The sequence below is a fragment of the Tamandua tetradactyla genome, chromosome 5, assembly GCF_023851605.1.
Source record: "Tamandua tetradactyla isolate mTamTet1 chromosome 5, mTamTet1.pri, whole genome shotgun sequence".
NCBI lineage: Eukaryota > Metazoa > Chordata > Mammalia > Pilosa > Myrmecophagidae > Tamandua > Tamandua tetradactyla.
This window is the reverse complement of record NC_135331.1, coordinates 626,080-698,168: the sequence shown is the minus strand read 5'-3', so window position 1 is coordinate 698,168 and position 72,089 is coordinate 626,080. Positions and strand designations below refer to the sequence as shown.

At 37.9% G+C, this 72,089-nt stretch overlaps 1 protein-coding gene and 1 pseudogene across 5 annotated transcripts; one reads left to right on the top strand and one right to left on the bottom strand.

Annotated features, from left to right (window-relative positions):
* The first annotated feature begins 26,526 nt into the window (after positions 1 to 26,526).
* Positions 26,527 to 69,400, top strand: ZNF84 (zinc finger protein 84). Of its 5 annotated transcripts, XM_077159470.1 has the most exons (7): positions 28,680 to 28,792; positions 32,283 to 32,395; positions 39,080 to 39,272; positions 60,680 to 60,789; positions 62,542 to 62,668; positions 63,411 to 63,506; positions 66,685 to 69,400. In XM_077159470.1, exons 5-7 carry the CDS (start codon positions 62,635 to 62,637, stop codon positions 68,667 to 68,669), a joined length of 2,115 nt encoding a protein of 704 aa, XP_077015585.1. In that variant the 5' UTR covers positions 28,680 to 28,792; positions 32,283 to 32,395; positions 39,080 to 39,272; positions 60,680 to 60,789; positions 62,542 to 62,634; the 3' UTR covers positions 68,670 to 69,400. The 5 variants fall into 5 exon arrangements, with proteins under 5 accessions (XP_077015582.1, XP_077015585.1, XP_077015581.1 ...); XM_077159467.1 differs by lacking the exons at positions 28,680 to 28,792; positions 60,680 to 60,789 and adding an exon at positions 26,527 to 26,640; XM_077159466.1 differs by lacking the exon at positions 60,680 to 60,789.
* On the bottom strand, positions 44,213 to 53,891 carry LOC143685223 (uncharacterized; annotated as a pseudogene).
* Positions 69,401 to 72,089: the final 2,689 nt, after the last annotated feature.

The following is a 72,089-nucleotide window of genomic DNA, read 5'->3' as shown; positions in this document are numbered from 1 at the left end:
GATTTTAAAAAATTTCTTCAGGGTCTGTGGTGACCCTGAATGACCCCCCCCCATTTCTAATTTTGTTTGTTTGCACCCTGTCTCTTTTTTTCTTTGTCAGCTTTTCTAGTGGTCCATCAATTTTACTGATTTTTTTTTCGAAGAATCAACTTTTGGATTTATTGATTATTTCTATTGTTCTCCCATTCATTTAACTATGCTTTAGTCTTTTTAATTTTTCTTCTTCTATTTGCTTTGTTTCTCAAGTTCCTGGAGGTGAGCATTAAGTCCTCAATTTTTGCTTTCTCCTTTTTTTTTTTTTGTATGCTGTATGGCGGGGTCAGATTTCATTCTTTTTCCATGTGAGTATCTTGTTGTTGCCACACCATTTGCTGAATTTTTTTTGTTGTTGTTGTTTTTATTGATCCTCTGTCTAGATGTTCTGTCCATTGATGACAGTGGGGAATTGAAGTCTCCAACTATTATGGTAGATGTGTCTATTTCCCTTTTCAGTGTTTTGCAGTATTTGCCTCATGTATTTTGGGGCATTCTGGTTCGGTGCATGAATATTTATGATTGTTACGTCTTCATGTTGAATTGTTCCTTTTATTAGTATATAGTATCCTTCTTTGTCTCTTTTAACTGTTTTACATTTGAAGTCTAATTTGTTGGATATTAGTATAGCTACTCCTGCTCTTTTCTGGTTGTTATTTGCATGGAATATCTTTTCCCAACCTTTCACTTTCAACCTATGTTTATCTTTCGGTCTAAGATGTGTTTGCTGTAGACAGCATATAGAAGGATCCTGTTTTTTAATCCATTCTGCCAGTTTATGTCTTTTGATTGGGGAGTTCAATCCATTAACATTTAGTGTTATTACTGTATGGGTAATACTTTCTTCTACCATTTTGCCTTTTGTATATTACATGTTATATCTAATTTTCCTTCTTTCTACACTATCTACACACCTCTGTCTTCTGTCATTTCGTATCTGTCTCTAGTGCTCCCTTTAGTATTTCTTGCAGAGCTGGTCTCTTGGTCACAAATTCTCTCAGTGACTTTTTGTCTGAAAATGTTTTAATTTCTCCCTCATTTTTGAAGGACAATTTTGCTGTGTATAGAATTCTTGGCTGGCAGTATTTCTCTTTTAGTAATTTAAATATATCATCCCACTGTCTTCTCACCTCCATGGTTTCTGCTGAGAAGTCTTATTGGGTTTCCCTTGTATGTGATGGATTGCTTTTCTCTTGCTGCTTTCAAGAGCCTCTCTTTCTCTTTGACCTCTGACATTCTGACTAGTAAGTGTCTTGGAGCATGTCTGTTTGGATCTATTCTCTTTGGGGTACACTGCATTTCTTGGATCTGTAATTTTAGGTCTTTCATAAGAGTTGGGAAATTTTCAGTGATAATTTCTTCCATTAGTTTTTCTCCTCCTTTTCCCTTCTCTTCTCCTTCCGCAACACCCACAACACGTATATTTGTGTACTTAATATTATCATTCAATTCCCTGAGTCCCTGCTCATATTTTTGCATTCTTTTTCCTATAGTTTCTGTTTCTTTTTGGATTTCAGATGTTCCATCCTCCAGTTCACTAATCCTAACCTCTGTCTCTTGAAATCTACCATTGTAGGGTTCCATTGCTTTTCTCATCTCCTCTACTGTAACTTTCATTCCCATAAGTTCTGTGATTTGTTTTTTCAGACTTTCCATTTCTTCTTTTTGTTCATTCCTTGCCTTCTTCATATCCTCCCTCAATTAATGGATTCGGTTTTTGATGAGGTTTTCCATATCTGTTCGTATATGCTGAATTAATTGTTTCAGCTCCTGTATGTCATTTGAACTGTTGGTTTGTTCCTTTGACTGGGCCATATTGTCAATTTTCCTGGTGTGATTTGTTATTTTTTGCTGGCGTCTAGACATTTAATTACCTTAATTAGTTTATTTTGGTGATTGTTTTCACTTATCTTACCTAGGGTTTTCTTGCTAGATGAGTTTGTTGTCTATCTGTTCTTTGACCTTCAGTTCAGCTTTTTCTGGACCTCTAGCTTAGGTTTTGTTTAACAGAGGCTAATTTTTCAGTTCTTTTTTTCTTATTTCTTGCCCTGCTCGTAGGTGCCTTTTCCCTCCCCACCCTTAGGAGGGTCTACATAGGTAATATATACTCCAGCCAGGTTTTCCCGGACTAAACTGGACTCCTATCCGTGGGAAGGAGTCACCTGCATCAGTTTTCCCTGAGGGTGAGACCCAGCAGGTTAAAAGACTTTCCTGTGAAGTCTCTGGGCTCTGTTTTTCTTATCCTGTCCAGTATGTGGCGCTGTTTGCCTGCGGGTCCTACCAGCAAAAGATGTGGCACCTTTAAGTTTTGAAGGCTTTCCCTGCTGGGGGCGTGGTGGAGACAGAGGAGAAGTTGTAGGCTGGTTTTAATGGTTTCAAATTGCCGAGCCCTGGGGTCTGAATTCCTTGAGAGAGGGATTCCATCTCAGTTGGGCTTCACCGCTCCCGTAGGGAAGGCACAGGCGGGAGACAGCTCTGAAAGCAGTCCGTTTCTGCCTATGCCTGGAGCAGTTGCAGCCTGATTAGTCCCGCCGCTGTATCCAGAGGCAGCCAAGCCTCTGTAGAGACCGCCACAAAAACCTCCGTTTCCTCCCCTTTCCTCCTTTTCGGTTAGCCCAATAAGTGCCCTCCGCCTTGACCAGGTTTGCCTGATTGGGAGCCTATTTTTAGTAGTCAGAATTTGTTAATTAATGCCACACTTGGTGTTTGGTTGGAGTCAGTCCCTGCTACTGTTAGAGTGTCTTTCCTTTCCCTCTGAGAAGCCGCCTGTTGGGGAGGGGTGCTGGGTGCTGGCTGCCGCAGCTTGGGGAACTCACGGTTCTGGGGAGGCTCGCAGCCAGTCCAGCTGGTCCAGACTGGGGTACGCTGTGTGTCCGGTCTCTTGTGGCTCTGGGAGCTGTTCTGTACTGTTTCTGGTTATTTAGTAGTTCTGGAGGACGAACTAAAATGCGCACCTTGCTAAGCCGCCATCTTGGCCCCTCCCCCTGTTGTTTGTTTTTGTTGGTTTCTTTTTGTTTTTTGGAAGTGTATGGGCTGGGATTTCTTTCTTCTTTTTTAATACAGGCATTTAGGGTAATAAGTTTCCCTCTCAGCACAGCCTTTGCCACATCCCATAAGTTCTGCTATGTTGTGTTCCTATTTGTCTTCGTCTCCAGATAGCTACTGATTTTTCTATCAATTTCTTCTTTGACACACCAGGTGTTTAAGAATGTGTTATTTAATCTCCATATATTTGTGAAAGTTTACATTCTTTGGAGATTATTGATATACAGCTTTATTTCATTGTGATCAGATAAAGTGTATTGAATAATTTCAATGTTTTTAAATTTAAAAGAGCTGTTTTGTGCCCCAGCATGTGATCTATCCTGGAGAATGTTCCATGAGCCCTAGAGAAGAATGTATGTCCTGCTGTTTGGGGGTGTAATGACTTATATGTGTCTGTTAGGTCTAATTCATTTATCAAGTTATTTAACTTCTCTATTTCCTTGTTGTTCTTCTGTCTAGTTGTTCTATGTATAGAGGAGCACAAATTGAAGTCTCCTACTATTGTTGTTAAAATGTCTATCACTCCGTTTAGTTTTGCCAGTGTTTGTCTCGTGTGCTTTGAAGACCTCCTTGATTGGAACCATAGACATTTATGATTCTTATTACTTCTTGGTGACTTGTCCCTTTTATTAATATATAGTATCCTTCTTTGTCTCTTATGATATCTTTACATTTAAAATCTATTTTGTATGATATTAATATAGCTAATTCTGCTTTCTTTTGGCTACAGCTTGCATGGAACATCTTTTTCCATCTTTTCACTTTCAGTCTATCTGTATCCTTGTATCTAAGATGAGCTTCTTGTAAGTAGCATATAGGTGGATTATATTTCTTAATCTATTATGCAATCTGTATCATTTAATTGGTAAGTTTAGGCCATTAACATTCAAATTTATTACTGTAAATGTGTTTCTTGAATCCACCACCTTATCCTTTGGATTTTGTCAGCTCTAGATATTCTTTTCCCTCTTTCTCTTTTTACCCTATAAATTACCCTTACTGGTACTCTTCAATTATGTGAACATGCAGACCTCCCTCTCCTGTCTTTTTTTTTTTTTTTTCCCAGGCAACAGGATTCCCTTTAGTATTTGTTCTAGGGTCAGGCTCTTGTTGACAGACTCTCAGCATTTTGTCTATGAAAATTTTAGTCTCTTCCTTAGTTTTAAAGGACAGTTTGGCTGGGTATAGAATCCTAAGAAAGAAATCTTTCTCTTTCAGGATCTTAAATCTATCATACCACTGCCTTCTCAGCTGCATACTGCCAATTGAGTAGTACAAAATCAGTCTTATGTTGTTTCCCTTGTATGTGGTAGATTGTGTTTGTCTTGCCACTTTCAGGATTTTTTTTTGCTTCACTTCAGCATTTGACAGACTGATCAGTATGTCTCCTGGGGAAGGCCTATTTCAATTTATTCTCTTTGTAGTTCTTTGGGCTTCTTTGACTTGCATACTTATGTCCTTTATAAGGATTGAGAAGTTTTCCCCCATTATATCCTCAACTAACCTTCCTAGCCCTTTACTCTTCTCTTCTCCTTCTGGGACACTGATGATTCTTATATTTGTCCACTTTGTTTTTTCCTTCATTTCCCTGAGATCCAGTTCAAATTTGTCCCATCTTTTTTGCCATTTACTCTTTTGTGCATTTGTAATCAGTTGTCTTTTCCCCTAGTTTGTGTTTCTTTTCTCTCATCAAATCTGCTGTTGTGTGTCTCTAGTATATTTTTGATTTGGTCTATGGCATCTTTCATCTCTGTGATACCTGCTGTTTTTCTATTTAGTGTTTTAAGTTCCTCTTTATGCTCTGCTAGGGTCTTCTTGCTCTCCTTTATGTCATTAGCTATCACATTGATTTTATTTAGTAAAGTTATATGAACATCTTTGATTAGTTGTTCCAAAGTATATATCTACTCCAGTGTTTTGATTTGGTCATTAGCCTGGGTTATATCTGTCTGCATCTTCATATGCTTAGTGATCTGTGGCTTTCAAGGCATGTAAATATTTTTTTCTTTTTTTTATTAATTAAAAAAATTAACAACAAACAAAACATTAAGATATCATTCCATTCTTCATATACAATCAGTAATTCTTAATATCATCACATAGTTGCATATTCATCATTTCTTAGAACATTTGCATTGATTTAGACAAAGAAATAAAAAGACAGCAGAAAAAGAAATAAAGCAATAACAGAGAAAAAAAAGATTATACTACCATACTCCTTACCCCTCGCTTTCATTTACCACTAGCATTTCAAACTAAATTTATTTTAACATTTGTTCCCCCTATTATTTATTTTTATTCCATATGTTCTACTCTTCTGTTGATGTAGTAGATAAAAGGAGCATCAGACGCAAGGTTTTCACATTCACAGAGTCTCATTGTGAAAGCTATACCATTGTTCAATCGTCATCAAGAAACATGGCTACTGGAACACAGCTCTACATTTTCAGGCTGTTCCCTCCAGCCTCGCCACTACATCTTGAACAACAAGGTGATATCTACTTAATGCATAAGAATAACCTCCAGGATAACCTCTCAACTCTGTTTGGAATCTCTCAGCCAATAACAATTAGTCTCATTTCACTCTTCCCCCTTTGGTCGAGACGGTTCTCTCAATCCCTTGATGTTAATTCTCATCTCATTCTAGGGTTTTTCTCAGTCCCTTGATGCTGAGTCTCAGCTCATTCCAGGATCTCTGTCCCACATTGCCAGGAAGGTCCACACCCCTGGGAGTCATGACCCACGCAGAGACGGGGAGGGTGGTGAGATCAAGCATGTAAATATTTTGATAGGATACTTTGGAAGTTGATTTCCTTCAGTAATCTAAAACTTTGTATTTGTGACTGCTTTTGGAGCAGGATGCAGGACATGGGGTGGGGCACAACAATGTGGTGATGTATTGCAGTGCAGGAATAGGCCTGGGATGGGGTCACTACACTGTTGCCTGTGAGTGTTGGGTGCAGGGTGTGGGGTTGTGGAGGTACAGTCCAGGGGCTTTGGGCATGGGGTGCAACTCAGGCAGCCATTGGAGCACAGGAGCAGGTTGTGGCATGGGGGACACAGAGGTAGGACATGGGGGGAAGTAGATGGGGTACTGTGTGGATTCAAGGGAGCGGTTGCTCAGGGAGGATGTGGGTGGGTGTACGGAGCATGGGGGCCCTACGTTTCCAGGTGTGAGGTATAGGGCATAGAGGTTGGAGTACAGGGAGGGCAGAGTTTGGGTGTGTCCTTGTACAGGGGGAGGGGTCCAGGGGGGCTGCGATGCGGATGCCTGAGTGTGTAGGTGCATTGTACAAGGCATAGGGGTTGTGAGACATTGGTCATGGGTGGGTAATGTCGGGTGGGCGAAGCCTTGGTGCTGGTGCGAAAGTGCCTGGGGTTGGGGCAGGGGTGCACACATTTACAGAATGGGGGCTATGTAGTACAGATGAGCATGTGAGCCCTTGACAGGTGTGGAAGCAGTGTGCTTGTGCTGGGGGGTGGGGCAAGGGCATGGGGCTGGGGTGCAGGGATCAAGAGTTTGCTGCACAGATGTATGGATGCCTCCTGGGAAAGATGTAGCTGTACATATGTGCGGGTCTGGGAGGGCAGGGTCCTCATGCGCATATGTTACGGGCTGCAGGGTGAGATTCTGCCTATGTGGGATGGGGGGTGGGGGTGGCCTGGATGTTCAGGTCAGTGTTTGCCTTCAGCTATCAGCCGTGCGCAGTGTTCCTAGAGGTTGGGGTGGGCAGGGGTGTGGTGCAACTGAATGGGCTGGCTGTGGGTGTGGCCCGGGCATGAAGGTGAGTGACCGCAGCCTGGGGTTGCACAGGAAACTGCCTACAGGTGCAGGGAGAGGGAGGTGACAGTCTAGGAGCTGGGTGTGTGTGCATGGGTCTTGGGAGGGCCAGAGCAAGAGTGCAATTCAGCGGAAGAGGTGGGTCGGGCTGGAGCAAGTGTGTGTGTGGTGGGGATGTGTGGGCTGGGGGTTTGGGGGTGTGGGTGTTTGGAGCACAGTGTATGGGCTACCCACAGGATTCAGGTACGTGGGATGTTGGAGGAACTGCAGGTCACTGGGTGGGCGTGGTGCGCGTAAGTGTAGCCTGTTCAGGGAAAGTGGCTTGGCTTACTTCTTGTCCCCATCTTCCTGTCCATGCACTCCTGTGGGCTCTGTGCTTTTGTTTGAAAGGGGCGCATTAGGCTGTTGGCACTAACTGTACGGTCTCTGGTTCTCTGTATCTCAATTCTTCAGTTTTTGTAACCAAGGCCTCCCTATGTGGTGTAGAGAACCCTCCCAGGTCACTTACACTCTGGAACCATATTTCAATGACCTTCCCAACAGTTCTCTTGCTGTTCCTTGGAGAAGGGGTGTAGTTGACCTATCGCATTCTGCCATCTTCCCGGAACTCTCTCTTGTTAGCACTTTTAACCTGATTTGCTTTGCTGGCTCAGCTGTGTATTTGAAATACTGAGGTTGGTATTGGAACCCAGAAATTCCTTGTTCTGTGGAATTGGTGACTATTGTAAAATGCTATCCTTTTCTCCTGGGCACATTAACATTAGGTCTGTTAGATCATCTCAGTGGTATTCATGAAAACCACAAGTTGCACATACTGTCTGTGTGGCATAATCAAACTGTGGCAGGTATCTGTATCTTCATTAGCATGGGCACCAACTATCAGCTTGTGACAAAAGAACAGAAACAGAATTAGAAAAAGGAAGATAAAGAGAAGAAAGCCAATGTCATTATCGCTTTGAAGGCAAAAGACATCAGGAGCACATCTTCTGAATAGAAGTATGGACTGTTCATATGTTAAGAATGTTTGTGTCTCTATGTTGTTTTGTAAAAAAAAAATTTTTTTAAAAAAGAATAAATAATGTTAACAAGGAAAAAAAAGATATATTTGCCAAAATTTGAAGCAGCTGAATTCATATAGATAACATACAAACTCACACAAATACTCTCCTTTCATTGGGTTTTAGAAATTTATTTTCATTTCTTCAGGAAAAAAGTAAAAACAAATTATTTTTGTTATCTTAATTGTAGTTGTTTCATAGGTGTATATATGTCAAAATTTATCAAGTTGTACACTTGGAATATGTATAGTTTAGTGTATATTAATTATGCCTTAATAAAATTGTAATAATATATACCAATACTTAAAGGTCATTAAAAAAAAGAATGAAGCCTACTGGAACACATTCAATGGTTTCAGATGCTTCCCACTAGTCACTTCAATACACCATAAATTAAAAAAGGTTATCTATATAATGCATAAGAATAACCTCCAGGACTTCTGTGAAGACGGCTGAATAGAGTAACTTGAGATTAGCTTTGGATATAATGGGGAAAACTTCCCAACCCTCATAAAGGACATAAATATGCAAGTCAAAGAAGCCTAAAGAACTCCAAACAGAATAAATCCATATAGGACTTCCTTAAGGCACATACTACTCAGTGTGTCAAAGGTTGTAGAGAAGGAGAAAATCCTGAAACAGCAAGAGAAAAACAATCTACTACATACAAGGGAAATCAAATAAGACTGAGTTTAGACTACTCAACTAGCACCCTGGAGGTAAGAAGGCAGTGGTATGATACATTCAAGATCCTGAAAGACGATCTTGCTGCTTACAAGAGACTCATCTTAAACACAAGGGTACAAATAGATTGAAAGTGAAAGGATAGAAAAAGATTTTCCATGCAAGTTGTAACCAAAAGAAAGCAGCAGTAGCTACACTATTATCAGAAAAGTAGACTTTAAATGTAAAGACATCATAAGAGACAAAGACGGACACTATATACTAATTAAAGTGTCAATTTACCAGGAATATATAACAATCAAAAATGTTTATGCTCCCAATCAAGGAGCCCCAAAGTACGTGAGACAGACATTGGCAAAACTGAAGGGAGCAATAGATGTTTCAACAATAGTAGTAGGAGACTTCAATACACCACTCTCCTGTATAGATAGAACAACCAGACAGAAGATCAACAAGGAAACAGAGAAGTTAAATAACTTGATAAATGAATTAGACCTAGCAGACATATATAGGTCACTGCACCCCAAAGCACAAGGTTGCACATTCTTCTCTAGTGCTCATGGAACATTCTCCAGGATAGGTCATATGCTGGTGCACAAAATATGTCTTTATAAATTTAAAAATATTGAAATTATTCATAGCACTTTCTCTGATCACAATGAAATGAAGCTGTGATCTCAATAGCCACCAACGAACAAGAACATTCACAAATATATGGAACTTAAATAACATACTCTTAAACAACCAGTGGGTCAAAGAAGAAATTGCTAGAGAAATCAGTAGCTATCTGGAGATGATTGAAAATGAGAATACAACTTATCAGAAATTATGGAATGCAGCAAAGGCTGTACTAAGAGTGAAATTTATTGCCTTAAATGCCTATATTATAAAACAAGAGGAAAAATTGAGGACTTAACAGCAAACCTGGAGGAACAGCAAACTAACCCCAAAGCAAAAAGGAGAAGAGAAATAACAAAGTTTAAAGCAAATATAAATGAATGGGAGAACAAAGCAATAGAAAGAATCAATAAGACCAAAAGTTGGTTCTTTGAGAGAATCAATAAAATTGATGGGCCACTTGACAAAAAAAAAAAAAAAAAAAAGAGAGGATGCAAATAAACAAAGAAATGAGAAGGGGTGTATTACCACAGACCCTGAAGAAATAAAAGAACTCATAAGAGGATACTATGAACAACTAAACACCAACAAACTAGACAACTTAGATGAAATGGACAATCTCCCTAAATGAACATAGATGCAAAAATTCTCAATAAAATATTAGCAAATCGAATCCAACAACACATTAAAAGAACTATACACCATGACCAAGTGGGGTTTATACCAGGAACGCAATGGTTCAACACAAGAAAATCAATTAATGTACAGCACATTTACAAATCTAAAGGGAAAAGTCACAAGATCGATGCTGAAAAAGCATCCGACAAAATTTAGCATTGTTTTCTGATAAAAACACTCCAAAAGATAGGAATCAAAGGTAACTACCTCAATATGACAAAGGGAATATATGAAAAACCGATAGCCAGCATTGTACTCAATGCATAGAGACTGAAAGCTTTCCCCCTAAAATCAGCTACAAGGCAAGGATGCCCACGGTCCCCAATGTTATTTAACATTGTGCTAGAAGTTCTAGCTAGAGCAGTCAGGTAGGACAGAGAAATAAAAGGCATCCAAATTGGAAAGGATGAAGTAAAGCTTTCATTATTTGCAAATGATATGATAATATACTTGGAAGATCCTGAGAAATCTATAGCAAAGCTACTTAAGTTAATAAACAAATTCAGCATGGTGGTGGGATATAAAATTAATGTACAAAAATCAGTAATATTTCTATACACAAGCAATGACCTAGCTGAGGAGTCAGTTAAGGAAAAAATCCCATTCAAAATATCAACTAAAAGAATCAAATACTTAAGAATGAAATTAACTAGGGAACATAAAGAACTTGTACATAGAAAACTATATAACATTGCTAAAAGAAATCAAAGGAGATCTGAACAGGTGGAAAGACATTCCCTGCTCATGGATAGCAAAGCTAAATATAGTTAAGATGTCAATTCTCCCTAAACTGACCTACAGATTCAACACAGTACCAATTAAAATTCCAACAATCTACTTTGAAGATTTGGAAAAGTTAACTACCAAATTCATCTGGAAGGGAAAGAGACCCTGAATAGCTAAAAGCATCCTAAAAAAGAAGAAAGATGTGGGAGAATTAACATTCCCTGACTTTAAAACCCGTTATAAAGCCACAGTGGTCAAAACATCATGGTACTGGCATAAAGTCAGAAGCATTGACCAATGGAATCGAATCAAGCATGCAGAAATTGACCACCAAATCCGTGGTCAAATGATTTTTGACAAGGCCCCCAAATCCTCTGAACTGGGACAAAATATTCTTTTCAATAATTGGGCATGGAAGAACTGGATGTCAGTAACCAAAAGAGTGAAAGAGGACCCCTGTCTTACACCCTACATAAAAATTAACTCAAAGTGGATCAAATATCTAAATACAAGAACTGGCACCATAAAGCTTCCAGAAGAAAATGTAGGTAGACATCTTTAAGACCTAGTAATAGGAGGTAGTTTCCTAAACTTTCCAACCAAAGCCCAAGCAACTCAACGGGAGAAAATATTTGGAAATCACACATCAAGCAACAAAAGAAAAATTACATAAATGGGAACTCTTCAAAATAAAATGTTTCTGCACCTCAAGAGACTTTGTCAAAAAGATGAAGAGGCAGCCTACTCAATGGGAAAGAATATTTGGAAATCACATATCGGACAAAGGTTTGATTTCCTGTATATGCAAAGAAATCATACAAGTCAACAACATAAGAACAAACAATCCAATTATAAAATGGGATAAAGATATGAATAGGCATTTTTCTGAAGAGCAAATACAGATGACTCCAAAGCACATGAAGAGATGCTCATTTTCAGTGGCTATAAGGGAAATGCAGATCAAGACTACAATGATATACCACCTCACACCTATAAGAATGGCTGCTATTAAACAGGAAACTATAAATGTTGGAGAGGATGTGGAGAAACTGGGACACATGCACTGCTGGTAGGAATGTATAATGGTGCAGCCACCATGAAAGACTATTTGGCAGTTCCTTAGGAAAGTAAATATCGAGTTGCCCTATGACCCAGCAATAGTACTACTTGGTATATACCCAGAAGAGCTGAAAGCAACATCACAAACAGACATTTGCACACTGATGTTCATAGGAGCATTATTCAGAATCGCCAAGAGATGGAAACAAACCAAATGCCCATCAACAGATGAGTCGGTCAACAAAATGTGGTATATACATACGATGGAATATTATGCAGCAGTAAGACAAACTGACTTCCTGAAGCACATGACAAGATGGATGAGCCTTGAGGACATAATGCTGAGCAAAAGTAGCCAGACACAAAAGGACAGATACTGTATGATTCCACTTTTATGACCAGCATAAAGGTACAATCAGAGGCTTATAATAGAGGATATAGGGGATTTAGAGATACATAGAAGCTAGAGATTGGTGAACTGCTAGCTAATGAATTTGAACTCCACATGTAAGGGAATAAAGAGGAGCGAAGGTGATTCTCTAGTGGGTCTAGAAGTAATATTACCATATTGAAGATGAACAAGATTGAAAGGGGTTGTACAGACCTACGTGTCCTACTGACTCACACAAAATATGAATCAGTTCTTGTAAGAATGACTTCAAGGTAATTACTTCATATTCAAATTCTTTGAATATGAATTACTTCATGTTCAAAGATATGATTCTTGTATGAAGAGTGTTTAAGTCCAGGGTTCAGGGGAAAAACTGCTATTGCATGCTAGGAGCTAAGTTCAAAAAGAAACCATCAGCACTACCACAGCAACAGCAGAGGTAAATAATGGGGTGAGGGACAAGAGTTAAAAGGTTTAGATTTCCTATTTGGCGAGGGTATGTGTGTGTTGGTTTTTTGTCTCTTGGGAACAATGAAATTATCTAAAATTGAGAATGTTGATGGATTGTGGACTTTGGGCCCTCTACATGATGCCTTATGAATGCAGGTGGCTAAATGATGCACTGGCGAAGTAGACTGGCGAACGATGGTGTAAACATTAAGTCTGGGGTGGTGATTAATATTTCTGGATTTGGAGAGGCTGTTAATAACCTGATATTTAGAGATATGAATGAACTCCAACTGGTTGGGACTAAAGTAATTCAGAACCCAGGGGTAAGAAAGACAACCACACATATTCTATGAGACCAAAGGAAGAAAGGTTTATTTGATCTAGAACTGAAATTTTCTGTAGTTCATACTCTAAATCAACCTATATGTATAGCTCACTTGAGCAACTGAAACACAGGAAGCACAGAATAAGAAAGAGGTCCACTAATCCTGTACAGATTATTGTAATGCCTGGAAATATCCTAGAGTATATTAAGCAGATAATGAAAACCTACTGGCAAAATCTCCTGAGGAAGGGGGGAATGACTATGGAACTATGAAACCTTACTATCAGGGAATCCTCTGATACTGTCAAACATTACGGACAACCAAATTAATAGGCCATGTCGTTGATCAGGAAATGGTGGCCTTAATATTGATGATTGGTGTGATTTTTGTTTTTATTTTATTTTTTTTTTAATTTTTTATTAATTAAAAAAATTACAAGAAACACAAACATTCCCAACACATACACTCAGCAATTCACAATATCATCACATAGTTGCATATTCATCATCATGATCATTTGCCAGAACATTAGCATCAATTCAGAAAAAGAAATAAAAGGACAACAGAAAAATATAACAAACAGAAAAAAAAAATTTTACATGCCATACCCCTTACTGATCCCTTTCATTGATCACTAGCATTTCAAACTAAATCTATTTTAACATAGATTAATGTTCCTCTCATCTGTTGACAGGGTAGATAAAAGGAGCATCAGACACAAGGTTTTCACAATAACACAGTCACATTGTGAAAGTTATATCATTATACAATCATCATCAAGAAACATGGCTACTGGAACACAGCGCTACATTTTCAGGCAGTTCTCTCCAGCCTCTCCATTACATTTTGGATAACAAGGTGATATCTACTTAATGCATAAGAATAACCTCCAGGATAACCTCTCAACTCTGTTTGGAATCTCTCAGCCATTGACATTTTGTCTCATTTCACTCTTCCCCCTTTTGGTCGAGAAGGTTTTCTCAATCTGTTGATGCTGGGTCTTAGCTCATTCTAGAGTTTTTCTCAATTCTTTGATGCTGAATCTCAGCTCATTCTGGGATTTCTGTCCCACGCTGCCAGGAAGATCCACACCCCTGGTAGTCATGTCCCACGTAGACAGGGGGAGAGTGGTGAGTCTGCTTGCTGTGTTGGCTGGAGAGAGAGGCCACATCTGAGCAACAAAAGAGGTTCTCTTGGGGGTGACTCTTAGGCTTAATTTTAAGTAGGCTTGACCTATTCTTTGTGGGGTTAAGTTTCATATGAACAACTCATAGACTGGGGGCTCAGCCTATAGCTTTGGTTGTCCACACTGCTTGTGAGAATATCAAGAATTCAACTTGGGGAAGTTGAGTTTTCCCCTGTTCTCACCATTCCCCAAAGGGGACTGTGTTAGTTAGATTCAGTTGTCAACTTGGCCAGGTGAGCATACCTAGTTCTGTTGCTGCGGACACAAGCCAATGGTACGTGAATCTCATCTGTTGCTAATTACATCTGCAGTCGGCTAGGAGGCGTGTCTGCTGCAATGAGTGACGTTTGACTTAATTGACTGGTGCTTAAATGAGAGAACGCAATGTAGCATAGCCCAGCAGCTCGGCATTCCTCATCTCAGCACTTGCAGCTCAGCCCAGGCCTTTGGAGATGGAGAAAGAAATCACCCCGCAGAAAGTTGTTGCAACCCAGGGGCCTGGAGAGAAGACCAGCAGAGACCATCCTGTGCCTTCCACATAAGAAGGAGCCTCAGTGGAAAGTAAGCTGCCTTTCCTCTGAAGAACTAACAAAATAAATCCCCTTTTATTAAAAGCCAGTCCGTCTCTGGTGTGTTGCATTCAGGCAGCTAGCAAACCAGAACAGGGACTTTGCAAATACTCTTCCACTCACTGATCAAATCACTCTGGGATTCATCAGGGCATCACCTGGACAAACCAACAAAATCTCATGTCGTATACAAGGTTCCATATACTTAAGGTGTTCAATCAACTATCTACATAAGTTATATTAGGAGATGCACTAGTCAAAGTATAGATTTGTGCCAAATAAACATTTTTTGCTTTAGTCTCACACATTAGTTGAAATTTTAAAATATTAAGTACCATCTATTTTCAGCACACTGCAGTAATGACATTCTTTTGTTCTTCCTCATGCAAAAACATTTTTTTAATTTGTACATTTAGTCACTATCACTATACACTCCAGGCATTCCTAGATTACACCATCTCAATCTTTATCGTCTATCTTTCTTTGTGATTTCATTTATGCCCCAGCCCTCCTCCCTCTATCATTCTCATATGCAGCTTCATTCAGTGTTTTTTTTTTTTATTAACGGAAAGAAAAAAAAAAAGAAATTAACACAACATTTAGAAATCATACCATTCTACATATGCACTCAGTAATTCTTAACATCATCACATAGATGCATGATCATTGTTTCTTAGTACATTTGCATCGGTTTAGAGGAACTAGCAACACAACAGAAAAAGATATAAAATGTTAATATAAAGAAAAGAAATAAAAGTAGTAATAATAGTAAAAAACAACAACAACAAACAAACCAACAAGCAAACAAAAACAAAAAAAACCCTATAGCTCAGATGCAGCTTCATTCAGTATTTTAACATGATTATTTTACAATTAGGTATTATTCTGCTGTCCATTTTTGAGTTTTTGTATCTAGTCCTGTTACACCGTCTGTATCCCTTCAGCTTCAATTACCCATTGTCTTACCCTGTTTCTAACTCCTGCTGAACTCTGTTACCAATGCCATATTTCAAGTTTATTCTCGAATGTCCGTTCACATCAGTGGGACCATACAGTATTTGTCCTTTAGTTTTTGGCTGGATTCACTCAGCATAATATTCTCTAGGTCCATCCATGTTATTACATGGTTCATAAGTTTATCTTGTCTTAAAGCTGCATAATATTCCATCGTATGTATATACCACAGTTTGTTTAGCCACTCTTCTGTTGATGGACATTTTGGCTGTTTCCATCTCTTTGCAATTGTAAATAACGCTGCTATAAACATTGGTGTGCAAATGTCCGTTTGTGTCTTTGCCCTTAAGTCCTTTGAGTAGATACCTAGCAATGGTATTGCTGGGTCATATGGCAATTCTATATTCAGCTTTTTGAGGAACCGCCAAACTGCCTTCCACAGTGGTTGCACCCTTTGACATTCCCACCAACAGTGGATAAGTGTGCCTCTTTCTCCGCATCCTCTCCAGCACTTGTCATTTTCTGTTTTGTTGATAATGGCCATTCTGGTGGGTGTGAGATGATATCTCATTGTGGTTTTGATTTGCATTTCTCTAATGGCCAGGGACATTGAGCATCTCTTCATGTGCCTCTTGGCCATCCGTATTTCTTCTTCTGGTAGGTGTCTGTTTAAGTCTTTTTCCCATTTTGTAATTGGGTTGGCTGTCTTTTTGTTGTTGAGTTGAACAATCTCTTTATAAATTCTGGATACTAGACCTTTATCTGATATGTCGTTTCCAAATATTGTCTCCCATTGTGTAGGCTGTCTTTCTACTTTCTTGATGAAGTTCTTTGATGCACAAAAGTGTTTAATTTTGAGGAGCTCCCATTTATTTATTTCCTTCTTCAGTGTTCTTGCTTTAGGTTTAAGGTCCATAAAACCGCCTCCAGTTGTAAGATCCATAAGATATCTCCCAACATTTTCCTCTAACTGTTTTATGGTCTTAGACCTAATGTTTAGATCTTTGATCCATTTTGAGTTAACTTTTGTATAGGGTGTGAGAGATGGGTCTTCTTTCATTCTTTTGCATATGGATATCCAGTTCTCTAGGCACCATTTATTGAAGAGACTGTTCTGTCCCAGGTGAGTTGGCTTGACTGCCTTATCAAAGATCAAATGTCCATAGATGAGAGGGTCTATATCTGAGCATTCTATTCGATTCCATTGGTCGATATATCTATCTTTATGCCAATACCATGCTGTTTTGACCACTGTGGCTTCATAATATGCCTTAAAGTCAGGCAGCGCGAGACCTCCAGCTTCGTTTTTTTTTCCTCAAGATGTTTTTAGCAATTCGGGGCACCCTGCCCTTCCAGATAAATTTGCTTATTGGTTTTTCTATTTCTGAAAAATAAGTTGTTGGGATTTTGATTGGTATTGCATTGAATCTGTAAATCAATTTAGGTAGGATTGACATCTTGACTATATTTAGTCTTCCAATCCATGAACACGGTATGCCCTTCCATCTATTTAGGTCTTCTGTGATTTCTTTTAGCAGTTTTTTGTAGTTTTCTTTATATAGGTTTTTTGTCTCTTTGGTTAAATTTATTCCTAGGTATTTTATTCTTTTAGTTGCGATTGTAAATGGGATTCGTTTCTTGATATCCGCCTCAGCTTGTTCATTACTAGTGTATAGAAATGCTACAGATTTTTGAATGTTGATCTTGTAGCCTGCTACTTTGCTGTACTCATTTATTAGCTCTAGTAATTTTGTTGTGAATTTTTCTGGGTTTTCTACATATAGTATCATATCGTCTGCAAATAGTGATAGTTTTACTTCTTCCTTTCCAATTTTGATGCCTTGTATTTCTTTTTCTTGCCTAATTGCTCTGGCTAGAACTTCCAACACAATGTTGAATAATAGTGGTGATAGTGGACATCCTTGTCTTGTTCCTGATCTTAGGGGGAAAGTTTTCAATTTTTCCCCATTGAGGATGATATTAGCTGTGGGTTTTTCATATATTCCCTCTATCATTTTAAGGAAGTTCCCTTGTATTCCTATCTTTTGAAGTGTTTTCAGCAGGAAAGGATGTTGAATCTTGTCAAATGCCTTCTCTGCATCAATTGAGATGATCATGTGATTTTTCTGCTTTGATTTGTTGATATGGTGTATTACATTAATTGATTTTCTTATGTTGAACCATCCTTGCATACCTGGGATGAATCCTACTTGGTCATGATGTATAATTCTTTTAATGTGTTTTTGGATACGATTTGCTAGAATTTTATTGAGGATTTTTGCATCTGTATTCATTAGAGAGATTGGTCTGTAGTTTTCTTTTTTTGTAATATCTTTGCCTGGTTTTGGTATGAGGGTGATGTTGGCTTCATAGAATGAATTAGGTAGTTTTCCCTCCACTTCGATTATGTTGAAGAGTTTGAGGAGAGTAGGTACTAATTCTTTCTGGAATGTTTGATAGAATTCACATGTGAAGCCGTCTGGTCCTGGACTTTTCTTTTTAGGGAGCTTTTGAATAACTAATTCAATCTCTTTACTTGTGATTGGTTTGTTGAGGTCGTCTATTTCTTCTTGAGTCAAAGTTGGTTGTTCATGTCTTTCCAGGAACCTGTCCATTTCTTCTAAATTGTTGTATTTATTAGCGTAAAGTTGTTCATAGTATCCTGTTATTACCTCCTTTATTTCTGTGAGGTCAGTAGTTATGTCTCCTCTTTCATTTCTAATCTTATTTATTTGCATCCTCTCTCTTCTTCTTTTTGTCAATGTTGCTAAGGGCCCATCAATCTTGTTGATTTTCTCATAGAACCAACTTCTGGTCTTATTGATTTTCTCTATTGTTTTCATGTTTTCAATTTCATTTATTTCTGCTCTAATCTTTGTTATTTCTTTCCTTTTGCTTGCTTTGGGATTAGTTTGCTGTTCTTTCTCCAGTTCTTCCAAGTGGACAGTTAATTCCTGCATTTTTGCCTTTTCTTCTTTTCTGATAAAGGCATTTAGGGCAATAAATTTCCCTCTTAGCACTGCCTTTGCTGCGTCCCATAAGTTTTGATATGTTGTGTCTTCATTTTCATTTGCCTCTAGGTATTTACTAATTTCTCTTGCAATTTCTTCTTTGACCCACTTGTTGTTTAAGAGTGTGTTGTTGAGCCTCCATGTATTTATGAATTTTCTGGCACTCCGCCTATTATTGATTTCCAACTTCATTCCTTTATGATCCGAGAAAGTGTTGTGTATGATTTCAATCTTTTTAAATTTGTTAAGACTTGCTTTGTGACCCAGCATATGGTCTATCTTTGAGAATGATCCATGAGCACTTGAAAAAAAGGTGTATCCTGCTGTTGTGGGATGTAATGTCCTATAAATGTCTGTTAAGTCAAGCTCATTTATAGTAATATTCAGGTTCTCTATTTCTTTATTGATCCTCTGTGTAGATGTTCTGTCCATTGATGAGAGTGGTGAATTGAAGTCTCCAACTATTATGGTATATGTGTCTATTTCCCTTTTCAGTGTTTGCAGTGTATTCCTCACGTATTTTGGGGCATTTTGGTTCGGTGCGTAAATATTTATGATTGTTATGTCTTCTTGCTTAATTGTTCCTTTTAATAGTATATAGTGTCCTTCTTTGTCTCTTTTAACTGTTTTACATTTGAAGTCTAACTTGTTGGATATTAGTATAGCCACTCCTGCTCTTTTCTGGTTGTTATTTGCATGAAATATCTTTTCCCAACCTTTCACTTTCAACCTATATTTATCTTTGGGTCTAAGATGTGTTTCCTGTCGACAGACTGTTTGTTAGAAGGAAAGCTGTTGGCACAGCACTAAATTCAAGGCTGAGACATTCTGTATGAGCTTACCATGTTTTCAGAGTCCAGTTTCAGGAATTAGTGTATATTCCCAAACTTACTCATCATATGTGTGTTATTCACAGGAGGAAGGAACTGAGGATTATATAAAATTGGAACAAAACCATCATCCTTTACATTGCAGGGGAGACAAATAAGTAGCTTCTCAGGCTAACATATAATAATGGTGTCTTGATTTCCCAGTCTCTTAACCTGAACATACCTTCTCCCTCAGGCTACCGCACAATTAAAGGGAGGAGATAAGCAGGCCTATTCGTTTTCATTTTTTGTTTCTTTTTTTTTTTTTTCTTTATTTATACTGCACTCGCAGAAGGGACTCTGGCTTTCTTCTCTCCCTTTAAGTTCTGAGTATGGTACAAATGCTTCAAGGTTTTCAAGAAAATGTGAAAAAGTGCCAAACTCTCTTTTGTCTTTTCACAAACACACACACAAATCAGGGTGCTTTGTGAGTGCCTTCAACCAAACCAACAAAATCTGACTCACATCCCCATGAAGAGCCAAATTCCAAAGGGTAAGAGCCAAAAAGCTTTCACTGTGAAGAGCAAGGGACAAGAGTGAGGACACTATAAAAGGAAGGGACTGGATTGATTGATGGCCAAAGTCCCTTCCAATTCTGACATTTGCAAGTTCCAAATGGAAGCACATGGATGCTGCTTAGTGTCTGGTTCAGGCAGTTCTGTGGGGAATCTCTGATTGTCTGGCACCATGATGCCAAATAAACCTGCAGCCTTGCTGTGCTCTAGGTGTCCACGAGGGTGTAAGGATCTGCTCCCTTCTCTGGGTCTCAGCCACGGCATAAAAACTGAGGCACAGGGAGAGTACAAAACCAGTTCAGTTCTGCAGAGCCCTGATCCTGAGCGGCTTTCCTCACTCTCAAGTGTCATTTCTCTTTTTTTCAAAATCTCTACTTTGATATTTAAAACATCTCTGGGCAAAATCCTATACCTAGTAGCTCAGCATACACTTGCAGAGAGCAAGACAGGAACTGTTGACATGGTAGAGGCAAAAGTCCTTCATATACATTCTAAATGAGTTAATGACTCAATCAATTTGAAATTGGGGCCCATGGCCTGAGACTCACAAAACTACAAGCCACAGCCCCTTAGCCCCACTGGAGGGAGTTGCAGAAAGATCTGCACTCTTCTTCCCATTATTTTTATATTCTCTACCTATTATTTGATGAAGTGATCCAGGCCCAATAGTAATTTCATCTGACCCAGCATCCATTTGCACTGAGTAATTGATGATTGTTTATCAGACTGTCCAAAGGCCACGTCCCTGCAGACATTGCACCCCGGTTGGGGGTGGGGGAGGCAGACTGAGGGCCGTGTTGCTTGCTTGTTTAACTCTTCTTCTTGCATGTGGAACTTCTCTGATACCTCAGGACTGGGCTGAGGCTGGCCCTGGCCCTCGGCCACCGCCCTGCACAGGTGCTGCTTCTCACCCTCCCACCTAGAGAACAGCAGGTGGGAGTCAGGCATTAATCTTGGGCTGTCACGACCTTTTTTGGTTGAGATTTTTTTTTTCTACTTTTATGAAGGGTTTTTAAATTAAGATATTTTGTTTCAGACACTTTCAGAACCTTAACTGCCATATCTAGCATTATCTTGTTTGTACAAAAATACATTGGCCTAGGACATGACAAAACCATCTTCGTTGTAATTGCCATATCTGTTCTAATAAACCTGGGTTTTACTGCTGAAGACTCCTTCTTCTGGTGGGCAGAACTGGTATTTATGGCAAACAGGGCCCAACTGGGCTTTGGGAACAGGTTCGTTTACTGAGGAATTGAGCCCGTGGATGTGTGCCTGAAGTGGCAGGCTTGGTGGGGAGTCCGTGATGCAAGCGTGTCCTCTGAGAAAAAGGGCAGGGGAGCCGGAAGTCCCCTGCAGTGGGCAAGGGGCACCTGCCACCTGTAGCCTGGAAGGGGCCTCCCTGGCAAATGAGTGCTAAGGGGTAGTGAGGAAAAGCGGGTGGGCTGGGGACCAGGGGACAGTGTGAGAGGGCAAGAGCAGGCCTTCGAGAAGCCCATCCATGCTGGGGCCGGTAAAATGCTCCTTGAAAGGGAAATGGTAACTTCTCTTCCAAAGCAGAAAAAAATGCAACCAGGCCAAAGTGATAGCGCTATCACGCTGTCACGTCCGGGCTGGCCCACCGAGGGGTACATGTGCCGCTGCACCTTGGCACCTGACGCCTTCATGTGGGCCCCATCCGCACCGCGTTTCAGTCACGGCTATGTCAGCGCTCTGCCCCTCACGTCCTTCCCCTTTCCATCCTTTTCTTCTGTCTGCTCGCACAGATCTCTTCACCTTCAGCCCCGGGAGAAACAGTAGCTAAGGTGGGGGACTTGCTTGGCTCTCCCCTAGCTGATCCCTGTCTTCTCTTCACGACCCTACTGTGCACGTAAATTATGTGCCTTTCATGGGTGGCTGTGGGATTCGGTCTCTTATGTTCAAGCAGTTCCAACTCGGAAGCAATCTTCCAGGACACAGGGTTAAAAGACATAAAACTGAACAGTTTGTTTGGCCAAACAGTTTGTTTGGCTGGAGAGATTTCCAATGGAGTCAGGAGGTCATTCTTGGAGGCAGACATCAGCTGATCTCACAAACTGCCATAGGATGCAAAGCCTCAAGCAGTGATGTTCTTGCATCCTGCAGCACAAGGAGACCTCAATCTAGAGAACAGCTTGTGAATGGCTCCTGGTTGCGAATCCAATTCCTGGTTGTAAATCCAACTCCTGGTTGCCTCTTTGTCCTCACGGCTCTAGCTGAAAAGCCGCCCCCGGCGGCAGCAGACACCAAAGCAGCCTCGCCAACTCCGCCATGATAACCTTCATTCAGTGTTTTAACATAATTGTATTACATTTAGGTAATATTGTGCTGTCCATTTCTGAGTTTTTATATTCAGTCCTGTTGCACAATCTGTATCCCTTCAGCTCCAATTACCCAAATATCTTACCCTATTTCTATCTCCTGATGGTCTCTGTTACCAAGGAAATATTCCAAGTTTACTCACTAATGTCAGTTCATATCAGTGAGACCATACAGTATTTGTCCTTTTGTTTCTAGCTGAACACACTCAGCATAATGTCCTTAAGGTCCATTAGTGTTGTTATATACTTCATAACTTTATTCTGTCTTACAGCTGCATAATATTCCATCTTATGTAAATGTCAGTTTGTTTAGCCAACTCTCTGTTGATGGACATTTTGGCTGTTTCCATCTCTTGGTAATTGTTAATAATGCTGCTATAAACATTGGTGTGTAAATGTCCATTTGTGTCCTTGGCCTCGTGTCCTTTGAGTAGAGACAGCATATAGATGGGTCCTGTTTTTTAATCCAATCTGCCAGACTATGTCTTTTGATTGGAGAGTTTCATCCATTAACATTCAGTGTTATTACTGCATGGGTAGTACTTTCTTCTACTATTTTGCCTTCTGGATTTTATATGTCATATATAATTTTCCTTCTTTTTACCTTTACTCATAGTCTTCCTTTCTATACTCTTCTCCACACCTCTCTCTTCTGTCTTCGTATCTGTCTCTAGTGTTCCCTTTAGTATTTCTTGCAGAGCTGGTCTCTTGGTCACAAATTCTCTTAGTGATTTTTTGTCTGAAAATGTTTTATTTTCTCCCTCATTTTTGAAGGACAATTTTGCTGGATATAGAATTTTGGGTTGGCAGTTTTTCTCTTTTAATAATTTAAATATATTATCCCACTGTCTTCTCGCCTCCATGGTTTCTGCTGAGAGATCTGTGCATAGTCTTACTGGGCTTCCCTTGTATGTGATGGATTGCTTTTCTCTTGCTGTTTTCAAGATCTTCTCTTTCTCTTTGACCTCTGACATTCTGATTATTAAATGTCTTGGAGAACGTCTATTTGGATCTATTCTCTTTGGGGTATGCTGCACTTCTTGGATCTGTAATTTTAACTCGTTCATAAGAGTTGGGAAATTTTCAGTGATAATTTCCTCCATTAGTTTTTCTCCTCCTTTTCCCTTCTCTTCTCCTTCTGGGACACCCCCAACACGTATATTTGTGCGCTTCATATTGTCTTTCGATTCCCTGAGTCCCTGCTCATATTTTTCCATTTTTTTCCCTGTAGTTTCTGTTTCTTGTCAGATTTCAGATGTTTCGTCCTCCAGTTCAGAAATCCTATGTTCTGTCTCTCGAAATCTACCATTGTAGGTTTCCATTGTTTTTTTCATCTCTTCTACTGTGTCTTTCATTCCCATAAGTTCTGTGATTTGTTTTTTCAGACTTTCAGTTTCTTCTTTTTGTTCTTTCCTTGCCTTCTTTATATCCTCCCTCAATTCATTGATTTGGTTTTTGATGAGGTTTTCCATGTCTGTTCGTACATTCTGAATTAGTCGTTTCAGCTCCTGTATGTCATTTGAACTGTTGGTTTGTTCCTTTGACTGGGCCATATCTTCAATTTTCCTAGTGTGATTTGTTACTTTTTGCTGGTGTCTAGGCATTAATTACCTTAATTAGTTTATTCTGGAGATTGCTTTCACTTCTTTTATCTAGGGTTTTCTTGCTGGATGAATTTGTTGTCTATCTGTTCTTTGATATTCCGTTCAGCTTTATCTGGACCTTGAGCTTAAGTTTTGTTTAACAGAGGAGAATTTTTCAGTTCTTGTTTTCTTGTTTCTTGCCCTGCTTTTGTGGTGCCTTCCCCCCACACACACTTAGGAGGGTCTCCTTAGATGTTATAGACCCGAGCCAGATTTTCCCAGACCAAACTGGCCTCCTATCAGGAGGAAAGAGTCACCTGCGTCAGTTTTCCCTGAGGGTGAGACCCAGTAGGTTGAAAGACTTTCCTGTGAAGTCTCTGGACTGTGTTTTTTTTTATCCTGCCCAGTATGTGGTGCTTGTCTGACTGCAGATCCCACCAGCATAAGATGATGCAGTACCTTTAACTTTGGCAGACTCTCCCTGCTGGGGGGGGTGGTGGAGACAGAGGAGAGGTTGTAGGTTGGTTTTAATGGCTTCTAATTACCAAGTCCTGGTGTCTGAATTCCTTGATGGAGGGATTCCACCTGGGTGGGGCTTCACCCCTCCTCTGGGGAAGGCACAGGCTCCAGATAAGCCCCCAAAAGAGTTCACTTCCGCCTATGCCTGGGGCAGTTGCAGCCTGAAAAGTGCTGCCGCTGTATCCAAAGGCAGTCAAGCCTTTGTAGATACACAGCCACAAAAACCTCTGTTTCCTTCCCCCCCCCCCCCTTTTTCTATCAGTCTTGCCCCCTTGGCGCTGGGGCAAAAATGAGCAACCTGCACTTTGATCAGGGTCACCTAAGCTGGGGGCCTATTTTTAGTAGTCAGAATTTGTTAATTAGTTCCACAATTGGCGTTTGATTGTGGCCAGTCCCTTCTGCTGGTAAAGTCCTTTCCTTTCCCCTCTGGAAAGTGGCCTGTGGGGGAGCAGCGCTGGCCGCTGCAGCTTTGGGAACTCACGGTTCTGGGGGGTGCTCACTGCTGGTCCAGGTCGTCCAGACTGGAGTACGCTGTGTGTCCGGTCACTCACGTGGCCCCAGGAGCTGTTCTGTACTGTTTTTGGTTATTTAGTAGTTGTTCTGGAGGACGAACTAAAATGCTCACGTTGTTAAGCCGCCATCTTGACCCGGAAGATTGGTGTGATTTTTAATATAATGAGGTATAGGTCACTTACAGGTTAAAGTCTAAGCTACTATGCATGTCAGGCACGCCCATTTTGGTTAAATCCAATTGTTTTTTTTTTCTTAAGTTTTTACAATTTCCCAGGTCTTTATTTCTTTATGCCACTTGGGTCCACTGTCTAGTGACTTTCCTTTCACTCTGAAGAATTCCCTTTAGCACTGCTTGTTGGACAGGTCTAGTGGTGATAAACTCTCTCAGCTAGGATTGTCTTTCTCTCCCCCTCATTTTTGAAAGACAGTCTTATCAGATGTAAAATTGTTAGTTGGCAATTTTCTTTCAACACTTTAAATATTTCATCACACTGCCTTCTTGCTCTATGGTTTCTGATGAGAAATCAGCACATAAACGTATTGGGACTTCCTCATATATAACATTTTGCTTTTCTCTTGCAGCTTTCAGAATTCTCTCCTTATCTTTGATATTTGACAGTTTGATTACCACATGTCTGAGCATGGTTCTTTTCAGGTTTATTCCATTTGTGGTCCACTAGGTTTCTTGAATGTACATATTCATGTCTTTGGTTAAATTTAGGAAGTTTTCCACCATTTTTTCTTTGACTATATCTTCTGTTTCTTTTTCTTCTAGGACTCTAATAATGAGTGTATTGGTACACTTGATGGTGTCCCACAGGTCTCTTAGGCTCTGTTCAGTTTTCCTCATTCTATTTTCTTTGGGCTCCACAGCTTTAATAATTTCAATTGTCTTATCTTCCAGGTCACTGATTCTTTCTTCTGGCAGCTCAAATCTACTGCTGAAATTCCTCTAGCGAATTTTCCATTTCAAATTGTGGTCTTCAACTCCTGTGTTTCTGTTTGGTTCCTTTTTAAAATTTCCGTTTATTGAGATTCTCACATTATTCAATCATTGTTTTCTTGATATCCTTTAATTTTTCCTCTGTGGTTTCCTTTATCTCCTTGAGCATACTGAGGATCAGTTTTTTTTAAAGTCTTTGTCCACTATGTCCAAAGTGTGGTCTTCTTCATGGATGCTTTCTGGATTTTTATCTTATTCCTTTGGATAGGTCATCATTTCCTTTTTCTTATTTTTTCTTATATTCTTTTGTTTCACACTATGCATTTGAATATTTTAAAGTAACTCTGGGTTTAGCCCCCGAGCTGTATGTTCCTTAAATTTGTATTCCAATTAGTGATATGACAGAGATTTCCTTCATTGCCAGAAGCTGTTCTGAAGTAGATAAGGGAAGGGGCAAAGACCCTTATTCCTTCAGCAATTCATTTGTTTCCTTGGCAAGCTTATTAGTAGAGTGTTGTAACTGTGACAGATTTTCCTGTAGTTTGTTTGAGTCCTGCTTAGTTCCTAGTTGGCTCATCAAATTTTTAATCTGAGCAGTGGCTCGGCTGATCTGCTGGATGTCTCTGCTACAAGTCTGGATGATGCTGTTGAAGTCCTGGAGCAGGTGCATGTCTAAGGTGCCATAGGACAAGACAAGAAGTTGACATCCGCTGGCCTGGCATGGAGCTCCAATCCAAAGCAGCCGCCAGACTGGACCCACAGGCAGACGGGGAAACTGGAAAGAGAACAGGTAGGGAAAGAGTTCTTTTTTTAAAAAACATTTTTTTATTCTATAGAATAACATACATACAAAGCAAAGAAATTAAAAAGCAATAGTTTTCAACAAGCAATGTCAGGACAGATCCCAAAGTTTGTAATGGGCTACCATACGATCCTCCTAGATTCCTTCTTCACCTCCAAGGGTCGCTGGCTGGCAGACTCTCTGCTTCTTTTGGCTGTGTCGTTCTGCAGCATTCCGTCATCCTTCTCTGCTTTCTCCAAATCTCTCTCATTCTCCAAAATGTTTCCTCTTTTGTAGGAGTCCATTAAACTAATCAAGACCCACCAGAATGGGTGGAGATACGTCTCCATCTAATTCAGCTTAACAACCACTCTTATTGAATCACATCTCCAGGGAGATGATCTAATTACAGTTCCAAACATACAGTACTGACAAGGCATTAGAAGAAATGGCTGCCTTTACAAAATGGGATTAGAATTAAAACATGGCTTTTCTAGGGCACATACAAACTGGCACAGTAAGAGATGGACAATTTTATAAACAAAAGTTTAATGGCAGAGAATAGACAGAAAAAATATTTAAAACATATATGTTGAGTACTAGTGAATAATATTCTTTGAATTCTATGATTCTATTCGACAAAAATAACCCCAAAGAAAAATGGACACAGGATGTAAATTGAGAATTTATGGAATAAAAACCCAATTGCCATGAAATTTACATAGATATTCCACTCCAGTAGTAATCACTGATGCACAATATCTGTTTTTGTTTCTGCATTTAGCCCAATTCTGATATTAGTCCAATTATATTCTGTCCAATAATATTCTGAATATTGAATTGAATAACTAATATTCAATTATATTAGTCCAATAATATTCTGATATTAGTCCAATTTTTAAAACCTTGACCTCAGTGGCTAGACATATCTTATTAATGCCTCCTAATTTCACCCATTAAGCAGCATACAGCCATCATAGTTAAAGTCATATGTTTATTATGTTAAGATAGCATGCAAATATTTCTACTTTACTATTTTATATCGTATTTATTTTGAAGTCTTAAATATTTTTTTCATCTTGTGATGATTATAATTTTTTTCTATTTGATGCATTGCTATGCTGTTCCTGGATTTCCTAATCATCTCTGTATTTCTGAATAGACCCCACGCAGTTATACTGTACTTTTTTACGGTATTGCCACATTCTGTTAATAACTTCTGAGTATTTTTAACCAAGGATCTTATAACTTTGTAGTTATAACCAAGGATTTCCTGAGGCTTCTTTTCAAATCACACATTCGTAGATTTTGGTGTCTTTATGCTGGATATTTAATAGATAAATACCTTTTTTCTAATTATTCTCAAACTGTTTTAAATACAAGAATTCTCTCATCACTAGACCTTTGAAAAAACTCACCCAGGACCTTATAGATTGAGGCTTTTTGGCACAAAATCTCTGAAATGGTTTTCAGTTTTATCTACGATTAGGGTTTCTATTTTCCTGCGTTAAACTGATCATATATATATTCCTGGAGAGCAATTTTCATCAAGAATTTCGAATTTATTAAGAGTATTCTCATTCAGTTCTATTTTTCATGTACCCTGATAAAATTTTCCCGTAAGGACAATGATTTATCTGTAACTTTCTCCTTTTCTGGTCTATTTTTCTACGGATAGTGATTTATTTTACTTTCTTCTACTGCATTTGAGTTACGGACCAGCTTTATTTTTTTTCTTATTCCTTCGTGCTTTCCATAAATGTACTTCGTTTTTTCTCCTGGCCTCCTAAATTGAATTCTGAATCAAGCCGGGTTTTGTCTGCTTGCTTTTAAAAACTGGAGGATTTGGTCTTCATGCTTTCCTAAAATCCTGAACTTAACATTTCTCACAGCCTCGCAGTCTCAGGGCTCAGCAGCGTCGCCGGGACACGTCGCTTCAGAACACGTCGCCGCCGTGCCGTGGGGCACTCTGGGAGACAGAGTTCGGGACGCGCTTTGCTCTCGCGCACGCGCACAGCCGCGGCAGGCTTCTGGGTGCGCTTCCTCCCTCTTTGTCCTTGGCTGCCACGTGATTCGGGGCCTGTGACGGCGTGCGCGTGCGCGAGCTCGTATGCGTGCGCGCGCTCGCCCCACCTCACCCTGGGCTGCTCGGCACCGAGAGGTTCGGATTGACAAAGGCCTGAGGCCCGGCGGCTGGAGCCGGGTCGGGGTTCGCGGGGCGCGTATCGCGGGCCGGACCCGCCGGGCACTTGTTGAGCGGCTTAAGTTGGGCTTGTCTTCAGAATTCAAGGCCTGTAGGGATCAGTGTTTAGGCAGGCGAGAAACCTAGTGATTTCCAGTGAATTGGGGTGCTGTGCGGTGATGGGTCTGGCCGGGAGCACCTGCGGTGGATTTGGGGTGCTACTGGGACCGGCTCCTAGGCTCTAGTGTTTCGGTGTCTGAGGGTCCGTGACCGGCTGAGCCTGTGAGGTGATAGGTCACGGCTCCTCTGGGGTGTCTGAGCGTCCTTGTGGCTCAGGGGTGGGGCTCGAGCGTTGGAATGGAGGGGAGGGGGCTCGGGGCCATGGGCGTGCCCCCCGCCCTTTCTCTCGGACACTTCCTCTCCAGTCCAGGTTGAGACGGCGGCGCCCCGCTGAGGGTCCAGCCGGGCATGGATACCCTTGGCTGAGTCCAAGTGTGCCAGGTGAAGTGCAGGACCCGGGCGGGAGTCTGCGTGGCGCGTGCGGGCGCGGGGCCCCACTTTGCCCAGGCGTGGGGATGGTTTCAAGGAATGCCCCCCTCGCAGCGTGGCTGTGGGGTCTCAGGAGTTTCCCCAAGGAATGCCCTCCTCGGGGCGTGGCTGTGGGGTTTCATAAGTTTCCCCAAGGAATGTCCTTGGGGTGTGCCTGGGGAGGTCTCGGGAGTTTCCCCAAGGAATGCCCTCGGGGCGTGGCAGGGGCGGTGGTCTCAGGCGTTTTCCCAAGGAATGCCCTAGGGGCATGGCTGGGGGGTGGTCTCAGGAGTTTCCCCAAGGAATGTCCTCTGGGCATAGCTGGTTGGGGGGCACTGATCTCAGGAGGTTCACCAAGGAATGTTCTATGCTGCAGTAGGTGGGGGGTGGGGCAACATGGACTCTCGTGTCCTTTTCTCTGATTCCAGCACTGCCCACTTAACATGGGCAATTTTTGGGAGACCTCTCAAGTTTCCTATCAAAAATTAGGGAATGGAAAGAAATGACTTTTTTTCCCTAGCTCTAATGGTGTCTGTTGTCATAAAAATATTTTATTTTAAATTGTATAATCCTTGCACTTGGTATAAATATCAAAATGTGGGAAAGGGTATATTTTCAAGAATAAGTCTCTCTCCACAATTTGTTCCTTGACCACCCAGTTTCTGTCCTTAGAGGCAATTCCTGAAATCAAATGCTTGAGTGTTTTGCCATGTGCAAACTTGCGTGTGTGTAAACACCAGTGGTAGCACAGTACATACTGTTCCACACCATGGGTTTTCACTTAATGCTCATGTCCTTTATAAGGGTTGGGGAGCTTCCCCCCGTAACATCCTCAGCTACTCTTCCTAGTCCTTTACTCTTTTCTTGGGACACCAGTGATTCTTATGTTTGTGCACTTTGTTTTGTCCATCATTTCCCTAAGATCCGATTCAATTTTTCCATCTTTTTTGCCATTTGCTGTTTTGAGTGTTTGAAATCAGTTGACCTACCCTCTAGTTCACTTATTCTTTCTTCTGTCTCTTCAATTCTCCTGTTGTATGTCTCTAGTATGTTTTTCATTTGGTCTACAGAATCTTTAATCTCTGTGGTAGCTGCTATTTTTCTATTCTTTCAAATTCCTCTTTATGCTCTTCTAGTGTATTCTTGTTCTCCTTTACATCATTAGCCACCCCATTAATTTTGTTCAGTAGAATTATATGAGCATCTTTGATTAGTTGTTCCAACGTCTGTGTCTCCTCTGGTGTTTTAATTTGGTTCGTTAGCCTGGGCTGTATCTGTCTGCGTCATGATATGGTTAGTGATCTTCTGTCTTCGTGGCATGTAAATATCTTGATTGGTTTACTTTGGAAATTGATTTCCTTCAGTGACCTAAGGCCTTGTATTTGCTGGATGGATGTATAGCAGGATGCAGGGCATGGAGTGGGGCACAACAGTGTGGTGATGCATTGCAGAGCATGTTGGGGATGCTCCACTGGTGCTTGTGCGCGTGGGTGTCCAGCAGGGGGGAGGATGTGGCTTTGAGGATGCATGGGCCTGGGAGGTGGGGCTCTTGTTTGCGTGGATGTAGGGTACGGGGCCATTTGGGTACATGCACAGAGCTCGGTCAGTGGGACAGTGTTGTGTCTGCGTAGGCTGGGGCAGATGTGGCCCACTGTGCAGGTCAGCGCTTTCCCAGAGCTGAGAGTGCGTTCCTGGGGTCCGTGAGTGTGCGCGGGTCTAATAGTGCTATAAACTGATGCACTTGTGTGGAGAGCTCAGGGAGGGTGGGATGAGACTGTGCGACACTGTGGGTCGGGGGCGGGTGTAGCCTGGGTATGGGGGTAAGCGCCTGTAGCCTTTATGGCTGGCAGCAGGAAGCAGGGAGGGGGAGGTAGTGCTCTGGAGGGGTACAGGAGAGGTGGGTTGGGCTGCGCTTGGAGTGGGGTTGGGTATGTGCACTGGGGGTTGGCGGGGTGGGGGGGTCCTGGAGTGTGGGCAGTGGGGGTGGGCAGGTGACAGGGTTCAGGTGCGTAGGGTGTGGGTCAAGTTGGGGTCGTAGGTCGGTGCAGGAGAGGGTAGCGCGTTTGAGAAGTGCTGCTTGGCTTCCTTCCTGGTCCCCATCTCCTGTCCCTGAGGGTTCCGGGCCTCCCTGTTAGCCTGTCTGCACCTGCTGGACCGTCTCAGTTCCTCAGTTTCTGCAACCAGCGTCGCCCTGTGTGGTGCAGAGACCCTTCCAGGTCACTCACACCCTGGAGTAGCTGTTCTTTGAAGCAGGGGTGAACTGGATCTGTTCTATTCTGCCATCTTCCCGGAACTTTTCGCTTGATGTTTTATCTTGATAATCCTGTGGTAGTTCCTGTAGGGCTCCTGGTTTTTGATACCATATACTTCTGGGATTCCTTTGTGTGGTTGTCCCATGATTTGGTTCTTTGTCCCCCATTGATGGACATTTCATCTGTTTCTGATCATTTGCTATCATATCTTTTTTTTGTATTATTTAAAATAAAACTTTCTTTTGAAAACAGTCCTTTTTAAAATAATTCTTTTAGTAGGGACTGGATTCCTGAGCTCTCTTAACAAGGCTATAATAGTTTTCTGACTTGACTTTGTTTAGCCATGGAGTGCTGTACTGAAACTGCACTGCACATCTGTCGTTTTCTTGGATTATGGACTTAAAAGTTTTTAAAAATAATATCTTTTTTGTATTATGATAAATTTAAAATATGTTCATTGCAGTGAATTTGGAGCATCTTGATAAACAGATGAAAATAATCATCATCCCTTAAATAGGGGATTATCACTACTAACATTTTGGTACATTTCTTTGAGTCAATTTTTGTTTTTATACATACATATTTATATTTCCTTTAAAAAACAAAATTAGGATAATATGGTCTGGTACATTAAAGTGTAAAAATGTTTTTTTTTTAAATTATAAACCTTTTTCTTGGAATTTCCTTAGAATTTGATGAAGAGTGAAACTCCAAGATAGCAATGAAGATTGCCCCTTCCTTCTGAAGAAAAATGTAAGAGCTAATAAGGGGAGAACAGCATCTTTATGCAAGAGTTGCCAAGGTAAAAAAAAAAAAAGGAAGAACAATGAAATTAAGGTGGGCAGAATTCTACAGTGAAGGGCTTGGGCTTCCATTTACTGAGAGGACGTGTGTTAGGGCCATATATAAGAGAGCTTACCTCCTGGGATAATTTCTCCCTCAACATAAATGTTAGGAAACATTTGTTTAAATTAGTAAAGTAAAAATCAGTCAAGGGTCAGTATTGTTCTCAGTAGCAAACTTAAACAGCAACAGAAATATTTTTAAATTACCACACTGATGGCCTACCTCTGTTGACATGAAATTTTGAACCTTGTACATTATGTATAATAAATCTACCCTATTTCAGCATTAATTCCTTCATTCTTAAGAAGTCTTCACTGAAATTCGACTGAATTTCACTAAGTACTCTTTGACAAGATTATAAGGAATTTTAAAAATTATGTAAAGTTTGGCTGTCTGCTTAAGGAATGGGTGGAATGATAAATGTGGTTTTATTCTTTTCAATGTAAGAATTTTTAAGTGGAAGTGAAATGAAATGAAAACAATGCAAAGAAAATGATTTGTTTGTTACAGGTATATTTTCCTGCATTTTTATTTTTTTTGTGTGTATCTGTCTGTGCATATTATGATTCTTTTTTATTTTTAACCACACAGATTTTATATTTTTTAATGGCTAAATTTATTTTAAAAATTTTTTATTTTAAACATAACATACAAACACATTCTAACCATATGATCATTATATATTCTTGATATATAATCAATAACTCACGATATCATCACATAATTGCGTATTCATCATCATGATCGTTTCTTAGAACATTTACATCAATTCAGAAAAAGGAAAAAAAAGAGAGAACAGAAAAAAATTCATACTTACCATACCCCTTACCTCTCCCTTTCATTGATCACTAGCATTGCAGTTTACTAAATTTGTTTTAACAGTTGTTGCCCCTATTATTTATTTATTTTTAATCCATATATTTTACTCGTCTGTCAATAAGGTAGATAAAAGGAGCGTCAGACACAAGGTTTTCATACTGAAAAATTTTAATGGCTTTTGCTTTTTGTATCCCATGTTACACAAAATTCACCTTTGCTTTCTTCAGGCATTATTGTGGTTTCCATTATTTTTAATTCTATGTCATCTGGAAGTAGGTTGCTATAATTTATGAGATAGACATTTAATGCTAGCTTCTTTCAAGTCCATTAATTTTTTTCATGGCTTTGAGAGGCCATATTTATCACATGCTGAATTCTGACATACTCTTGGGACTTAATATGGAATGTGACAGTTCATTTGTCTATATATCTCTTCTGAAGGCAGTGTTGTACTCTTTTGATTAAAATTTTATAAGTTTATAATATAATTTTATAATAATTTCATTGGACTAGTTCACTCATTATTTTGTATCCAAAAATATCCTAGCTATCCCTGAATGTTTTCTCTTCCATATGAACTTCAGAATTGCTTGTTAAAAAAAAAAACCTTTTTGAGATAGTAATTGGAATTCTCTTAAATATGTGTTGATAATTTGGGGCTGAATTATCTGTATAATATGAAGTCTTATATCCCAGAACAAATCAAAACTATACATTTACTTAAGTCTATTTTTATTATCTCCATTGGAATTTTTAGTTTATTTCATATGGGTCTTGTACATTTCTTGTTAAGTATATTCCTACATATTTTATGTTTGTGTTATTATGAGGAGGAGTTTATATTTTTACTGTTTTTTTTTTTGTAAAAAAGTATTGATATTATAGAACTGTGTTTATTTTTAAATAAAAATAAGGGATATATTCGTTATATAGTTGGGAAAAATAAAAAACAGGTTTTCAGTATGACTATATGCTTTCAGTTTTGTTAAAATGTAAGAATAGGGTGCACAGGTGGCTCGGTGGTAGAATGCTTGCCTTCTGGAGACCCGGGTTTGATTCCTGGACCATACACCTCCCCAAAAAAGTATAAGAATAGTTTCTGTCATCTCTAGAAGAGTGGTTTTCTGTCATATGGTGGGCTTATAGATAATAGTTTCTTATTTCACTTGTATACTTTAAATTATTTTGCCATCATATTTTATTTTTGCAATGGTAAATATGAATAATATTTATTTGGTATTACACTGTGTCAACTCCTATTCCAAGATGCATGTTATCACAATTTAAGATATAATAATTTTTTATGTAGCTAGCAGAAACTTCAAAACGTGCTTCTGCTTTGGTACTCACACATGAAAGGGAGGGCCTTGGTTTCTTAAATGTTGCCTTTTAGTATGACATAGAGGTGAGACAGGCTGTTAGTCATTTGTGTTTTTGTAGGAATAGGATGACTGAGTGTGTGCATGGAAATAAGGGCTAATTCTGGGATTTGTGTGTGTATACATATGAGTGTATGTGTGCACGTGTGTATATGTGTACACATACACAGAGGGCATCATGGCTTTGGGGGTAAATGCCTTGAACATAGCAAGAAATAAAATTCCATTTGTGCTGTTCAACAGCTGTACAGTTCTGGACGTCCCCTAATTCTTTTTTCTCTGTGAAATGGAGATTATATTAAATCCCTTATAGGGTCATCTGTGAGGAATAAATTGCTTAGTATATTACCCAGCATATAGCAATCATTCAAATGTTAGGTATTGTTATTACAGGGTACTATTTGTCATTTTTTTTAACTTTTTTTATTGTGAAATATATACAAAAAAGCAATAAATTTCCAAATACATTTTAACAAGTAGTTATAGAACAGATTTTAAAGTTTGGTGTGGGTTACAGTTCATGTTTTTTCATTTTTTTCCTTCTAGCTGCTCCAAGACATTGGAGACCAACAGAAATACCAATATAATGATTCAGCAGTCATACTCATTTGCTAAATTCTATCTTCTCTGTTCTACTCCTCCTTCTCATTAAATAGCATATATACATAAAAGCAATAAATTTCAAAGTACATTGCAATAGTTAGTTGTAGAACAGATTTCAGAGTTTGGTATGGGTTACAATTCTTCATTTTTAGGTTTTTATTTCTAGCTGCTCTCAGGTACTGGAGACTAAAAGAAATAATCAGTATAATGATTCAGCACTCGTACTCATTTGTTAAACCTGACCTCCTCTGTATAACTCCAGCATCACCTTTAATCTTTCTCTCACTCTTTAGGGGTACTTGGGCTATGCCCATTCTGACTTTTTCATGTTGGAAGGGACTGTCAATAATACAGGCTAGGGGGATGGGACGAGTTGATGTTCTGGAGAGGGTGGTCCCTCTGCCTGTTTCAGGACTTATCTGGTCCAGGTACTCATCTGGAAGTTACAGGTTTGGAAGAGTTACCCTAATGCATGGAACCTTTATAGAATCTTTTTTTAAAAATTTATTTATTAATTAAAAGAAATAAAGAAACAAAATAAAACAACATACATAATCAGTAATTCACAATATCATCACTTAGTTGCATATTCATAATTTCTTAGAACATTTGCATTAATTCAGAAAAAGAAATAAAAAGACAATAGAGAAAGAAATAAAACGAACACAGGAAAGAAAAAAAAAAGATTATACCTACCATACCCCTTACCCCTCACTTTCATTGTTCACTAGCATTTCCAACTAAATGTATTTTAGCATTTGTTCCCCCTATTATTTATTTTTATTCCATATGTTCTACTCCTTTGTTGACAAGGTAGATAAAAGGAGCAACAGACACAAGGTTTTCACAATCACACAGTCACATTGTGAAAGCTATATCATTATACAATCATCCTCAAGAAACATGGTTACTGGAACACAGCGCTACATTTTCAGGCAGTTCCCTCCAGCCTCTCCATTACATCTTGAATAACAAGATGATATCTACTTGATGCATAAGAATAACCTCCGGGATAACCTCTTGACTCTGTGGAATCTCTCAGCCATTGACACTTTGTCTCATTTCCCTCTTCCCCCTTTTGGTCGAGAAGGTTTTCTCAATCCCTTGATGCTAAGTCTCAACTCATTCTAGGGTTTTTCTCAATCCCTTGATGCTGAATCTCAGCTCATTCTGGGATTTCTATCCCACTCTGCCAGGAAGATCCACACCCCTGGGAGTCATGTCCCACGTAGAGAGGGGTAGGGTGGTGAGACTGCTTGTTGTGCCTTTATAGAATCTTATATAATGCCCTGGTTGTTTTTCAGGACTGACAAGAATGGTTTTGGTTGGGATTTGGCAAGTTATGATGGGTAGCAATGTCTAACTGAAGAATGTGTAAGAGTGACCTCCAGTGTAGCCTTTTGACTCTATTTGAACTCTCTCAGACACTGGTAACCTTATTTGTTAGACTTCTTTTCCCCCTTTTGGTGATGCTGGCATTGTTGATCCCATGGTGCCAGGGACAGGCTCATCCCCAGGAGTCATGTCTTATACCTCCAGGGAGACTTTCATTCCTGGATGTCATGTCCCACATACCGGGGAGGGCAGTGGTTTCACTTGCAGAGTTGGGCTAAGAGAGATAGTGAGGCCAAATCTGAGCAACAAAAGAGATCCTCCAGAGCTGACTCTTAGTTAGGCATACCTATAGGTAGGCTAAGCTTCTCTGCTACATGCATAAGCTTCACAAAATCAAGCCTCAAGATCAAGGGCTTAACACAACAAGCAAACTCACTGCCCTCCCCCTGTCTACGTGGGACATCAGTCCCAGGGGTGTGGACCTTCCTGGCAGCGTGGGTGAGAAATCCTCGAATGAGCTCAGGCTCTGCATCAAGGGATTGAGAAAACCTTCTAGACCAAAAGGGGAAAGGGCGAAATGAGACTAAATAAGGTGTCAATGACTGAGAGAGTCCAAACAGAGTTGAGAGGTTATCCTGGAGGTTATTCTTATGCATTAAATAGATATTGCCTTGTTAGTCAAGATGTAATGGAGAGGGTGGAGGGAACTGTCTGAAAATGTAGAGCTGTGTTCCAGTAGCCATGTTTCTTGAAGGTGATTGTATAATGATACAGCTTTCACAATGTGACTGTGAAAACCTGTGTCTGATGCTCCTTTTGTCTACCTTATCAACAGAAGAGTAAAACATATGGAATAAAAATAAATAATAGGGGGAACAAATGTTAAAATAAATTTAGATTGAAATGCTAGTGATCAATGAAAGGGAGGGGTAAGGGTTATGGTATGTTTTAAATTTTTCTCTTTTTATTTTTCTGAATAGATACAAATGTTCTAAGAAATCATGATGAATATGCAACTATGCGATGATGTGAATTACTGATTAAATATGTAGAAATGATCAAAAGTTAAGAATGTTTGCATTTGTTACATTTTTTTAAAAAAGTAAAAATTAGTAAAAAAAATTTTAAAATAAAAAGAAAGATCGAGGGCTTGGCTTATTGATTTGAGTGTCCTAATGTTTGGCAGAGTATTTGGGGTTTCACCAATGGTAAAGTTCAGTACTTTTTAAAAATTTTCTCACATCCCTCAAGGGACTTTGCCAATACTTTTTGATTGTCTGCTTAATATACTCTGGGATGTATCCAGGCATTACATTAAGCTTTATAGGATTAAAGGTCCTCATTTTTATTCTAGGCTCCCTGTGTTTAGATTGTTTAAATGCTGTCTCCAGATGGGTTGTCATTTCTTTTTTAAATTTCATTTAACCCTCAGAATCCCACTCTGAGATCCGCTTTATCTTCGCCATGTTAGCAAATAAAGCAATGAGAAGGAAACCAAAAAGCAACACTAAATATCAAAACCATAATAAATACAAGTTTGTCAGTTAAAAGATAGGGATTCTCAGTTTTGATGAAAAAAATTGAACTCTAAGTTGTTTATAAGGGACATCTAAAATGTGACTGAAATTTAAATGTAGTGAGATGGAGGATCTTACGCCAGGCAAATGCTAAGCAAATAAATGTTGTTATTGCCAACTACATCTGAGATGAAATAGATTTTAAGGTAAAAGGCATTGTTTGGGGTATGGAATGATATTACCTAATGATTAAAGAAGTAATTCTCTAGAAATAAATAGCTCTGGCACCAAACAATATAACCTTAAATTATATAAACTAAGCATCAACAGAATTAGAAGGAAAACCTGACCAATCAGTAATCATATTGGAGGATTTTAGCATACCTCCTTCAGAAATGGATGGAATTGACAGGCAAAAATTAGGAAGAATATAGAAAATTTTAATAGGAAACTAATGCTCGGGAAAGGTGAAATTTGTTATTGCCCAAAGTTACATAGCCAGCTAATGGGATAAGATTGAAACAAATCCATTTTAATACAAACCATTTAAGCTTTCCAAAATTCCATTTGCTTAAAAAAGAGTTGTCTTTTACTTAATAGCATCTGTTAAAATGCTGTGCATTATAGGCGGGCCATGGTGGCTCAGCAGGCAGAGTTCTTGCCTGCCATGCTGGAGACCCAGGTTTGATTCCCAGTGCCTGCCCATGTAAAAAAAGGATATGCATTTCAATGTCCTTAGTGAACATGGTTTAGTCTCAGTTACTTATTTCTTTATCTGTTTATAGAGTCATGGGCTTCTACTGTTTACTTAAGGAAGCTCTGTTCTTTTAAACTATATCATGTTTCTGTCCCTGATAGCCATTTTAAATTGCATAGAAAACACACTCTGACCTTTGGTGATCATGAATTCCTAGTTTCTTTCAAGAGAGAAGCACATTTTAGGTGCAATGTAGAAATACCATGTAATGTTTGTTTCTAAATCCACAGGTCCAGGTTCACTAGAAATAACCGTGCTCATGTGATACAAGAAAGAAGGTCCTGGAACTGGGAATTTATATCAGTATAGAAGACCTGATCAGGACCTTATTCCAGCACTTTGAGGCCAAGTGAGGAGACAGAGTTGAACAGATTTCAGATTTGCTAACCATCTCCCAGGAAAAGCAAAATGAACATGTTACAGGTAAGTTGATTGTTTTTAACTCGTTATCACTATTCTTTTTTCGTTTATACTTTTATACTTAATATTTTCATGCAATTAAATACACCTATTTTAAGTGAGAACTTTTAACAAGCATATACACCTATGTAACCAAACCTCTATCAAGTTATAGACTATTAACCTTAACTCCATAAATTACTCTCATGGCAGCTTCCACATAGTCAGTTAGACCTCTGTTCCTAAAAGACCAGTTTTCTGTTTTTTTTCTTATCATGGTTAACTTTCTGGTTCTAGGAGGTCATATTCATCAGGTAAAACTTTATGAATATCGTTGGGTTAGTCTTCTTTCACTCAGTATCAGAATGTTATATATAACAGTAGTTAAATCTTTTGAATGCTTAGTAATTTTCAGTTGAATTACTACCAGTTGTTTATATGTTCTTCTATTGATACAAATCTGGACTGTTTCCAATTTAGTTAGGAAGCATACCTCATGAACACATTTGCAGATATCATTTCATGGGACTCTTACAGTGTTTGGAGATAAATGCCATCATTTGTTGGGAGTCTAAGGTCCAGAGGAAGAAGCTTGCCCATGGTCAGAGCATGCGTTCTAGCAGACTGAGGAACACCTCTGACATCAGTGGTCTGTACTCTGCTAGGGCTCTACTCCTGCCCAGGGCCTAGAGGAAACCAGAACTGTGCTTTGGGTTTTTTTTTTAAGTTTATAGTAGCTTTATTGTATTTCATTTTTATTGAGAAATCTATACACACGTACAATCCATTCATGATGTACAATCAGTGGCTCATAATATCATCACATAGTTGTGTATTCATCACCATGATCCTTTTTAGAACATTTGCATCACTCTAGAAAAAGAAATAAAAATAAAAAAACTCATTCATCTCATACGCTTCATCCCTCCCTCTCATTGGCTACTAGTATTTCCATCTACCCAATTTTTCCCTTTATCCACCCCCTATTTTTTATTTACTTGTTATCCATATTTTTTTTTACTCATCTGTTCATATCCTGGATAAAAGGAGCATCGGACACAAGGTTTTCATAAATACACAATCACATTATAAAAGCTATATAATTATAGACTCTTCAAGACTCGAGGCTACTGAAACACAGCTCAACAGTTTCAGGTTCTTCCCTCCAGCCACTCCCAATACACTACAGATTTAAAAGGGATATCTGTAAAATGCATAAGAATAACTCCCAGAATAACCTCTCAACTCTGTTTGAAATCTCTCCTCCACTGAAACTTTATTTTTTAAATTTTTATTTATTTGTTTATTTTTGGGTGCATGGTCCAGGAATTAAACCTGTGTCTCCCGTGTGGAAAGCAAGCATTCTGCCACTGAACCTCCCACACACCCTGAAACTTTGTTTTGTCTCATTTCTCTCTTCCCCCTTTTGGTCAAGAAGACTTTCTAAATCCCATGATGCCAGGTCCTGGCTCATCCTGGGACTTTTGTCCCATGTTGCCAGGGAAATTTACATCCCTGGGAGTCATGTCCCACGTGGTAGGAAGGGTAGTGAGTTCACCTGCTGAGTTGGCTTAGAGAGAGACCACATTTGAGCAACAAAAAGAGGTTCTCTGGGGGGTGGTTCTTAGGCATAATTTTAAGTAGGCTTAGCTTCTCCTTTGCAGGAATAAGTTTCATAGGGGTGATTCCCAAGATTGAGGGCTCAGCCTATTGAGCAGCTTGTGAGAATATCAGGAATTCCTCAGATGGAGAAGCTGAATATTTCCTCCTTTCTCCCCAGTCCCGCAAAGTGACTTTGCAAATACTTTTTTATTCTCTGCCCAAATTACAGTGGGATGTATCAGGACATCGCACTAACCTGTACAAACCGAAAGATCCCCAACCATATACAAGATTCAATATAATTATGGTGTTCAGATAAACTACCATACAAGTTAAATTAGACAGTACACTACCCAAAATATAAATTTTGCACCAAATAAACATCCCTTTCTTTGGTATCACACAGAAGTTGAAATTTTAAAATACAGACCACATCGTCCCTTACCCTGTGTTCTGATTTACCTTTGTTCAATCCAAATTAGCTTCAGTCATATCTCTATTCGAAGTTTGATCACCTTTTCAACTTTTTTAACAGTTGTTGTATGGCGTAATGCTGACTTTCATAGTTTCTGTGCTATAACTCAGAGTCTCAGGTGTCACATACATACCTGAAGTTTCAGGGAACGACCAGATTATACACAACCTCCTTTTTTTCAGGGGATTAGAAAAGATATAAGAAGTCTTACAGTAATAAAGAAAAGTATAAATAATTAAGAAATTAGGGGAAAATATCCTTAGAATAGAAAATTGGAATTGGGGCAAGGTTGGAGTAGTGATACGTCAACTGTGTGGTCTTGTGAAGTTTTTAAGGTTGGAATTCTTATAAACCATAACATCCCACATAATTATTCATTTTGAGCTGTAAACTTGGCTCAGAAATTTTGGGCAATTGTTATAAAGAATGGCGAACACGTACATGAGTTTGCATTGTTTAAGGGAAAAAGCAATTTTCCCTTCAGAACTCAGAACTCGTTGTTCATTAGTCTTTTCTTTCCTTGATGAAGTTTTTGGGTAAATGTTCTAGTGGGCAGTGGGCTTGTGGCCATTTCCTATAACACTTATCAGAGTGACTCACGGGGATAACCAAAGCAGGACTTAGTGCCCATAATAATGTATTTATTTACCTTTTTAATTGTGAAATATAATTCATGTGCAGAAAAGTACATAAGAGTATAAGTACAGCTGAATGGATTATCAAGTGAATACCTGTGAAACCATGACTAGAGTCAAGAAATAAATCATTCCTTGGGTGGGCCACGGTGGCTCAGCAGGCAAGAATGCTTGCCTGCCATGCCCGAGGACCCGGGTTCAATTCCCGATGCCTGCCCATGTGAAAAAATAATAATAATAAATCATTCCTAGCCACAGTGAACCCTTTCAAGCTCCTCTCCCAGTCACAACTCTCCCTCCTGACAAAGGTAACTAGGACTCTAACTTTTACTGTAAATACTTCCTTGTTTTCTTGAGTCAGTGTTCATAGAATATCAAATAATGGGGTTTCTTTTCTTCCTTTCAAATTTCGTTATGTTTACTTCTTTTTCTTGCCTAACTATGTTGGCCATGCCTGATATGCATTTTGGATGGAAATGGTTGTAGTAGCTGTCTTAGTTTTCTTTCTGATCTCAAAAGAAGGCTTTCAACATTTCACTACTAGAAATGATATTTGTTCTTGTTTCTGTTGCATATCTCCTTTTTAATAAAAAGAAATTCCAGTGAATCCCTAGTTTGTTCAGAATTTTTACAACAAATAGATGTTGATAATTTTTATTTTTTGGTATGTTCATTTTGTTCTTTTTTCAAATGCCCTGTATTCCCTTCTTATGAAATCTACTCCTTTCTTTCAAAAATTAAGAAAATATTTTACAAACTACATTTGATTTTTCAATTTTTTTATAGCTCTTTTTAACAGTCTTCCATTTGAAGATACTGAATTTTATCAAATGCTTTTTCTGTATCTACTGAGATGATTGTATATTTTTACTACCTTTAATCTGTTAAGGAAATGAAAATCATTGAATTTTTAAATGTTAAACCAACCTAGAATTCCTGGGATAAACACAGTGTAGCCTTGATATATTCTCTTTATATATTGCTCATTGTTGTCTGCTAATATTTGATTAGGATTTTCATATCAGTGTTGTATAAGTTTACCTTTACTTTTCCTTTCTCATAATGTCCTTATTGGATTTAGGTATCCAAGTTATACCGATGTCATAAAGAGATACTCTGAAAGAGTTTGGTAATATTGGTGCTATTTCTACTTAAAATGTTTATTTTTTAACCTAAATTTAGCCTAAATTTTTTGTGAAAAGATTTTAATCGTGAATTATATTTTTAAGGGATTGTAGGGTTTTCCATTTATCATGTCTTTTGCTAAGCTCTGCTTCTCTAGCAATGTTCTTTTTTCTTCCTTTATGAACTTTTGTATTAAATAATTTTAGTATACTGCTTTAATACTTCTCTTGATTTTTTTTTAGCAATATTTTAATTTAGGTTTGTTTATTTTTTAATGCTTGCTCTAGGGTTTATACAGTATATCTTTGTTTTTTCAGTCTATTTCAGGTTAATTCTGATTTGGTAGAGTACAGAAACTTGGTACCAGTATAGCCCCATTTCCTCCCCACTCCTCTTTTTTTTATTTTTTTATTTTATGTCATTTAATTTCATTTGAAATTCCAGAATTTGGGACGCCAATTTTAAACATTTCTGTTGACTCAATCTTTTTTTAAAAATATACATGGTCAATAAGCATCATATAATAAAGCTGCACATCTAATAACACTGATGAATGCCTTGACAGTATTTCCCATACATAATTTAATTATTTCTTAAAAATAATGCCACAGGGTGATTTATAAGGTTAGCAAAAAATAAACAAGTGCATAGACTCATGTTTACAAAGAAGCAATACACAAAAAAAATATCTTTAAGATCTTGCTCTGGTTCACATCTATAAATAGAAGCAAAAAAATAGAACAAAAACATGCAGAAATGAACAAACAGAAATAATACATCATGAAAACCAAAATCTTTGACAATAAAGAGGTCAGTTGTGCAACATGATTAATTAAAATCTCTCTCTTTTTTTTTAATGGTTCTTTAAATTAGTTTCTTTTTTTAAAATTTAACAACATAACCACAAACATTTTTTTCTATGCAATGAATGAAAATCCCTTACTGAAACACAGACTGCTGCAGTTGGGTCAAAAAGCTGCTGATGATGGGAGGGATACCTAAAGACAAAGTATTGACATAAGGTTAAAGTGCAGAGCTAGCAAATACCTGTCTGGGAAATGCAAGGAATAAGAAAGCAGAGTTGGCTGTGTTCTAATCAGTCAAAACGTAAGTGAAGCCCAAAGGCACTACACATAAGGAATGTCTTCAGAGCCCCTTTGTGGGACCCAGCAGCCCCCTGAGCTCCCGTGGGCCCCTTGGGTAGAAAGAATTCTGTAAACTTCTTTGTATCCATATAACGCTGCCAGTTTCTGTTTGTTTTCACCTCATCCTCCACCCTAGTCCTAGCCATCACATCAAATGCTCTTACCTCCTCATTACTCAATTGCTTATCATGTATGGCCTCCTTAAGTTACTCAGCCAGCCCTTGGCTGGTTTTCCTTTTCGTTTTTCTGGGAACATCATCCTCACTTGGGTGCTTTCCTATGCGCTTGTGTTGCTCTCTGGATTTCCTTTTGGTTTAATGATATTCTGATTTTCCCTCCTTCTCTGGATTTTCCTTGCCGTTTAGCATTTCCTTATCTTCTGTCTTTCCCTCATTTTCTATCATTTCCTTGTTTTCTAGAATATAAGCTACTTCTGTCTTTCCCTCATCCTGTGCTGTTCTTCATTTTCCATCTTTCCTAGCTTTTCAGGCTTTATTTAATTTTCATTGGAGAGTTTTTCTCTGCAACGGAAATGAAATTTTCATTCTCAGTGAAATGTTGGGATTTCCCTTCCTTGTTCTGCCCTGCAAAGATTCTGAACAAGTTCCTGTTCTTTATCTAACTTCAAAGAATATCAGAAACAACAGATATATAAGCCTGAAAGAACCTGGAGCAATAGTGAGGAGTTCAGGGATGCAAGCGTTGGTGCCTGGGCTCAGGCTCATCGTTTCTTATTGCAGTAAGAAACAAATGCAGTCAAGGGAAAATGCTGTTCCTTTGTTGCACTAAAGGCAACGTGATATTTGTGGCCCCTTAATTTATAGGCTTGGATTAGTGTACAACACAGACTTCAGTGATATAAAAACAGAATCTGGGCCATGGTGGCTCAGCAGACAGAGTTCTTGCCTGCCATGCTGGAGACCCAGGTTCTGTTCCCAGTGCCTGCCCATGCAAAAACAAAAAAACGATTTATTAGGAAAGTAATTAAAAGAGCTTTTTAAAAATAAGGCATAATTACGTCATCAAATAAGATGGCACCAACACCTGAAGTCTTGGAAACAGCATTCCAAGTCTCATTAGTAAAACTCCATAGCAGAGCATTCTTTTTCTGGATAAGATTCTGTATAACTCCACCATTACCTTTGATCTTTCTCCTACTCTTTAGGGGTATTTGGGCTATGCCCATTCTACCTTTTTCCTGTTGGATGGGGCTGTCGATAATATGGGATAGGGGGCTGGAACTAGTTGATGTTCTGGAGAGGCTGGGCCCTCTGCATGTCAGAATTTATCCCCTCCAGAGACCCCTATGGAGGTTGTAGGTTTTGGAGAGTTACCCTAATGCAAGGAACCTTTGCAGAATCTTACATAGATGTTCTTTAGCATTGGCGGGAATGGTTTTGGTTAGGGTTTGGTAGTAATTTTGCCTTCATTTTTGAAGGATAGTTTTTGCCAAATGTAGAATTTTTCAGCACTTTGAATATGACATTACACTGCCTTTTGACCTCCATTCTTTGTGAAGAGAAGTCAGCTTTTGTATTATTCTCTTATGCTACCAGTTGTTTTTTTATTACTGTTTTCAGTATTTTTTCTTTCTTTCTGAAGTTTGACAATGATGTTCTAATAGCAGCTCTCTTTGTTTTTATCATACTTGGGGTTCGTTGAACCCTTTAGACCTGAAAGTTAATGTTTTTCATCAAATTTGGGAAGTTTTCTGCCATTTTTTCTCAAAATATTTTTTCTGCCCCTTTCTCTTATCTTGTCTTTTGGAACTCCTGTTTCACATATATTGAAATGCTTAACATTATCTGACAAGCCTTTGAGACATTTTTATTCTTTGGATTTTATCGTCTCTGTTGATCCGTCTTTAATTTCACTGGATTCTTCTGACGTCTCAGATCTATTCTTGAGCCTATGTAGTGAAATCTTTCAGGTTTTTTTTCTTTGAAACTCTAGAATTTCTTTTTGTTTTTTTTTGTTTTTGGTGTACGTGTTATGTGTGTGTTTATTTATTAGAGAAGTCGTGGGTTTACAACCATGCATAAGTACAGGATTCACAAATACTACCCTATTATTATTACCTTGCATTGGTGTACAATATTTGTTACAATTAATGACAGCACATTTTTACAGTTGTATTTTTAAGTATATTCCATGGTTAGCACATTTTTTATAATTGTACTGTTAGCTAAGGTTCACTGGGTAATGCAGTTCCATGGATTATTTTATTTTATTTTATTCTATTACCATATATGCAACCTAACATTTTCCCTTTTAATCACATTCAGATATAGTTTTCCAGTGAGATTCTTTTAAAAATCTTATCCTTTGTATTTTGAAATAATTTTAAACTTGCAGGACAATTACAAATATAAATTACAAATATAAAAGCCAGACAGAGAATTCTATCATATATTCCCCACCCCATAATTCAGTATGAGCATATTTTCATTTGTTTGAACATAGTTTCCTGTAATTCTTTGAGGAAATTGATACTAACAGCCGTGAATTCTTTGTCTGCTTTATCTAACTTTTGAGCCCACTTAGAGGTAATTTCTACTGATTGCTTAATTTGTATACATAGACTATGTTATGTCTAGTAATTTTTTGCTTGAAAACCGGACATTTTCAACACTATATTGTAGAAATTCTGGATCTGCTTTATTTTTCTGAAAATTGTTTTTCCTTCGTAATGTGACTGCATTTAAAAATTTTGGAATTTGTCTACTTCTCATTGGTTAGCTGTTAATATCTATACTCAGTTTTAAAAAAATGAATTAAGGTAGTATTTTTTAAATTTTATTTATTTTTAATAAATATTTTGGTAAAATATATATAACAATCATAATAACTATTTTAAGTGAACAGTTCTATGACATTAAGTACATTGACAATGTTATGTAACTTTTACCACTATTTCCAGATTATTTTCATCATCCCAAACCAAAACTCATATCCATTTAGAAATAACTCCTTATTCCTCCCTCTTGCTTGGTAAACACTATTGCGCTTTCTGTCTCTATTAATTTATGCATTCTTAATACTTCATATAAATATTTTTCCTTTGTGTCTGGCATATTTTATTCAACATGATGTCTTCAAGGTACATCCATTTTGTAGCATGTATGAGTACTTTATTTCTTTTTATGGATGAATGCTGTTCCATTTTATAGATATACCATATTTTATCCATTCATCTGCTGGTGGTCACGTGAGTTGTTTCCACCATTTGGCTATTGTGAATAATGGTTCAATGAACATCGGTGTTCAGATATCTGCCTAAGTCCTTGCTTTCGATTCTTTTGGATTTATACCAAGGAATGGAAGTGTCAGATCTTATGGTAATTTAATGCTTAACTTTCTGAAAAACTGCCGAACTGTTTTCCACAGTGGCTGAACCATTTTACGTTCCTGATAACAGTGTATGAGAGTTCCTGTTTCTCTGCATCCTTGCCCCTACTTAATTTGTTTTCTTAAATAGTCATCATCCTTATTGTGAATTACTGATTATACATGTAGAACGGAATGATCACATGTTAATGTTTTAGTTCGTTTGTTGTTAGTTTTTTCTTAATAAATAAGTGATTGCCCAAAGAAGAAAAAAAAATAGTCATCATCCTAGTGGGTGTGAAGTCGTATCTTATTGTAGTTTTAATTCACATTTCTCTGATGGCTAGTGATGATGAGCATATCTTTTATGTTTATTGGCCTTTTTTTTTTTTTTAACATGGTTAGGTACCAGGAAATGAACCCAGGTCTCCAGCATGGCAGGTGGGAACTGTACCACTGAGCCACCATAGCCCGCCCTTATTGGCCATTTTAACATCTTTGGAGGAATGTCTATTCATATCCTAGGCTTAATCAGCCATTCCAAATTCTGGGTCCCCTCAGGTGATTTAATTTGGTCATTTGGTTGAGCCATATCTGCCTGGTCTTTCATGTTTTATGATCTGTTGTTGAAGGGGCATTTTAATGTCTTAGTAAGGTTATTTTGAAGATTTATTTCCTTCCCATGTCTAGGGTTTTGTCTCTACTTGTATTATTAACTTTGAAGATTCCCTTTTGGTTTGTCAGTCTTTCCCCGGGAGGTTGGAATCCTAGTTAGGGCTTTGTTTGAGAGCTAGGCAGATAGGCAGTCTGTCAGACTGGAGCTTTCTCTTCTCCCCAGCAGATGGTGCTCTTGAGCCCTCTGTCCCCTTAGGCCCACCTGAGCCCAACCACAGGTGTCTGCTGAATCAAGTGAAAACCCAAAGGGACCTCGTCTAGGAATGCCAACCCTGGCATACGCTGAAATCTGCCAACCCTGGCATACGCTGAAATCTGCCAACCCTGGGGCTGGGGAACAAGCAATACGCACCCTAGTGGAGACTTTTCCTGTGTTGCCGATGCGTCTAGTGGCCCCCAGACTTCCCTCTGGGATAATCATGGGCTGTGGGACTGGATATTTAAATTTCACTTGCCCACAGCCAGTCTGGAAATGTCGAGGCCAGTCACAGCCTTAGCTTACCCGGCTTCCTTGTCTTCACCTCTTTGTCCACACACACCTGTAATCTTCAGCCTTCTTTGTGGGGAGGGAAGCAGCATCAGAACCCAAACAGGTCTCTTTCGCAGGTTGAATGTCAGACTAGTACACTCCATGTCTCCCACTGCTTCTTTGGGAAAAAACCAGGGGCCCACAGCAATGTGTCACAAAGGTGAGGTGTAGATGCTTTACCTTCACTAAGTGGAGTCTGTGCACTGGAAAAGGATGTCTGTTATCTTCCAAGTTCGCCACAGGCCTGCTCAGCTATGATGCAGAAGGGAAAATCTTACCAATACAGCATGTTCATTCTGTTCTCTCCATCCCAATTTCTCCAGTTTTTTGCCCGTGACCTCCCTATGCAGGGTAGAAGACCCTCCTTGATCACTCACACCTTGGAACCACTGTCCCAGTCATTTTTCTATCTCATCTCTCATTGTTGCATGGAGCCAGGGCAAACTCAGCCTCTCCTACTCCACTGTCTTGCTGGAAGTCTTTCCACGGTCATCTTTTTTTTTTTTTTTTAAACAGTTTTATTATTCACACTTCACAATCCAACCCAAGTGTATAGACATGCCTTCGCCACCATACTCTATCTGAAGACATTTCCTTTTCTCCCACAAAGAATCCATACCCCTTTCCCAATCCCCCACCTGTTGGCATTCAGTTTGGCACAATGCCTTTGTTGTATTCATGGAAGCATATTACAGTGTTATTGTTGACTGTAGACCCTAGCTTACATTGATTGTATTTTTTCCCATGTACCATCTATTATCAACTAAATAAGTTCTCTTTTTTTAACTTTTTACATGTTTTTATTAAGAAAATCAACAACATACCTAGAACCACCAACAATGGGTATGGATATCTTAGTTAGCTTAAACCATAAGCATGTTTAAATAAAATATTCATATAATCATTGTAAACCTGTGTTTTTGCAGTGTTTCATAAACTAATTTAAAATTAAGGCAACAAGTTAAAAATCTACATATTTGGATAGCAAAGTTCTTAAGTTAGTTTTATTAAAAACTAACTTAGATACCATTTGATCAGTTGTCAAAACTGTGAATGTTCTCATAATAGCAAGTAGAAAGTTCTTACAAATATCTGCATTGCTATAGTAATGACCTATGTTACTAAATATTTTCCTGATTTCAGGAAAATATGAAGATACGAATATTTTTACAATTAGCATATGGAAATCTTAACCACGTAGAATGGATGTCTTAGTTAGCTTACCCATAGGCATATTAAAAAATTCTACATAATCAGTATTTTTGTAAAGGCTGTTTGTACTATATGTTTTTATAAGCCAATCTAAAATTAAAACAAGGAGGGAAAAAATCTATAAATACAGATATCAGAGTTACTTTAATTCTAAATATTAGACAGTATCATAGATACTATTTGACTATCAGAACTGTGTGCATTCTCAAAATATCAAGTAAAAAGTTATTACAAATAGCAACTTTGCTATAGTAGTGAGCTGTGTTATTAGATATTTTCAAATTTTTTATTTCAAGAGTTTATTTAATATTGCTATAACTGCTTATAGTTTTTTAAAACTATTTTTTAGTTGTAAAATATAAAATTTATATATATACAAAGAAAAGAAAGAATAAAGGCAATAATTTTCAAAGCACACTTCAACAAGCAACTGCAGAACAGTTCCCAGAGTTTGTCATGGGCTATCATGCTCTCAACTCAGATTTTCCTTCTAGCTACTCCAAAACACTGGCAGCTTTACCAGAGTCATAATAATGGAATCATACAGTGTCTGTCTTTTTGTGTATTACTTTTTTCACTCAGCATTATGTCCTCAGGTTTCATCCATGTTGTCATATGTTTCGGGATATCATTTTGTTTAAATGCTGCATAATATTCCATCGTATGTTTATACCACATTTTTGTTTATCCACTCTTCTGTTGATGGGCACCTGAACTGTTTCCATCTCTTGGCAATTGTGAAGGTACTGTTCTGAAGAGCGGTGTGCAAATGTCTGTGTCACTGCCCTCAACTCTTCTGGGTATATACTGAGTATTGGTATTGCCGGATCATAGGGAAGCTCAATATTTTGTTTTTTGAGGAATCGCCAAACTGATTTTCACAGTGGCTGAACCATTACACGTTCCCACCAACAGTGAATAAGTGTTCCAATTTCTTCACATCCTCTCCAACATTTATAGTTTCCTATTTGTTTGATAGCAGCCATTCTTATAGGTTTAAGGTGATATCTCATTGTTGTCTTAATTGTTGTCATTTCCCTTATAGCCGGTGATGATGAGTAGCTCTTCATATGCTTTTTAGCCATCTGCATTTGCTCTTCAGAAAAGTGCCTATTCATTTCCTCTGCCCATTTTATAACTGGGTTGTTTGTTCTTTTGTTGGTGAGCTGTATAATTTCTTTATGTACACAGGATATCAAGCCTTTATCTGATATGTGGTTTCTAAATATTTTCTCCCATTGAATTGGCTGCCTCATCCCCTTTTTAACAAAGTCCTTTGAGGCACAGAAGCTCTTGATTTTAAGGAGTTCCCATTTGCCTATTTTTTTCTTTCCCAGATTGTGCTTTAGGTGTGAAGTTTAAGAAGCTACCTTCTATTACTAGATATTGAAGATGTTTCCCTACTTTTTTTCAAGAAGTTTTATGGTACTGGCTCTTACAGTTAGGTCTTTGGTTCATTTTGAATTAATTTTTGTATAGGGTGTAAGGTAGAGGTCCTCTTTCATTCTTTTGGCTATTGAAAATCAATTCTCCTGTGCCCATTTATTGAAAAGATTATTCTGTCCCAATTCAGTGGATTTGGGGGCCTTATCAAAGATCAAATGTCCATAAATTTGGTGGTCACATTCATTCTTTTGCAAGTGGATTTCCAGTTTTCCCAGTGCTATTTGTTGAAGAGACTATTTATTTCTTATTAAATGGATTTGCCACCCTTGTCAAAAGTCAACTGGCCAAAGATGTGTAGAATTATCTCTAGACTCAATTTTATTTTGTTGGTCAATATGTCTGTCCTTATGCCAGTTTTACATCCTTTTATACTGTAATTTGTAGTAAGTTTTGAAGGAGGAAATGTGAGTCCTCCAACTTTGTTTTTCCAGATTACTTTGGCTGTTTGGGGCTCCTTGCAATTTCATGTGAACTTGAGGATGAGCATTTGAGGATGAGCTTTTCCATGTCTGCAGAAAAGACTGCAGAAATATTTATAGGGATTGCATTGAGTCTGTTGATCACTTCAGGCAGTACTGACATCTTAAAAATATTGAGTATTCCAATATATGAAAATGGGATATCTTCCCATTTACTTAGGTCTTCTTTAATATTTTCAGCAATATTTGTAGTTTTCAATGTACAAGTTTTTCATCTCCATGGTTAAATTTATTGCTAGGTATTTTAATCTTTTAGCTGCTATCATAAATGGAATTGTGTTCTTGATTTCCTTTTCATGTTGTTCATTACTACTGCATGGAAGCCCAGCTGAGTTTATCTTCTGTGACTGATGAATTTGTTTATTGGTTCTAGTAGCTTTCTTGTGGAATCTTTGGGATTTTTTATGTATAGAATCATGCCATCTGTGTATAGGGCTAATTTAATCTTGTCCTCTTTAAATTTGGATACCTTTTTTTTTTTCATGCCTGATTGCCTTGGCTAGAACTTTCAATATGATGTTGAATAACGGTGGTAGTAGTAGGCTTCCTTTTCTTATTCCTGATCTTGGTGAGAAAGCTTTCAGTCTTTCTCCAGTAGTCTTTCACCAAACCCATTTGCTGTAGGTCTTTCATATGCCCTTTATCATGTTGATAGTTCCCATCTATTCTTAGTTTCCTGAATGTTTATATCATAAAAGGATGTTGGATTTTTTTTTTTTTTTGTCTTTACATGGGCAAGCACTGGAAATCGAACCTGGGTCTCTGGCATGGCAATAGAGAACTCTGCCACTGAGCCACCGTTGCCCGCCCAGAATGTTGGATTTTGACAAATGCCTTTGTGCATTTTTTTTGGTTTGCTAATGCTGCCAGAATGTAGTATACCAGAAATGGATAGGCTTTTTCAAGGGGTGTTCTAGTTTGCTAGCTGCTGGAATGCAATATACCAGAAACAGAATGGCTTTTAAAAGGGGAAATTTAATGAGTTGCTAGTTTACAGATCTAAGGCCCAGAAAATGTCCCAATTAAAACAAGTCTATAGAAATGTCCAATCAAAGGCATCTGGGGAAAGATACCTTGGTTCAAGAAGGCCGATGAAGTTCAGGGTTTCTCTCTCATCTGGAAAGGCACATGGCGAACGCAGTCAGGGCTTCTCTGTCGGCTGGAAGGGCACATGGCAGACACGGCGTCATCTGCTAGCTTACTCTCCTGGCTTCTGGTTTCATGAAGCTCCCCGGGAGGCATTTCCCTTCTTCATCTCCAAAGGTCGCTGGCTGGTGGACTCTCTGCTTTGTAGTGTTGCAGCATTCTCTGCCCTCTCTGAGTCTCTCTCTCCAAAATGTTTCCTCTTTTATAGGACTTCAGAAACTAATCAAGACCCACTCAGATGGGTGGAGACATGTCATCCCCTAATCCAGTTTAACAACTGTTCTTAACTAAATCTCATCAACCAGGGAGATGATCCCATCACAGTCCCAAATACACAGCATTGAATAGAGACTATTCTACCTTTAAGAAATCGGATTTACATTAAAACATGACTTTTCTTAGGGGGCATACTTCCTTTCAAACCAGCACAAGGGGGATTTATTAAGTTATAAATTTACAGACTTAGAGCTGTGGAAATGTCCAAATTAAGGCACCAACAAGAGGATATCTTCACTCAGGAAAGGCCGATTGAGCTAGCGTTTCTGTCACATGGGAAGGCACATGGCAATGTCTGCTGTCCTCTCCTGGCTTCTGGTTTCCAGCAGCTCTTGCAGCATCCCCAAGCATATGTGACTTGCTTTCATCTCTCTGCTCTCTGAGTTCTCTCTCAAAAAGGGCTCCAGGAAAGAATTAAGACCCACCTTGAATGGGTGGGGGTCACATCTCCATGCAAACAACCTAATCGAGAGGTCCAACCCAACAATAGATCTGCCCTACAGGATGGATTAAGAGAGCATGGCTTTTCTGGGAGCTTCTAACCTGCACATTTATCAACTGAGATGGTCATGTCGTCGTTTTCCTTCTAATAATGTGTATCACATTGATTTTCTAATTTTGAACCAGGCTTGCATTCTTGGAAGAAATCCAACTTGGTCATGGTGGGATAATCATTTTAATGTACTGTTGCATTCATTTTGCTAGTATTTTGTCAAGGTTTTTGTATCTGTATTCATAAAGCATATTGGTCTGGAATATTGTGCTCTCTTTCAAGTATTCCCTCTTGTTTTTTTGAAGAGTTGGAGGTAGATTGATGTTAATTCTTTAAATATTGGATAGAATTTAGCAGTAAAGCCATTTGGTCCTGGACTTTTGTGTGTTGGGAGGTGTTTGATTACTATTTTAATCTCGTTTCTTGTTATAAGTCTGTTGAGATCTGTTTCTTTTTGAGTCAGTGCTTGTAGTTTCTGTGTTTCTAGGCATTTGTCTGTTTCATCTAGATTATCTGATTTGTTGACATACAGTTTTCCATAGTATCATCTTAAATCCTTTTCATTCCTATGAGACTGTTAGTAATGTCCACACCTTCGTGCTTTATTTGAATTTATGTGTCTATTCTTTTTTTCTTTTCAGTCTGGCTAAAGGTTATTGAACTTTTTAGAACACCAATTTTTGGTTTCATTTATTCTCTGAATTGTTTTTCTGTTCTCTATTTCATTTATGTCCACTCTTATTTTTACTATTTACTTTCTTCTGCCAACTTTGAATTTAATTTACTCTTCTTGTTCTCTTTTCTCTAGGTGTGAAGTTAGGTTATTGATTGTGGTACCCTTCCCCCACTGGATAGAAGGCTTATATTTTATTTTTAAAATGTTTTTATTATTTTTTATTTTTTGGCATGGACAGGTTCCAGGAATCGAACCTGGGTTTCCAGCATGGCAGGTGAGAATTCTGCCACTGACAACCATTGCACTGCCCACGTCTTTATTTTTATTTGGTACAATTTAATTAAACAATAAGACTTCTCTATCTCAAAAGGTTATATACTGTATGATCACATTTATGTAACATTCTTTTAAAATTATTTTTGTTTTGTTTAGTTTTGTTTTCTTCTTTTTTATTGTAGGCATTTAGAGCTGTAAATTTACCTGGGCATCCCGTAAGTTTTGGTACATTATGTTTTTTGTTTTAATTTGCCTAAAGATATTTCCTAATATCCCTGTGATTTCTTCTTTCACCCATTTGTTGTTTAATAGTGTGTTGTTTAATTTCCATATATTTGTAAATTTTCCAGTTTTTCTTCTGTTTTTGGTTTCTAGCTTTATTCCATTGTGGTCCAAGAAGATATATAGTACGATTTTAATATTTTTTTAATTTATTAAGATTTGATTTGTGGTCTAACATATGGTTTGTCCTGGAAAACAATCCATGTTCATTTGTGAAAAATGTATATTTTGCTGTTGTTGGGTGAAGTCTTCTGGAAATGTCCATCAAGTCTCATTGGTTAATAGTGTTGTTCAGGTCCTCTTTTTCCTTATTGATCTTCTGTTAAGATGTTTTATTAGTTCATGAAAGTCATATATTGAATATCAAACTAATTGTAGGGTTATCTGTTTCTCTCTTTAAGTTTGTTACTTTCTGCTTCCTACATTTTGGTGCTCTGTTGGCAATGCATATATGTTTATAGCCATGTCTTTTTTCCTGAGTTGAACCTTTTTTCAATACATAATATTCTCTTTGTCTCTTGTACTATTCTATGAGATAAAGTCTATTTTGTCTGACAGTAATATAGCCACTCTAGCTCTCTTTTGAGAACATAGAATATCTCTTTTCATCCTTTCACTTTCAGCCACTTTGCATCTTTGTATATAAAATGAGTCTCTTGTTGATGTCATATAGATGGATCTTGCTTTATCGTTCAGTCTATGAATCTCTGCCTTTTTCAGTAGGGGAGTTTAATCAGTTGACACAAGGTAATAATTGGGAAGGATTTACTTCTGCCATTTAACTATTGTTCTCTGTATGTCTTACATACTTTTTGTTATTGTTGTTCCTCAATTACTCCATTACTCCTTTTTTATTTATTTGTTTATTTAGTTGCTTTTATGTGGTGTACCATTTTAATTCCCTTCTTTCCTTTTCTCTGTATGTTTTAGTTATCTTCTTAGCAGTTACCTTTGTAATTATAATTAACATCTTAAGTCTGTAACAACCTAGTTTGACTAGTGTCAGCCAATCTAGTTTCATTGGTACACAAATTCTTCTAGATAGCTCTGTGCCTCCTCCTTTTTATTGTCTCAGATTACACATTTTTACATTGTATACCTGTTAACAGATTTTACTTTATACATTTGCCCAAGTTATATAGGGGTATAAAATAGTTGCAAACCAAAAGTTCAATAATGATTTCGTATTTATCTATATAGTTAGTTACCTTCACCACTATTCTGTTTTTTTTCTTAAGATTTTGAATTACTGTACTAATGTCCTTTCATTTCAGCCTGAAAGACTGCTATTAGCATTTCTTATGGGTGGGTCTTCTGTTTTTCAGGTTTTGTTTGTCTGTAAATGTCTTAATTTCTTCACTTTTGAAAGATAGTTTTGCAGTTACAAGATTATTGGTTGACAGTGCTGTAAGGACTTTAAATATGTTACCCTACTGTCTTCTGGCTTCCGAGGGTACCCCTTGTGTGTGTAACAAGTCTCTTGCTGCTTTCAAATGTATCTCCTTGTCTTTGGATTTTGACAGTTTTGCTATAATGTTACTTGTTGAGGTCTTTAAGTCCATTTGGCTTATATTTCATTGAGCTTCTTGGATATATTTATTCTTTTTATCCAATTTGGCAAGTTTTGGACCATTATTTCTTAAAACACTTTTTCTGCCCCTTTCTTTCTTGTCCTCCTTCAGCTGAATTGACGCATGTGTTAGTAAGGTTGATGGTGCTCCACAGGCCCCTAAGGCTCTGTTCCTTTTTCTTCATTATTTTTTCTTTCTGCTGCTCACACTGGATAATTTCAATTGTCTTGTCTTCAGGTTCCCTGGTCCTTTTTTCTTCCTGTTTAAATGCCCTGTTGAATTTCTCTAGTGGGTTTTGCATTTTAGTTTCTGTACTTTGCAGCTCCCTAATTTTTCTTTGGTTCTTTTTTATAATTTCTATCTCTTAATTTTGTTCAGATGACATTTTCCTGATTTCCTTTAATTCTCTGTATTTGGATTCCTTTAGCTCATTGAATGCATTTAAGATAGCTGATTTATAATCTTCGCAGGTGGTTCTTTAGGGATGGTTTCTGATGAAATCTTTTTTTCCTGTTTCTTTGTAGGTTGTAATTTTTTTTTTTTTTGAGAACTTCACATTCTGCCTATTATGTTGCTATAACTTTTGAAATCCAGTGCTCATACTCCTCTGAGATTGCTAGGGTATTTTTGATGTTGTTGAGGGCTGGAGCCATCAATTTGTAACTTGTCCAAACTATTTTTTTTTTTACATGGGCAGGCACCAGGAACCGAACCCGGGTTCTCTGGCATTGCAGGCAAGCATTCTTGCCTGCTGAGCCACCGTGGCTCGCCCTGTCCAAACTATTTTGCTCCTAAACAGGTAAGGAAAGAGGAAAGAGAAAAAAGAAAAAGAGTGGTACTGTCTCTTTAAGCCTCCTTTGCACTTTTGCTTAAGGGAGGTTGAAAAGTGGCCACTCTCAGAGCTGCCTTCCCCACTCCTCTGGTGATTAAATGCAGTGAAATGCAGTCAGACCATGTACACCCAGCACTTAGAGGCTAGGTCCTTTCAGCACCCCTAGCACAGGGACTCAGTTACAGTCCCCACTGCTATTTGCGACTCATTTGGGCGGGGACCCAGGATGAGGGGTGGTGGCCACTGCACAGACGGTAAAATTTACCAGTATTTAACCCCAGTTTACCAGACACTTCATCCAGCTCCTTCCTGGATGCTGCAAGTGTTCCACTAAATTTCTGAGTTCCAAAATAGCTGGTTTAGACAGTTCCTGCCAGTTCCAAAGTTTTTTGATGGACAGTCTATTTCCTGGGGCTTCCTACTTTGCTATCTTCCCTCGGTTCTCCTCCCATATTCAGTTTAATTTTATTTTGACATTTTTAAGCTGAATAATTTAATGGCCAGTCAATGCATTGTGCTGATGTTACGTTTGAACCCATGGCCTGGATATATACTGTTGTCTGGCTTCTTTTTTTCAAAAGTATGTGAGTTTTTTTTTAATATATTGCATATATTAATAGTTCCTTAAATGTCTGGAAGAATTTCTTCACTGAGCCATTAAGGCATGGATTTCCTTTGAGAGATTGTTTCTGTTTGTTAAATTTGTCAGAATGCAATGTATCAGAAATGGGTGGGCTTTTTCAATAGCAACTTATTAGGTTACAGATTTGCAGTTCTTAGGTCATGAAAATGTAGAAATTAAGGCATCAAGAGGAAAATAACCTTTTCTGAGGAAAAGCTGTTGACATTCAGCATTTTTCTATCACATGGGAAGGCACACGGTGAAATCTGCTGGTCCTTCTCTCCTGGGTTCTGATTTCAGTGGCTCTCTCCAAATACCTTGGACATTTTCTCTCTCTTCTGCTCATGAAGGACCACAGTAAAGGAATTGAGACCCATCCTGAATGGGCCGGGTCACTTCTCAAGTGAACCAAATGGTCCCACCCAAAATAAGTCTGCCCCCACAGGGATGGATTGAAAGAACATAGCCTTTTGTGGGGTACATAATAGCTCCAAAACAGCCCAGGGACAGTTTTAAATTATGGTGTCAATTTCTTTAACAGAAATCTGTTCAGATTTTCTGTTACTTATGTCAGTCTTCTACAATATACAATTTTCTCTGTCTGACTTCTTTCACTTAGCATAATGTTTTTGAGGTTGATCCATGTTTTACCATATGTCAGAAACTCATTCCTTTTTATTGCTGAATAGTATTCCATTGTATGAATATACCACAATTTATCATTCATTAGTTCATGCACATTGCGTTTTTTTTTCCATTTTTGAATGATCTGAATTATGCTGCTATGAACAGTCATGTACATCTTTGTGTAAACATATGTTTTCATATCTAGGACTAGATTTGCCAGGTTATATACTAAAATTATTTTACTATTTATAGAAACTGTGAAACTGTTTTCCATAGTGCCTGCACCATTTTATTTCTCTACCAGCAAGTATGAGGGTCTCTACATCCTTGGCAATACTTGTTATTGTGAGTGATTTTCATTAGCTATTGTAGTAAGTATTAAATGGGATCTTATTCTGGTTTTAATTTGTATTTCTGTAATGACTAATCATGTTGGCCATCATTTCATGTGCTTATTAGCCCGTTCCTGTGATATGATAAAATGTATTGAAATCTGTTGATCATTTTTATATTGGGTTGTTGTCATCTTATTATTTGAGTTATAAGAGTTCTTTATAAGTTTTGATTAAAGTTCTGATTAAAGTTCTTTATCAAAAATATTTTGTCACAATCTGTGGCTTGTCATTTCATTATCCAGTGGTGGTTTGTTTCTTTTTTTAATAATTTTATTGACAAATCTTCACACACATACAGTCCAACATGGTATATAAGACATTTAAGGAAGAAATAATAAAACTTTACAAAACTTTTTCAGAGAAAAAGAGGGAACACTTCCCAGGTCATTTTATAAATAAAACTAGCACACCACTAATCCTACATCTGAGAAAGGACATAAGAAAAGAACATCATAGGCAAATAACCCTCATAACATAGAATTAAAATGTCTTATATACCAACATGGTATATAAGCAGTGGCTCACAATATCATCACATAGTTGTGTATTTGATTTCTTTCTTTTCATTTTCTAAATTTTTTATTTTTTTATTGTATATATTATATAGTAACATACCATGTAATCATCCAAAGTCTGCAATCAGTGATTCACAGTGTCATCATATAGCTGTGCATTTATCATCACAATTGATGTTTTTTTCTTTTTTTGTGAAAAATAACATATATACAAAAAAGCAATAAATTTCAAAACATGTTGCGAGAGCTGTAGAACAGATTTCAGAGTTTGGTATGGATTACAGTTCCACAATTTTAGGTTCTTACTTCAAGCTGCTCTAAGATACTGGAGACTAAAAGAAATATCAATATAATGATTTACAATCACCTTTGATCTGTTTCCCACTCTTTAGGGGAATTTGGGCGACGTCCATTCTAACTTTTTCATGTTGGAAGGGGCCATTGATAATATGGGATGGGAAATGGAACTAGTTGATCTGGAGAAGGTGGCCTCTTTGTATTTCAGAACTTAATGTTAGAACCTTTGCTATTCTGTAGATTCCTTTGGTATTATTCATTTTGAAATCTTTTTCTTTCTGTTCTTCAAAATGTATAGTTTCTGTTTATCTGTTCTTAAGTTCATTGACTGTTGTAAAAGTCTGTGATGATATAGGGTCAGATTTCTGAAAATTTATTTTTATGATATTCTGAATTTGTTAAAGATGCATGTGTTTTCCTGTCCTCTCAGGAGATTTGGGGTCATAAATTCATCTCGATTCAATATGTAGTTACATTTCTAAAACAGTGTAGTTATGTTACTCCCTTTCCAGTAAAATCTGTTGTGGAAAATTGTTGGGAACAAGAAAGATTCTGGCTATGTGTTTTAGTTTGCTGATGTTGCCAGACATTGGTTGGCTTTTATAAAGGGGATTATTAAGTTACAAGTGTACAGTTCTAAGGCCATAAAAATGTTCAAATTAGGGCATTCAGAGAAAAATACTGTACCAGTTTGAAAGAATTATGTACCCTAGAAAAGCCATGTTTTAATCCTGATCCATCATGTGGACTCAGCCCTTTCTTTTAATCCCTAGTCAATACTCTAGGTTGGAAACTTGATTAGATTACCTCCACGGAGATGCGACTCACCCAGTTGTGGGTATTAACCTTTGATTAGTGGAAGATGTGACTCCACCCATTCCAGGTGGGTCTTGATTTGTTTATTGGAATCCTTTAAAAGAGAAAGCAGGGTATACGGGTAGTTCAGTGGTTAGTGGGAGACCTGGGTTCAATTCCCAAACCATGTATCCAGAAAAAAAAAGAGGAAGCATTTTGGAGAGAGCAACAGAGCCATGGGAGGAGAGAGCCACGAGAACAGTGAGAGCCCACACAACCAAAGACCTTAGTAGGTGAAGAAGGAAAATGCCCCTCGGGGAGCTCCGCAAAACTAGAAGCCTGGAGAGAAAGCTAGTGGGCATCACCATTCGCCATGTGCCTTTCCAGTTGAAAGAGAAACCCTGAACTTCATTGGCCTTTCTTGAGTGAAGGTAACCTCTTGTTGGTACCTTAATTTGGACATTTTTATAGACTAGGGACACATTCATAGCCTTAGAACTATAAACTTGCAACTTAATAAATTCCCCTTTTTAAAATCTGTTCCATTTCTGGTATAGCACATTCTGGCAGCTAGCAAACTAGAACAGTTACCTTGACTTAAAAAAAGCCGATGGAGCCTGGAACACCTTTGTCAACTGGGAAGGCATGTGGTTGGGTATCTGCTGATCCTTTAGCTTCTGGTTTCAAACAGGTTTCAGCTTCTGATTCCAGTGGCTTCCTTTCTGAACATCTGTGGTTCCACACTTAGCTGCTGTGGGGCAAAACTCTGGGTTTCATCTAGCTTAGCATCTCCCAGGGCCACAGATTTCTTTGTTTTCTGGCCATTTCTGTAAGTCTTTGCTTAGCACCCAGGCTCTCTCTGTTTAGATCTCCAAATGTCTCTCTTGGCACTCCAAGAATTTCCAAATGTCTATGTCTGTGTCACTTCTGAAGCAACTCCAAAATGTTTCCTCTTTTAAAAGACTCCAATAAACTAGTCAAGACCGACCTTGAATGGGCAGAGTCACATGTCCATCTAATCAAAAGGCCACACCCACAAGTGAGTGGGACATTCTCCATGGAAACAATATAATCAAAGGTTTCCACCCTAAACCAATAGGTCTGGCCCCACAAGATTGGATTAGGAAAATACCATGTCTTTTCTGGGGTACGTAACAGTTTTAGACTCATACACTGTGGTAACCATAGCCTGCCGTGCCTCTCATTATGAACTTTAATAACCACACTATACCCTATTATCCTTTTTGACTGAAATGTTTAAAACACCTCAGCCCTTAGCAGTTTTCTTTTCTTGTATCTGAGCTGCATTTGCATATGTGTGCATGTATAACATTAGTTTCCTAAAGCGCAACTCAAGCTTTAACTCTTATCATGGAGTCTGACTTGACATTCTCAAATAGAATGGCACTCTCCCTACTTGTAGTCTACATTTACCCTTTCTTCAGTTCTGTCTTAGCTATTTTAATACCCTGATTTTATTTATGGGCATACAAATCTACAATCCTCTACAAAACTAAGCAGTTTTTAAGAATACTGTTTTATTTGTCTTTCTAGTATTCTCACATCTCTCAATGCCAGACATATTTGAAATTCAGTAAATATTTTATTGGTGTTTCATTGGATTTAAAGTCTCATCTTCTAGTTTTCATGTTTTGTGTAAATGGAAGGATAGAAGAATGCACAATGGCATTTTCTACCACAAAGTACATGCAAAGATAGGAACACATGTTAACAACATGCTGTGATAAGAATAACCATCAATGTGATCAAACTCTAATACATCTTTCCTATATGATGCAGTAACAACTGTTTCAGATTTACTAGGATTTTGCTCTTACAGGAGTCATTATCATTTGGAGATTTGTCTGTGGACTTCACCCAGAAGGAATGGCAGCTATTGGACCCCTATCAGAAAGACTTATACAAGGATGTCATGTTGGAGAACTATAGCAGCTTAGTATCACTGGGTAAGAAAAGGTTCTCAGAATACCTGAGATTGTGCCCAGGAAACTACTTTTTCGGTACCTGAGAGTTATGGGGGCCTCTGAAATGTTTAATATCTTTGAACGTAATTTAGGAGAGGAAAATTTCTTGGAGTCTGTCACCAGAGAAAAATATTTGGATCTCACCTTCCACTAATGAAGACTTAACTGCAGCATGTGGTTTTTGGAGCCGAGTAGTACAAGTAGACGTAGAAGTAGAAGTGGTGGTGGTGGTGTAGCATAGCTGTAGCTGTAGCTGTAGCTGTAGCTGTAGCTGTAGCTGTAGCTGTGTAGTTGCAATTGTAGCATATAACATGCATGCTTCTACACCACACATTGTTTTAAATGTTTTACACATACTGACTCATTTAATCATCAGAACAATCCTGATTGGCAGGTACTATTATTATCAATTTTTCCTCATGAAGAAATTGAGGCAAGGAGATGTTAAATAATTTTTCCAAGGACTGACAGTTCATAAATGAATAAGTTTGGATTTGAACCCAGGCTCTGAAGTACTTAATGGTTTGGGAATTGAATTATACAAGTCAATGATTCTTAGTCTTAGTAACCACCATGAAGACCATTACTATACCTTTGAAAATTATGTACTCTTGAAATAAAAATGGGTGGTTTTACTGGACCAAGTTTGTTGCTAAATCTTGCTCATTCTTCAGAGGTCCTAAAGGTTAAGCAGTTGGGTCCAAATCCTTTTTCCTATAACCAGGGTTTGAAGTTATGAAACCAGATGTGATCTTCAAGTTGGAGCATGGAGAAGAGCCATGGATAGGTGATGGAGAAATTGCAAGTTCAGACATTTCAGGTGAGTGTATGAGAACATGGCAGATGGGAGAAGGTAACAGTTCAGTCTCAGTGGATTCATGATTGGTTGACATCTTCGAAATGAGCTCAAAAGAGCTTTTTTAAAATCTCAGGGTTTTGTGGTAATTTAGAACAATTGACATGAGCTACTTAGGGAAATCATACTAGATCATAGATCATAGATAAACTTTTAGGCAATGGAAAGGAGTTTGCATTTATTTGAGTAATTTTAAAGTAAAATTACCTGACTTACATTTTTAAAATGTTCATTCTGGTCACTGAGGAGAGGATATAATCTGAAGTGCAGAAACCAATTAGAAAGCTGTTTCACTGAGATGATGTGATGCATTAGACTGTCTCAGAGAAAGTGCTGGAGAGAATTGCAATTACTTGGGATACACCACAAATGACCAAATATTAAGCATTCCCATTTTCTAATGAGAAAACTTTTAATTTTTTAAGTAATGTTTAAAAATTTAAAATGTTTAATTATTTTAGTTATGTGGTAATAATATAAAGTCAGTAAGTTTAATTTACAAATACTGCTTTTTCTTCTCTCACATTTCTTGATACCATTTTATTCAATCTCTTCGTGTACGTCTCAGCATTAATGGGCCTGTATTGGACTCTTGATTTTGATCTCCAAACTTGCTTTTCTCTCATTCTTCCTCAACACAATAATTAATACCATAAGCCACCATATTTTTTAAGCACCGAGCCTAGGAGCCATTTTTCTTTTTTATCTCCTTTTTTTTTTCTGATTTTAATATTTTTATTGTGAAAACTTACCATACATGATATTTTGAGAACATTCAGTTTTGACAACTGATCAAATGGTATCCAGGTTAGTGTTTAATACAAAGAATTTAAGAACTTTGCTGAGAAAAAAAACCTTAACATGCAAACATTCCATACATGATGTACAATCAGTGGCTCACAATATCATCACGTAGTTGGATATTCATCACCACGATCATTTTTTTGAACATTTACATCACTCCTACAAAAGAAATTAAAAAGATAAAAGGAAAAACTCGTACATACTGTACCCCTTGCTGCTCCCTCTCACTGACCACTAATATTTCCATCTATTCAATTTATTTTTAACCTTTGTTCCCCCTACTATTTATTTTTATCCATATTTTTTGCTCATCTGTCTATACCCTAGATAAAAGGAGTATCAAACACAAAGTTTTCACAGTCACGCAGTCACATTGTAAAAGCTATATCATTAAATACTGTCATCTTCAAGAAACAAGGCTATTGGATCTTTTCCTGGAAAGATGCAAAAATTTAAAAAAATGACCATAGTGATAAATGTACAACTATGTGATGATATTGTGAGCCACTGATTTTACACCACATATAGAATGTTTGTCAAGAATGTATGTTTGCTGTGTACAATAAAAATATTAAAAATAAAAAAATAAATAAAACACTACAAAAAATCCAAAAATAATGGCAAAAAGAAAGAAGCAAGGCTGCTAAAACACAGCTCTACTGTTCCAAGTACTTCACTCTAGTCACTCCAATACACCATAAAGTAAAAAGGGGATATCTATATAATGTGTAAGGATAACTTTCAGGATAACCTCTTGACTCTATTTGAAATCTTTCAGCCACTGAAACTTTATTTTGTCTCATTTCTCTCCGATCCCTTTTCATCGAGAAGGTTTCATCAATCCCTGATGCCAGATCCCAGCTCATCCCAGGAGTTCTGTCCCACATTGCCAGGGAGATTTGGTACATGATTTTTTTTTTTTTTACTGAAAAAGTACCATTTCAGTAAGTAATGGTACTTACTGCCATGGTGGGGATGGCAGTAAGTTCACTTGCCGTGTTGGCTTAAAGAGAGGCCACATCTGAGCAACAAAAGAGATTCTCTGGGGGTGACTCTTAGGCCTAATTTTAAGTAGACTTAGTCTGTCCTTTGCAGGGAAAAGTATCATAGGAACAAACCCCAAGATTGAGGGCTTGGCCTATTGATTTGGTTGTTCCCACTACTTGCAAGAATATCAGAAATTCTCCAAATGGGAAAGTTGAATATTTCCCTCTTTCTTAGGAGCCATTCTTCATTTCTACGTTTCCCATATTTTCCCATATCAATTCCATCAGTAAATCTTGATGATCCTACCTCCAAAATATCATATATAGCCAACCAAGACTTGTTAGTTTTCTCCAAATTCATCGCCCTCAATTGATATTTAAATCCTTAAAAAGTTTTTCTTATTACTAATTCTCTTTTTCATATCTATGTCTATGCCTTCACAAAAATTCCAAGTAGTAGTTGTTATTTTAAAACCAACCTTTTGAGGAGTACTTAAAACATGAATGGTTATATTGTGAAGATAGTGAAAATAGAACTACATAATAAATGATAACTGAAATGTAAACATTTGAAGAATGGGTACTTGTGTCTTGGGATGTGTTCATTGAAAGCACACATGGAATTAGAAAGTTCTGTACTTGAAAAATTTAGGTGACTGATGCTGTGTTTTGAAACATGTTGCATAAAGTAGCTTTCTCGATAATGTAGAAGATATGTATGGCAAGTTTAAATAAAACTTTGAGCAAATGAATGGTGGGGATGCTAGTACATTAAATATTTTCAACTCTTCAATTTTGAAATGATTTTATCCAACTATTTCATCAAATCAGTTCATTTTCATTGTAAATATATTATACAGTTCTGTTGTTTTTCATGTTATCTGTTCTTTATCTTTCTCATTAGAAAACAAGTTCATAGTAGCAAGGGCTGATTTGTTTTGTTCTCGTATGTAACTCCAGTGCCTTACATGCTGCCTGAAACGTAGTAGGAACTCAATAGGTATTGCTGAGTGAGTGAATTAATTCCTCAGAGCATTGGATCTATAATTTTCCCATATGCCTTTATTTGCTTCTCATTGCTCTTCATGTATTTTTCACATTCTTTCCCCATTTTCCAAACGTACTTACTTACAACCAAAGATGGTTTAATCTGTTAGTTCCTTGTTCCTGTTGTTTGTGTCTTTTATTTTTTAGTTTTTAGAGGACACACATTATACCTTAGACTTATTTTGCACTAGGAAACTAAACCTTAAAAAGTAGTAAACCCTTCATTATAGCATTTCTACTTTTTTTTTTTTTATTCAGTGAACTCAAGCATAGAAGGATTCACTGGTTTTTTGTTTTCTTTATAGAAAAAATCTGGCAAGTAGATGCTCACATGTTGTGGCACAAGGATAATCAAGGCATGCTTAAAAATATGAAAAGAAGTGATGAATGTGATGCAGTTGGGAAAAAATTCAATCTGAGTATGAACTTTGTTCCTTTGAGGAAATCAAGCAAGGAAGGTGGCTTAGATGGAATAATTTTAAAACATCATTTAGATTTTGTTATTCCAAAAGCAGATTATGGAAAACCAAAACCAGGTGACTTTAATGTATTTGATAAATTATTTCTGCATACCAAGCCTGAGGAAACTGATACTTGGTTAAGATACTATGAATGTGATAAATATGATAAAGCTATCTACAAGAAGTCACAAATTGTTATATATCACAGAACCCACTTAGGGGAGAAACTCTATGAATGCAGTGAATGTAGGAAGCGCTTCAGCAAGAAATCAAGTCTCATGAAACATCAGAGTAGACATATAAGAGAAATAGCCTTTGGGTGTGGTAAATGTGGCAAGACATTTCCCCAGAAGTCACAGTTTATTACACATCACAGAACTCATACAGGAGAGAAACCCTATGACTGTAGCCAATGTGGGAAAGCTTTCTCCCAAAAGTCACAGCTCACATCCCATAAGAGAACACATACAGGAGAGAAACCCTATGAATGTGGCGAATGTGGGAAAGCCTTTTCCCGGAAATCACATCTGATATCACATTGGAGGACACACACAGGGGAAAAACCTTACGAATGCAATGACTGTGGGAGAGCCTTCAGTGAGAAGTCAAATCTTATTAATCATCAGAGAATTCATACGGGGGAGAAACCTTTTGAATGTAGGGAATGTGGAAAAGCTTTCAGCCGGAAGTCACAACTCATTACACATCATAGGACGCACACAGGAACAAAACCTTACGGATGTAGTGATTGTAGAAAAGCCTTCTTTGAGAAGTCAGAGCTCAGTAGACATCAAACAATTCATACTGGAGAGAAGCCCTATGAATGCAGTGAATGTGGGAAAGCATTTAGAGAGAGATCGAGTCTCATTAATCATCAAAGAACCCATACAGGGGAGAAGCCACATGGATGCATTCAATGTGGGAAAGCCTTTTCGCAGAAGTCACATCTTATATCACATTATATGACACACACAGGAGAGAAACCTTTTGTATGTGGTAAATGTGGGAAAGCCTTCAGCAGGAAATCCCAGCTTGTTAGGCATCAGAGAACTCACACTGGAGAAAAACCCTATGAATGCAGCGAATGTGGTAAGGCTTTCAGTGAAAAATTAAGCCTAACTAATCATCAGAGAATTCATACAGGAGAAAAACCTTATGTATGCACTGAATGTGGGAAAGCCTTTTGTCAGAAATCGCATCTCATATCACATCAGAGGACTCATACAGGAGAGAAACCCTATGAATGCAGTGACTGTGGAAAAGCCTTTGGGGAGAAGTCAAGTCTTGCCACTCATCAAAGAACTCACACCGGAGAAAAACCCTATGAATGCAGGGACTGTGAAAAAGCCTTCTCTCAGAAGTCTCAACTGAATACCCACCAGAGAATTCACACAGGAGAGAAACCCTTTGTTTGTAGTCTTTGTAGGAAAGCTTTCTTTGAGAAATCAGAGCTAATTCGGCATCAGAGAACCCATACAGGAGAAAAACCATATGAATGCAATGAGTGTAGTAAAGCCTTCAGGGAGAAATCAAGTCTCATTAATCATCACAGAATACATACAGGAGAAAAGCCCTTTGAGTGCAATGAATGTGGCAAAGCCTTCTCTCGGAAATCACATCTCATACCACATCAGAGGACACATACAGGTGAGAAGCCTTATGGATGCAGTGAATGTAAGAAGGCCTTTTCTCAGAAATCACAGCTTGTTAATCATCAGAGAATTCATACAGGAGAGAAACCTTTTCAGTGTAGTCAGTGTGGGAAAGCCTTCTCCCAAAAGTCACAGCTCATTAATCATCATAGAACTCATACAGTAATGAAGTCCTAGAAATGCAAGTAATGTGGATGCTTGACAGAGGTCATACCTCATTGTACTTCAGAAAATGCCGTTATGGTAAATTTTTCAGATAGTAGTTACTTGAGCTTATATATAAGAGAACTCTTTTAGTATAGAAAGTATAAAAGAAGTTATGTGGGCCAAACTTTCAGCAGGTAAACCTACATAAATATTAGAACTCATGGAGTGGAATGAACCTATGGTTTCAGTGTATTTCAAAAATCTTTTAAACCATAGTCAAACCTTACACAGTACAAAATTCACAGCAAAGAGAAATCCTATGAATTCTGTGAATATCTTTAAGCCATCCAGAGGACAAATCTCATTAGCTATTATAAAATTTCCCTTTGGGGGATGAAACCACAGTGCTGTGAATGAGGGAAAACGTCATGAATGAAGCAATTGAGGCATGGTTTTCATCAAGACATGAAAGCTTATTGTATTTAAGAACATGTCCACAGCAATGATATTCTATGAAAATATTAAAGGACATTCTTCAGCAAGCAATCCAATTATGTTTTCTATTGAGGAACTCATATTGTAGAGAAACTTAATTTAAAGACATTGGAAACATGATCCCTTAGGTATAATGCTATGAGGGAAGCCATACACTCTTTATAAACATGGGTACCAAAGGTACTAAAAAATGAACCAATTCTAAATGGGTGATAAATTTTCACTCTGAAATATAAAGTTTTTAAAATGTGGAATCATTGGCACAAACATCTCAATAAGAAATTTTTTAGAGGTATTTAAGGTTTATTTTCCTGTACCACATGTTTCAAATTTTGAAATTACATTTAGTAGTTTATTATAATTGTGAGGATGGGATACATATGCCTTAGACTGCCTCTGGTGCCAAGACACATTATATACCACTGATTTTTGTATTTCAACAATGTTATAAAAATGGTAACTGATAACATAGCTTATTACTAAATAGGTAGCCCAAGTTGTAATACCACATCTCTTTTTTTCTAATTGGCAAGTATAATGGGTCTATTGTTACTGACCTTTCTATTCAGTAGTAGAAGCCAAGTTATATAAGGTCTTCTGCATCCGCAGAGTCTGAGGCATAATGTAAAACCTTTAATAAGTATGCAAAGGAGAAACCATAGAATAGTAATGTTATACTGAATGAGCAAAAGAAAGGAGGTATGTGAACTGTATTACTCAGCACTAACACTGAATGACAGGAATTGCTACTGTGCAACATCTTTTTCTGTTGGTGAGATTCCTCCATATGATCAATGTGTGTATCTTAACTGCTATGTCACCCAAGTAAAATATGTATTTTAATTTACTATGATGAAATATGGGATATTATATGCTGCTATTCTTAGTGTTTCATAGTGTATCTTGTAAAAACAGATTGAGAAGCCCATTATTAGAGTCACTTCAGAAAATGTAAAATATAGAGAATTTTGTGGTGAAAAATATATTTTTGACATATTCAAGAAACTTATTTTGCTGTCCTGCATACTGGACAAGCATCAGAAAACAAGATTTTCTTCATTTCATCTTTTGGACTATGATTTTCCCTCACTGGCTATGTCATACACATGGGAAACTTTGCATTTGTAGCTTACCATTATATGTCCATTTCCCTTTGAAAATATATGATTATCTCTTGGTTTAGTGAGAATTTGGTTGTGTCTTATTTATAATGTTGTTTGACAAAATCAACAATTTTGGTGATGAAAAATTAGAAGAATCCAACAATGAGCTTGAATTCAAGCAAAAATCAAGGCTCTTTTTCTCATGCACAAGTTGTTGCATGAGCATGGTATATTGCATCTTTGATTCTCACACTATTTTTTTTCCTTTAATGACAAATTTTCAACATTTGGAAGTGGGTAATTTAAAGGCAATATTTTTTTGAACTGTTATACCAACAGCCAAATAACCCTGTTCCTTCTATGTGGTAATTTTTAAAGGATCAAATTTTTAAATTCATACTCCAATATAGACCTTATTATTTTTTTTTCTTCTTAATACCTCAAAATCATTTCACCAGATAGGGGTGAACAGACCTCAGTAAATGACCAGTCAGTTGCAGGATGATATTCTTTGTTGTGCTTTATTTTTTCACTTTGTTTTTTCATCCATCATTAACCTCTTCCCTAGCTCAAGAGACTGATTCATTATGTCTTGGACAGATCTCAAGAGTCTGTGTTGTCTAAAAATTCCCTATTCGTCAATAGATAATTGAGCTTTGGTACTAGTTTATACATTTAATACTCAACAGCAAAGTTTTTGTTGGACTATTTTGTTTTTATAGGACTGATGTATTCATGAGGGAGGGATGATATCAACAACACAGAGGTCTAATTTATCAGAATATCTGATGCTGGACCCAATGTATAACACTCAGTGTACGGCACTTCCAGTATTCTGAAGTTCCAGGAGGGTGGCTCTGATTCTGAGATTACAGTTCCTTAATGTCAGTTTTGGAATTTACATTGGTAAACTATAAAAACATATCCCTATGATGCCTCTTACAGATTCCTGCCACAAACCCTACATCAAGAAGAAATCTGGTTGGTTTGCTTTTTTGTTTCTTTTCTTTTTTTTTTTTTTCTCCAGGTGGAGTTTTAATTGTCACTTTTCTCTCACTCTGGATCATTTCTAATCCCACCATGAGGAGCCCTTGAATCAGCTAATGTGAGATTTGGAGAATGGAAACCCCTTACCCTGCCATCTTTCCAAGGGAGTCTCCTTTTTAGAAAGAAATCAAAAGGTTAAGAAATCCAGTTTTAACATTAGACTGGATTTATTTAGGATTTCATGAAACACAATGAGTTTCATAGAGTTAGAATTCTAAATGGGGCCAATATAAGAGCTATCACCTTTTCTTTCTTTCACTATGCAGGTTGTTCCACTAACCTGCAGTTGTGTGCAGTTCTAGAGCAGACTGCTTACATTGTATTTCTTTTATTAAGAAATGGGTTTTTTTGGAGTCCCTAGTCTGAATTTTGAGACAAGTCCCAGGGGTGCCTTTTGTTCATCCTTGCTTTGTATGCTCTTAATATTTTCTGACACAGTTATCTCTGTGTGGATAAGTATGTTCCTGATATTTTGGTTTCAAGAACCTCACTTGCAGAATTCTGAGGTGAAATGAACCTAAAGAAAACCCAATTCATCTAACATACTTTTACTAAATAGAAGAATAGATCAGTGTAAGCATTTGGAATCTACACTTGAATCCTCAGTGATTTGATCATTTCTTCCAGCAATATTAAGTTTAGGTTGCTAAATTCATTAGGCTTATTAGCCTACAAATGTTGTACCAATGAGCTCTTCATTGTTCAGCATCTAAACCTGGCCTAAATGATGGTAAACTTATATATGATCTTTCACTCTTCCTCTTTAGTCCATTTCCACACTTATATATAGTGATTTTTTTAATGC

Coding starts and splice junctions, on each gene's coding strand:
- ZNF84 (XM_077159465.1), top strand. CDS start 59,009: ATGAGGGTCTCTACATCCTTGGCAATACTTGTTATT. Junction 59,045..62,541: donor CCTTGGCAATACTTGTTATT/GTGAGTGATTTT, acceptor TTGCTCTTACAG/GAGTCATTATCATTTGGAGA. Junction 62,669..63,410: donor TAGCAGCTTAGTATCACTGG/GTAAGAAAAGGT, acceptor TCCTATAACCAG/GGTTTGAAGTTATGAAACCA.